Raw genomic sequence first — 72,089 nt, forward strand, 5'->3', positions numbered from 1 at the left:
ACTTTCTAGCAATGAGTAATGAACTTTACCTCAAGTCTTATGCAAACAAAACCAATAAAAAGCCTCTCCAGATGGGGAACGGCATGCTCTCCCCACCAGAGAGAGGGGCCAATCCGTTCCTACTTTCCCACAGGACCTGGTTGTCTCTGTGTATGTTTTTCTCAGGTGTTGATGAGCCATCCACAGTGTTCCGCGGTCACTGCTGACCGTGATCACATCAGGAGAAGGCCTTTTTGGAATGAGGTAACTAGGTGTTCTGTTTGCTTCTTGGATTTGAGGATCTAGTTTTTTCCATAGGTTTGGGAAGTCCTCATCAACTATATGTTTGAATAGGTTCTCTATTCCCCTCTCCCTCTCTTCTTGTATGCCTATTGTTCTTATATTGCTTTTTTATGATGGAGTTAGATAGTTCTCATAGAAGTATTTCATTTTTTATGCCTAGATCTCTTTTTCTTCCTCCCAAGTCATTTCTAGACTGCTATCTTCAATATCACTGATCCTTTCCTCCATTTGGTTTACTCTATTTCCTATGCTTATTACTTCATTCTTTATTTCTGCAAGATTTCTGTTCAGTTCTTTTTTAAAATTTCAGTATCTTGGGTGAAATACTTGTTTTGTTTGTTAAGTTGTTTTCTAAGCTCCTTAAATTGATTGCATTTTCTTGCATCTCACTGAGTATTTTTAGAACTGAAATCTTGAACTCTCTGTCATTTATATCATATATTTCCATGTGTCCTAGTTTGCTTTTTGGAGGTTTTTCATTTTCTTTCTGAGCTGCCACACTACTTTGGTTATTCATGATATTTAATAGGGTCCTTCTCTGCCTAGGCATCTATTATTAATGACAGCTGCCTTGCATATTACTACAAAGAGGTCTTTCTATTATTTTCCAGTAGGTGCTACATCACAAGGTTTTTAGTTCTGTGAAATTCCAAAGCTAACCTCCACTGCTGCCATCAGTATATCTGTGTTGCTTGGGGGTGGGGTTGTCTGCTAGGGATATATAAATATATATATCTTATATAAATATATATATTATATAAGTATATATTTATATAAATATATAAGATATATATCTTATATATTTTAATATGTAATATATAATATTCTTATTTATTATATATATTATATATTTAATACATGCTATATATTTATATATTTATTGTATATTATACATATCATATATATTTAATTATATTTAAACTTATTATATATAATATAATGTATAATATATAATATAATATATATCTTATATATAAGATATATAGATCTTATATATAATATATAATATCTATCTTATAGATAGATATATATCTTACATAAGTATAATGTATGTATACATACATACATAAGTATATATGTATGTGAGTAATATAAACATGTATATACACAAATATAAATATATACATATATTTATATGTACACAACATATACATATATTATACACATATATAAATTCATATATAAATATATGTATATTATACACATACTTTATATATATAAATTACACATATATAAATTTGTGTATATATTTAATATATATTTACATACAAATATGATATATAAGTACATAAGTTCTGTGAAATTCCAAAGCTAACCTCTACTGCTGCCATCAGTATACCTGTGTTGCTTGGGGGTGGGGTATATCTGCTATATCATATATACTTATATATCAGAAAATTAAAAATGGAACTGCCTTTTGACACAGCAATTCCACTGCTGGGATTATATCCTAATAATTTTGAAACACCAATTCAAAAGAACCTATGCACCCCAATGTTCATAGCAGCACAATTTACAATAGCAAAGTATTGGAAGGAACTTAAGTGCCCATCAGTAAATGAGTGGATCAAAAAACTATGGTACATTTACACGATGGAATACTACACAGCAGAATGAAAGAAGGAGCTCCTACTCTTCACAATAGTGTGTATGGAACTGGAGAGTATTATACTAAGTGAAAGAAGCGAGGTAGTGAAAGACAAATACCATATGATCTCACCTATAAGTGGAACCTAATTAACAAAACAAACAAGCAAACAAAATATAACCAGAGACATTGAAATTAAGAACAAACTAACAGTAACCAGAAGGGAAGGGGGAGGAAAATAATGGGGGAAAGAAGGGAAAGGATCATCAATGAACATGTAGGAAGGACCCATGGAAAAAGCCAAATGGAGGTACGATTGAGGGTGGGAGGTGAGGGCAGGTGGGGCGGGAGAAAGTGGTGGTGGGAAAGTGAAGACAACTGTATTTGAACATTAATAAAAAAATCATAACAAGAAAAGAATTCTTTATGTATTCTCTCAATGATTCATTTGATGGAAATACAGTTTCCAATTATTTTTTCAGATAGTGGCTTGTATTTTCATTTCATAACAGTATATTTTTCCATGTTCTAGCTTTTATATACAGTAAAATTCACTCTTTTCATTGTGAATTCTACCAGTTTAGATAAATGTGTTCAAGTCCTGTGTCCACCACAATCAACTTTTCACATCACATCAAGGATGCACACTATCAGCATGAATTAGAAATGTTGATTTTAATTTTGATCACCTTCCTATTAAATTTTGAACATTGTATGTGTTCTCTACACAACTCCTGTGCCAGATATGTGATGTGATATTCAACTATTTTGGTATGAAGACAATGAATATATTAATAAAGAGATAGCAAGTAGAAAATAAATGGATTCCACAGTTTGAAAATACAATAAGTGAAATGAAAATTTCACTAGAAGAATAAAACAAGAGATTTGAACAGGGAAAAGAAAGAATCAATGAACTTAAAATAGGATAACTAAAATCATACAGTATGAAAAACAGAAGGGATGAAGAAATGAACAATACCTAAGAAACCTATACATATCATCTAGTATGACAAAATAAGCAACTATGGAAGTCCCCGAAGGACAATAAAGTGAAAAGGAGGCAGAATATTTGGAAAAATAATGGCAGCCAAAAACTCCCCAAATTTGATGGAAAACGGGAATCTACACATCCAAGAAACTCAGCAAACTCACAGCAACAAAACTCAAGGAGATCCAATCCAAGACTTATTATAGTGAAATTGCAGCAACCCTATAACAAAGAGTGAATCTTGAAAGCAGCAAGAAAATCTTGACAGGAGAAAGAGAGAAGCAGATTTTCACATATAAGAATCCTCAATAACATTAATAGTGATTTTTCATCAGTGACCACAGAGACCACGCAGCAGTAGGAATACATTTAATGTGCTAGAAAAAAAAAAAACTGTCATTGAAGAATTCTATATCCAACAAAACTGTCCTTCAAGAACAAATGAGAAAATAACAGTAATGCAGAAGCTAAAGGATATTTTACATGGACATAGAATTTTAAATTGGCAGTGTATTTCTCTCAGCACTTTAAATATGTTGCTCCTCCTTCTTCTAGCTTGCATTACTTTCAATGAGAAATTTACTGTTATCCTCATCTTTTCTTCTCTGTAAGGAATGTATCTCTGGATGTAATGTGTTTTCTGGATGCTTCAGAAGGATCTCCTACCCTTTGCAACAGCTTGGATGGAGCTGGAAAGTAACATGCTAAGCGAAATAAGCCAGGCAGTGAAAGACAAATACCATATGATCTCACCTTTAACAGGAACCTAAATAACAAAACAAAGAAACAAGCAAAATATAACCAAAGACACTGAAATAGAGGACAGGCTGACAGTGACCAGAGGGGAGAGAACAGGGAATTTCAGGGGAGAAAGGGAAGGGTTTACAGGAACAAATTTAAAGGACACATGGACAAAAACTAGGGGGAGGGTGGTAATGGGAGGGAGGTGGGGAAGGTTGGGTGAGTGGGCTGGAATGGGAGTAAAAGGGAGAAAACTGTACTTGAACAATGATTAAAATTTAAAAAATGATAAAAAAGAGTTTCTCTTTATCCTTGGTTTTAAGAGTTTAACATATTCCTTAGTTTGTTTTTCTTCATATTTTTTGTGCTTGAGATTCATTGATATTTTAGGATTTGTGGATTTGTAGATCTTATATAGTTTCTGTCATTTCCTCAAATATTTGTAGATCTTATATAGTTTCTGTCATTTCCTCTGTCATTTTCTGTCCCCTTGTTGAACTCTAATTACACATAGAACAGCCTACTTTAAGTTGCCCCACAGAACTTACTGATGCTCTTTAAATTTTTAAATCTTTTTTCCATTTCATTATTTTTTTCCATTCTTATATTTTCAAGTTTACTAATCTCATCTGCAATATATTATCTATTGATCCTATTTAGGGTATTTTCACCTCAGAAATTCATTATTTTTGGAAAAACATACTTTGTATATTGTATGTCTCTTAACAGTCATGCTTTCTTCTACCTTTTTTGAAGTTGTTTTCATGTGTGTCTAGTAATTCTATCATATGTTTAGTTTTCCTTAAAATTTATTCATTTTTATCCTCATTATTGGTTGTACTTTTATGCTTCTTTTCATGATAATTTCTTATCAGATGTCAGTCATTGTGAATATTGTTGATGGGTGCTGATTTTTTAAAATTTCTTTAATATTTTTGAGCATTGCCTAGGTTGATGTTAAATTACTTGAGTTATTTGATCCTTTTGAAGCTCACTTTTAAACTTTGTTGGGTAGAATAAGAACAGCTTTTAGTTTAGAACTAGTTTTTCCCTGTTACAGAGGTAATACCTTTGCGGGTGCTAAACCTGATGCCCTCGAATTAGGGAATTTTCCACTCTGGCTTCAGGGAACACACACTATTCCCCACCCTGTGTGAGCTCCTAGGATTGCTCTTCTTATTTTTTCCATCCCTCTAACCTCAGGTGGTTTCCTTGCAAGAATGTACTAATCAGTAATCTACTAAAGATTTAAAGGAAACCTGCGGATCTCCAGAGTGCTCCCTCTCTTTCCTCTCTCTTATATTCTCTCCACCCCCCACCAACTCTCTAATCTCCAGTACTCTGCTTTGCAAATTCTAGGTGTCTTGGCCTCCTTGAATTATCTGTATTCTCAACTCAGGGATACTACTAGGCAGTATCTGGGGGCAATTGTAGGGCTTATCTTTCTTTTTCTTTCTTTCTTTTGGAGACAAATGTATTGCCCTGATTATTGTTCAATGGCTGAAAATCATTCTTTTACATGTTTTGTTTTGTTCTATAGTCCTTTATGGTTGAAGGGTAAATCTGGCCAGAAACCTAACATGGGGTCTTTTGTTTGTTTTTGTTTTTACATTAACTTTTTAAAAAAATGTCTCAAAAAATCTGTAGCAGCTTTTGGTCAAGTTGTTTTTAGTTTTAAAGTACCAATCTTATAAACTAATAACTATCTTTCAGGATGTTTTAGAGGGCAATGCACTAGTTTTCTAGAGCTGCTATACTCGAGTACCACAAACTGGGTGACTGAAACAACAGAGATTTATTTTCTCACAGTACTGAAGGCTAGAAGTCCCAGATCAAAGTGTCAGCAAGTTTTGTTTTTTTTGTCCTGAGGCCTCTTTCCTTAACTACTTGATAGCCATCTTCTTCTTGCGTCTTTACACAGTATTTCTTCTATACGAGTCAGGGTCAAAATTTCCTCTTATAAGGACACACATTGTATTGAATTAAGGCTCGCACTAAAGACCTCATCTTAACTTAACTACCCTTTAAAAGGCCATATCTACAAATTCAGCCACATTTCAAGGTACTAAGGTTTAGGACTTTAATATATAAATTTTAGGGGGGTGCAATTCAGCTCATAATAAGAACCAATATGCCCTGGCTGGTATGGCTCAGTGGATTGAGCACTGGCCTGCAAACCTGAAGGTCAGCTGTTTGATTCCCAGCCAGGGCACATGCCTGGGGGGTGGGCCAGGTCCCCAGAAGGGGGCACGTAAGAAGCAACCACACATTGATGTTTCTCTCCCTCTGTTTCTCCTTCTCTTCCCCTCTCTCTAAAAAGTAAATAAATAAAATCTTTAAAAATTTAAAAAATGTAACTAACATAGTGCCCAATCAAAAGTGGATTAAGCAGCAAATACATTTATTATATCACATAGTAAAAAGTACAAATATATGAGGGTTTTTAGGTTGGTGCAGTAGTTCAATGGATTCATCAGGGATTCACGTGTTCTTCTTTAAACTTTGTCATCCTCAGCATATCAGAGATATCTTCCTTCAAATGTTGCAAGATTGTTACAGCAGTTCCATCCATTATATATATATATATATATATATATATATAACTACTTTCAACAAAGAAGAAAGGTGTTTTCTCCAAAGAATGATTTTATATGAGTAAATAATATTTACTAAAACCTCATAAAGTTGAATTACATGTTCATTGTTTATCTGCAAAAGATGCTAGAAAAAGTGAGGATCTGATATTTTGATCTGTATATAATTGAAAGTATCTATGCCAGCAAGGGATTGAAATAGTGGTTGTTAGGTAGGAAACTAACATAGTCTGCTGCAAACTTACAGAAAACAAATATCAAAATATTTATTTCCATATAAAGCTTTTATAATATATTTTTATCATTAATTAGTTTTACACTTAAACTTCCACAGCTAAATTCAAACTATCTCCAATGAAGAGGTCAGGACTATCTGTAGCTCCCAAAGTACATGACACTTTTTTGAGTGAGAAATAGCCAAATGCTTGGGGCTACTTCCAGAGACTGGATCTATGGTGGGGATTAACTCTATGGTCATGGCAACTTGTCAATGTTCCAACTAAGAGTCACGCTTGGAGTAAAAGACAATGGACAAAATTCAAGCATAAATCACTGATCAAAGGAAGTATATATGATAGGAAAAACTATATATTCTATGTCTGTAGAAATAAATATTTTGCTTAAATAATAGCAGAAATGAGTACAGGTTAATGATATATTACATTATACCCTGTGCAAGGCAGTGGAAATAACTGATTACAACTCAAGAATGTTGTTCTTAATGGTTTTAGAATTTTACATGATGCCATTGGCCATGTGTAGAAGGAAGGAACTGTACACAGGGAATCTAGTTCAGGGTTAAAGATGGTTAGGGGCATGAGAGTCAAATGTGAAACCTACTCTCTGCATTCAATAACAAATGTTGCTAAGACAGAAACTTGCCTAGAAGTCATTTAAAGTTAAATACTCTTGGAGTTTATATGTGTAGCCTCCTTACTGTGTCCCAAATACCCAAATGGAGCAGGATAAAATGCATTGCTGAAGAAATAAATCTTACCATTAGCCAATCAGCCACATGCCCAGAATCCAGAAGAATGTGCAGGAGAGGGTTCACCTTGTGGGAGAAATGTAAGTAGCTATTTCATCCTATATATCTCATTCTGCCTGCTCCACTACAGGTGTGCTGAACCTTTGTCTTACTTCATGGAACCTATATGTAGTCACCTTCTTTCTAGGGAACCTCTTCTCTCTTTGGAGTCACTATCTCTTCCCTCATTCCTCTACAAGCCACTCGTGCTCTTAAAATTCTCTGCTTTCCTTTTCTGAGGTCCTACATTTTGTATGATTCAGTCTTTGACCCAGGTTGTTTGCCATGTGTATCCAGTTATTTTATGAGAGATTCAAAGGACTTTAAATTCATGTGGATAAAGGGTGAGATGAAGGAAATCTACCCCCATTAGTCTGGCATTTGAACCTAACTCCTATGAGTTATTATGCTGGAAGGGTCCCAGCCTCTTTAGTCTATTCACAGTTACACTTTAAATAGTCCCCTTCTATTATCCTAGTTTATGTTTATTTTTTCCCACAACCCCACCTCTCATACCACTCTAAGAAAGCTCAATTAAATCAAGAGACCCCAAAGAGTTTATGATTATGAAATTATAATGAAAATTTAAGTTGGCTGCAAACAGTGCAATGATTTCTCTGTACATTTTCCACCCTCCACATACCAGTATCTATTTGCCTCCAACATAAACTATGAAAGGTTGGCTGTTCTTATTGTTAGATCTATGGAGAGGAACTAGAAGAGATGAAGAGGATAGAGGTGATGAAACAATATGTTGCCCCAACCCTGTGGACTGAGTGACATCTTGTGGTTAGAGATGGATGAGAAAGTTAGAACCTGCAGGGAGCATTCAAGAAAGTGTCAAATTCTGGACACAGAAAAATCAGATTTATAACACATACAACACAATGTAACACGAAGTAGGAAGATCCTTTCTTTTGTCTCTTTACAGGATACCACCAAAATTAGGTATTTTAGAAGTATCTAGAAACAGACATACTTGACACTATAAGTGGTGTCAGTGGTAATGCATTTCTGAGTACATTTACAGGTAGCAGATGTAGACAAATAAGACCTGGAACAGGGGAAAGAACAGAGTAGATCCTGATTGGAAACCACAAATAATAGATGGAATTGTATTCACATGTGAGGCATTCCATTGCTACAGTCTTCCACCAAACTTTTCTATTACATACAGATACAAACACATATTCATAAAAAAAAAAGTACTGGCTACATGAATACGTATGTAGAAAGACCAAGGAATCTACAGATAAGTATTATAATTACTGATTTTTGTAAAACTCTGGTAAAGTCAATGTGCAAAAATCAATTTTATTTCACTATACTATCAACAAACTATTTTAAATTAAAATTTCAAAAAGATACCACAGGTGGTTAAGTTGTTGGAACATTGTCCCCTTACACCAGAGGGTTATGAGTTTGATTCCTGGTCAGGGCATATACCTAGGTTTGGTCCCCAGTTAGGGCATGTACAGGTGGCAACCAATCAATGCTTCTCTCTCAAGTCAATGTTTCTCTCCCTCTCTCTCCCTTCCTCCCTCTGTAAAATCAACAAATATATCCTCGGGTAAAGGTTAAAAAAATTAAAGATACTATTTACAATACCATACAAAACCTAGGACTTAATGCAATAAGACTTCTAGATAGGAAACTACAAAATATTACTTTAAAAAAGTTGAAGCAGAAAAAAATATTGGTATTTGTTAAGTTTATGGACTGGAAGACTCAATATTATAAAAATGTCAGTTATCTCAAAAATGACTGATGGATACAGTCTAATAAATCAAATCTCTTCATAATTTTCTTCTACTTCTTTTTGTTTTAGTGGAAAATGACAGATGGACACTAAAATTTGTAAAGCAGTGCAAAGAACCAAGGAAAGTCAAGACAATCCTAAAGAAAAACAAAGCTGATAGATTGACACTATCATATAGCAAGATACAATAAAACAACATAAATAAAGAAAATTTGGTATTTTCAAAAGGGTTGACAAATCAAGCTATAGAATATAGGCTAGACCCACATCAGAACAAAAGGCCTACACAGATTAAAAGTGAAGGGTTGGAAAAAAATATTCCAAGCAAATGGGCAGGAAGAAAAGCTGGGGTAGCAATACTCATATCAGATAAAATGGACTTCAAATCACGGGCTGTAAAAAGAGACACAGAAGGTCACTTCATCATACTCAAGGGAAGAATCCATCAAAAAGACATAAACAGTGTAAACATAAATGCATAAACATAAATATAAAATGATTCTATAAAGACACAGTAATCAAGAGTCTGGCACTGGCATAAAAATGGACACATAGATCAATGGAACAGAATAGAGAGCCCAGAAGATGGCAGTGAGGTAGGTGGGAGAGGATTTCACTTCTCCTTATACATGGGAGAAAAACCTAGCCAATCTACAGAGGAACAGAGCAAACAGCTAACAGTACCCCAGCGTATATGAAAATAGGAGACCAAAAATTGTAGATGACATTGAAAAATCATATGGTAAGGAGAGTGCTTCCAGACAATAAGGTCCCTGAGACCAGTGTGGGGACCAGGACAGTGGCAGCATCAGGGCTGGCTCCCACTGGGCCTGCCACAGGGTTCTTGGGAACAGCTGGGTCAATGGCTCCCTCCCCTGCCAAACAAGATTTGAGCAGCACCAGGAAAGACCTGGTTGCTAGAAGTCACAGAGAGGGAAATAAGAACTAGGTGGCAAACCCACAGGGACTATGAATACCCATGGAGTCTGTGGAGGCCGGCTGGGGTGAGTTCAGAGTTGGGACGTGAAGGGCCCTGACCTGGATAGTCCCCAGTCTGGTTGGAGAATTGGGCTGTGTGAGAGGCCAGACCTCTATATGGAGTGGCAGGCTTGAGCAGGAGGAATTTCTCAAAAAAAAAGTGAAAAAATAGACACTTTGCAGCTGTTTGGGGAATTCTCCTGCCTCAGCCACTCCAGCCTTCACCCCACCCAGCCTTGTGGTGCTCCTGAGGTGGTACAGAAGGCCTTGGGAACACTCCTGTAGGCCTGGGAAGAGTGTGCTCTATGGAAGGCCCAGTGCCCACACCCAAAGCCTCTGGAGGAGTGTGAGCTGCCAAAGGCCCATGAGCCCACACCCAAAGCCCCAGGGAGAGGCACCAGGCATTCACACCCATAGCTCTGGAGAGAGTGAGAGCCTGGAGCTGTGGGGGCTACTGGACCAGAGAACTGGGGAAGTGGGCTGGTGGCTGACTGAGTGCAGATCAGAAAAGAAGAAAAGTGAAACCAGTCATCCCTCAGCCTGCTGCATCCAGGAAAACCAGCAAAACGGGTTTGGCCAGTTTGAAGTCAGCAATAGGCTTTTTTTTTTAATTGTTTATTTTTTTATATATTTTAACTCCTTTTTCTCTCTTTCCTTCTTTCTTGTTTTATTCCTTCTTCCTTTCCCATTATATCTCTTTTTCCTTCCTTCCTTCTTTTTTTTTTTAATTCCCACAAGTGAGACAAAAAACCTGGAACTGTAAAAAGACCACAGTTGAACCTAAAGAGGGGTCATCCCAACAACTGACACAGTGAGACAAAATACACTTTGCTACTACAGAGAACCTGCAAGTTATTGCATATTTGTATTATTATTTTTCATTGTTCTTACATCTATTTTATTAGTATTTTTGTATTTCTCTTCTTTCTTATTAGTCTTCTTCATTTGGCTGGTTAAATTGTTTGACTGGTTTCCCTTGTTTTCCCTTTCCCTTGTTCAGTGTATTTTTAATTTACCATCTTTCACTTCACTTGTGTTCCATTAGTGCATTACTCTAGATTTTATACTCCCTATTCTTGTTATCAAGATCACATAGATTCTGTCATATAATTGTTGCTCCATTATTACTGTAAATAATAGCTGTTCCATACAATTGTAAATACTACACAGCACCCCTCACAGATCTTGGCCCACTTCACGGTTTCTTGAACTCTATTACTGTTCTGGTTAGCTCTATACTCTCACACGCTACACCTATTTTCTATCCTTGATTCTCACTTTACCTCAGAATCTGATCTCCCACAACCTCACTGTTTTCTAGATCCAAATCACAATCCTTCACTCCCCAACAAGACTCTTACCTTCTTTCCACCCTTTCTAAAAAGGGCCTAGTTGGGAGTAATATCATGGTTAACACTATACATATGCAAAGGATCTCCTACCTCTTCTCTATGGGTTGATACTGTAAGTATCATAAAATACACTCTTGATGTCTTAAACCATTTCGCTTCCCCCCTCCAACTGATCACAAAAAAGAGTAGGTGGAAGCTGTGAACACCAGGATACCTGTTGGAAGACGAAACCCACTAACAAAGGAACCACCAACAGATAAAAACAGAAGAAGGTGAAGGAGGGAGTAGAAGACACACTAACTCAACCCAGGACATATCTGGAAATACAGCTAAAAGATGGAGAAATTACTCAGAACAAACAACTGAACAAGAGCAAGAGAGAACCCTCAAAATATTGTACACATGGAAGAACCAGCTTCAATGCAAACTGCCCAAACCAGCACAACAAAATACAAGAGGTGGTGGGCAGAGTGACCCTCACTTAAGCAGCTGGTGGGAAGGACCCACCAAAGAAAGACCAAACAACAATCAAAACCCAAAAACAAATGCAGAGCCAACATAAATGTCTCCCCAAGACCAATTAGGTTGGGAGATCAAGGAGATGGCACCATTGAATCTCACAAGTATTCTACCACAGAAGATCACACCATAAACCCAGGGAGTCAGAACAGATAAACTTAAGAAGCTGAAGCTAATGAGAAGAGTCTCACAAACAATGGGAAGACAAAGGAACAATTCCCAAATGAAAGGAAAGGAGGAAACCTCAGAAAGAATGCTAAATGAAATAGAGGCAATTCAACTATCACATATTGAATTCAAAGCAATGATCGTCAGGAAGCTCAATTACCTCACAGGGAGTTACCAAAAACTAAAAGGAAACTACAATGAACTCTCTGCAAACTACATCAACATGAAAAAGGAAATAGAAACTATTAACAAGAGCCAAGAGGAAATGAAGAATACAATTTCTGAACTGAAGAACACAGTAGAAGGAATAAAAAGCAGGATTGATGAAGCAGAAGGTCAGATCAGCAAGCTAGAAGACCAAGTAGAAAGAAACACCCAGAAAGAGCAAGAAAAGGAAAAGAGGCTCAGGAAGAACAAAGATGGATTAAGAGAAATGCAAGACAACATGAAATGTAATAATATCTGTATAGTAGGGATACCAGAAGGAGAAGAAGAAGAGCAAGGGGTAGAAAACCTATTTGAAAAAGTAATGATGGCAAACTTCCCTAACTTGATGACAGAAAAAGTCACACATCCAGGAAACACAGAGAGTCTCTATCAAGAGGAACCAAAAGAGTCCCACTGCAAGACACATCATAATTAAAATGGCAAAATTCCAAGATAAAGAGAGAATCTTAAAGACAGCAAGGGAAAAACAGGAAGTAACATAAAAGGGAGTCCTGATAAGACTAGCAGCTAACTTCTCATTGGAAACACTCCAAGCCAGAAGAGAATGGCAAGAAATATTCCAATCAATGAAAACCAGAGACCTGCAACCAAGACTACTCTATCCAGAAAAGTTCTCAATTAAAATGGAAGGTCAAAGAAGGAGCTTCCTGGACAAAAGAAGCCTCAAAGAATATACCTCCTCCAAATTATTTCTGCAGTAGATGCTAAAGGGTTTGCTTTAAGAACAGGTAGAAAAACAGTGAAAGAGAGAAGAACACAGATACAAAAAGTTGCAATGAATAAGTACCTATCAATAATAACCTTAAACATAAATGGATTAAAGGCCTCAATCAAAAGGCACAGAATAATGGAATGGATAAGAAAACATGACCCACACATATTTTGCCTACAGGAGCCCCACATCAGAACAAAAGACCTACACAGACTGAAAGTGATGGTCTAGAAACAAATATTCCAAGCAAATGTACAGGGAAAAAAAGCCGGGGTAGCAATACTCATATTGGACAAAGTGGACTTCAAAAAGAAAAAAAAAACACAAAAAGAGACCCAGAAGGTCACTTCATAATACTCAAGGAAAGAATCCATCAAGAAGATATAAACATAGTAAATATATATGTACCCAACATAGGAGCACACAAATACATAGAGAAAATCACGTAGGACTTCAAGAAAGATATTAACAGCAACACAATTATAGTAGGAGATTTTAACACCCCACTGTCAAAAATGGACAGATCTTCCAAACAAAATGTCAACAAAGATATTGTGACATTGAACAATACCCTAAATGAAAAAGACTTAACTGATTATATATATATCATATATATTAATAATATTAATATATATGATATATAATTATGATATGATATATAAATATGATATATCAAATAGATATATAAATATATGAATATATGAATTACTTATATAAAAATATTCTATATATATTATATAGAATAATATATATCATATAATATATATTAATATTATAAGATATATGATATATTATATACATATACACATATATATATCCCTTCATCCCAAAGAAGGTAAATACACAGTATTTTCAAATGCACATGGAACATTGTTAATGATAGACCACATGATAAGATACAAAACAAGCCTCAACAAATTCAAGAACATTGAAGTCATGCCAAGCATTTTCTCCAAGGATGAGGGACTGAAACTAGAAGTCAACTTCAGGGAAAAAACAAACAAACAAACAAACAAACAACCCGAACACTCAAAATCATAGAGATTGAATAGCACACTATTAAGAAACAAATGTGTCAAGGATGAGATTAGGGAAGAAATCAAAAAGTTCATAGAAACAAATGAAAAGGAACTCACAACAAACCAAAACTTATGGGACACAGCAAAGACAGTCCTGAGAGGGAAGTTCATAGAAATACAGGCCTACCTAAAAAAGACAGAACCATTTCAAATAAACAACCTAACCCTACACCTACAGAAACACAAGGACCAAAAACAAGGAAAGCAAACAGCAAGTAGAAGGAAGGAAATAACAAGAAGAGAGCAGAGTTCAATGACATAGAGACTAAAAGCACAATTTTAAGGATCAATGAATCCAGGAGCTGGTTCTTTGAAAAGATAAACAAAATGGACAAGCTTTTAAGCAGGCTCATTAAGAAAAAAAGAGAGAGGACCCAAATAAACACAATCAGAAATGAAACACAAGAGATTACAATTGATACCACAGAAATACAAAAGATTCTGAGAAACTAGTACAAAGAATTATATGCCAAGAAATCTGAAAACCTAGGTGAAATGGACAAATTTCTAGAAAAATATAATCTACTAAAACTCAGTTAAGACGAAGCAGAAAGCCTGAATAGACCAATAATATCCGATGTTATAGAAATAATAATTAAAAAGCTTCTGACATATAAAAGCTCTGAACCAGATGGTTTCACAGTTTTTTACAAAGCATTTAAAGGAGGGTTAACCCCCATCTTCCACAGATTATTTTTAAAAATTCAAGAAGACAGAAGACTACCAAACTCTGTGTATGAAGCCAACCTCATCCTAATCCCAAAACCAGATAAAGACATAACAAAGAAAGAAAACTGCAGACCAATATCACTGAAGAACATATATGCTAAAATCCTCAAGAAAATATTGGCAAATTTCATCCAGCAATATGTTAAAAAGATCATACAGCATGACCAAGTGAGATTTATCCCGGGAATGCAAGGATGCTACAAAATTCACAAATCAATCAATAAACATAATACACCACATAAACAAAATGAAAGACGAAAACCACATAATCATATCAATAGATGCAGAAAAAAAATCACATGATGAGGTACAGTACCCATTTGTGATAAAAACAGTAAGCAAAGTGAAAATAGAGGGAGCATTCCTCAACATAATTAAGGCCATATATGAGAGACCTACAGCCAATATCATACTCAATGGACAACAAGTTAGAGCTTTCCCACTAAGGTCAGGAACAAAACAAGGATGCAGGCTTTCACTATTCCTATTCAACAGAGTACTGGAAGTCCTAGCCACAGCAATCAGACAGGAAAAAGAAATAAAAGGCATCCAAATTGGAAAGGAGGAAACAAAATTATCACTGTTTGCAGATGACATGATAGTGTACATAAAAAATCCTATAGACTCCACCAAAAAACTATTAGACTTAATGAATTTGGCAAAACAGAGGGATACAAAGTCAATACTGAGAAATCAAAGGCATTTTTGTACACCAACAATGAAACATCAGAAACAGAAATCAGGAAAAAATCCCATTTGATATAGCAACAAGAAAAATAAAGTACCTAGGAATACACCTAACTAAGGAGGTAAATGATCTGTACTCAGAAAACTATACAAAACTGAAGAAAGAAATTAAGGAAGACACAAACAAATGGAAGCATGTACCATGCTCATGGATTGGAAGAATTAACATCATCAAAATGTTTATACTACCCAAAACCATGTACAGTTTCAGTGCAATCCCTATTAAAGTACCAATGACATATTTCAAAGATATAGAACAAACATTTCAGAAATTTATATGGAACCATAAACAACCCCAAATACCTGCAGCAATTTTGAGAAAGAACAACAAAGTAGGAGGGATCACAATATCTGATATCAAACTGTATTACAAGGCCATTGTAATCAAAACAGCCTGGTATGGGCATAAAAACAGCCAAATAGACCAATGGAACAGAATACAGAGCCCAGAAATAAACCCAAGTCTCTACTGTTAATCAATATTTGACAAAGTGGGAAGAAGCAAAACATGGGGAAAAATAACCTCTTCAACAAATGGTGTTGGGAGAACTGGACAGCTAGATGCAAATAAATGAAACTTGATCACCAACTTACACCATACACAAAAATAAATTCAAGGTGGATAAAAGACCTAAATATAAGTTGTGACACCATAAAAATCCTAGAGGGAAACAGGCAGGAAAATCTAGACATTCCATGCAGCAACATCTTCACTGGTATGTTCCCTAAAGCAAGGGACATAAAGGAAAGAATAAACAAAGGGGACCTCATAACATTAAAAAGCTTCTATATGGCTAAAGAAAACAACATTAAAAAGAAAGGAAAACCAACTATATAGGAAAACATATTTGCCAATGATACCTCAGACAAGGGTTTGATCTCAAATATATATAAAGAACTCCCACAACTCCACTCCAGGAAGAAAAAAAACAATTAAAAATGGGCAAAAGTCTTGAACAGACACTTCTCCAAGGAGGACATATAGCAAGCCCAGAGACATATGAAAAGATGCTCAGCATCACTTGCCATCAGAGAGATGCAAATTAAAATGACAATGAGATACCACCTGAAACCAATGAGAATGGCCATCATAAACAAATCAATAAACAACAAGTGTTGGAGAGGATGTGGAGAAAAGGGAACCCTAGTGCCCTGTTGGTGAGAATGCAGACTGGTACGGCAACTATGGAAAACTGTATGGAATTTCCTCAGAAAACTAAAAATGGAACTGCCTTTTGACTCAGTAATTCCACTACTGGGATTATACCCTTAGAGCCCTGAAACACCAATCCTAAAGGACCTATGCACTCCAATGTTCATAGCAGCACAATATACAATAGCCAAGTGCTGGAAGCAACCTAATGCCCATCAACGAATGAGTGGATCAAAAAACTATGGTACATTTATGCAATGGAATTCTACACAGCAGAGAGTAAGAAGGAGCTAATACCCTTTGTGACAGAATTGATGGGACTGGAGAGTATTATGCTGAGTGAAATAAGCCAGGCATGAGGGATAAGTACCATATGATCTCACCTTTAACTGGAACATAATCAACAAAATAAAAAAGAAAATGAAATATAACCAGAATGATTGAAAATAAGAACAATCTAACAATAGTCAGAAGTGAGGGGGAGGGTACAGAGGGGAGAAGGGTTTCAGGAGGTAGTATAAAGAACACATAGACAAAACCAAGGGGGAAGGTAGAAGCAAGGGACAGAGGTGGGTTTGGAAGGGGTCAGGGGGAGGGGTGGGGATAAGATACAGACAACTGTAATTGAACAACAATAAAATAAATTTAAAAAATAGAAAGCCCAGAAATAAACCCACATTTTATTTTCTATTAATATTTGGCAGAGGAAGCAAGCACATACAATAGGCTAAAGATAGTTCATGCAATAAATAGTGTTAAGAAAATTGGACAGATACATACAGTAAAATGATACTAGACAACCTTCTTACACCACACACAAAAATAAATTCAAAATGGATCAAAGACTTAAATGTTAGAACCCAAAAATAAAAATCCTAGTAGAAAACATATACGGTAAAATCTCAGACCTTGCTTGTAGCGGTTGGGGCCTGCCCTGACTGGTCTCAGGAAGCTGTAACCCCCCACAACTTAGGCTGTGTGAGAGACCTCTGGACCAGGAGCCACTAAGGAGGTAAAGCTTATTTCCCTGGCATGAATGCTGCCTGTTCTGTGCCTGGCCTCCTAGGCTTGATCAGTTAGCCAATGATGGGTAAGATTTCCCATGGTGGGGAACCATCTAAGACAGGCATGATCATGAGGAGGCCTTAGGGAAGAGATTTGGGGCTGTGGAAATGAAAGGGTGATCAACATTGACCCCTGCCCCCTCAGCTTTGTCAAAGCCCAAGTCCTTGTTCTTAGTTGTGAGAAATCCAAGTCTCCTGGCTGCCTTTGTCTCCTCTGCCTGACTCAGGCCTGTGGAAATAACGGGGGCGGTGCAGTCCAGACCAGAGTCAGCAGACCCCCAGGGTAATCAGGCCTGGGATATAGAATATGCAAGATCCTGTGAGATCTGCTTGCTGGAGGATGCTATTGAATTAGAATATGAAGGCATGGGCAGGAAATAAAACTAGTCTTTTAGGTCTTGTAGTCTTTTTAAGTGATATAACACAAACTCTCTGCCCAGAATCCCAGCGGGAGTTCTGTCAGCATGTTTGAAAATTACCTACTTGTTTGATCTTCCCTGCCAGACTGGAATCCACAAACTGTGTCTGTATTCTTAATAAAAGCCTACTCAGGTAGGGGCTCAGGGTGCTCTCCATTAGAGAGGGTGGCCATGGTGTTCTCCACTAGAGAGAGTGGCTGTTTCGTCCCTATTTCCCCACAGGACTTGGTTGTCCTTGTGTATGTTTTTCTCGTGTTTTGATGAGCCATCCACAGCATTCCACGCTCACTGCAAGCCTGTGGCCGCGTCATGTAGCAATTTTTTAAATCAGATATATTGCCCCAGACAAGGGAAACAAAAGAAAAAATAAACAAATAGGACTGCATCAAGCTAAAACATTGTTCCTTTGCACTTCAAATGAAATAATCAACAATAAAAATGACAACCACAGAATGGGAGAACATATTCACCAATTCACTGACAAGGGGTTAATATCCAAAATTTATGAAGAACTTACAAAACTCAATATCAAAAAACAACCAACCCAATTTAAAAATGGGCAAAGGACCTGAATAGACACTTCTCCAAAAAGGACATATAGATGGCCAATAGACATAGGAAAAGATGCTCAATGTCCCTAATCATCAGAGAAATGCAAATTGAAACCACCATGAGATATCACGTCATACTTTCCAGAATGGCTATCATGAATAAATCAACAAACAACAAGTGCTAGTGAGGATGTGGAGAAAGGGGAGCCCTTTGTACTGTTCTTGGGAAAGCAGATTGGTGCAGCCACTGTGGAAAGCAGTATGAAATTATCTCAAAAAATGAAAAATGGATCTGCCTTTTTACCCAGCAATACCCCCTGTGGGAATATATCTGAAGAAATCCAAAACACTATGTTAAAAGAACACAAGCCCCTCTGTGTTCATTGCAATGTTATTTATCTTCGCCAAACTACAGAAGCAGCCTAAGTGTCTATCAGTAGATGAGTGGGTAAAACATTTTGGGACACTCACACAATGGAATATTACTCAGTCATGAAAATGAAAGTCTTACCTTTTGTGATGGTATGAAATATGCTAAGTGAAATAAGCCAGTGAAAGAAAGACAAATACTCATACGTGGAATCTAATGAACTAACATGGAAAATAGAGACAGACTCATAGATAGAAAGCAGGATAACAGTGATATGGGGGAATGTATTGTGTAGAGGGATTGAGCAAAAAGAAAAAAGGACTTCTGGACATGAACAACAGTGTGGTGATTGCAGTGGGCAGGGGAGTATAAGGGGACTAAATGGTAATGGGAAAAAGACAATAAAAATAAAAGGAAATATCCCTGGCTGGTGTGGCTCAGTGGATTGAGTGCTGGCCTGTGAACCAAAGGGTTACTCGTTTGATTCCCAGTCAGGGCTCATGCCTGGGTTGCAGTCCAGGTCCCCAGTGGGAGGCACACAAGAGACAACCACACATTTATATTTCTCTCCCTCCCTTTCTGTCTCTCTTCTCCTCTGTCTAAAAATAAACAAAATCTTTTTGAAAAAGAAAAAAAGCAAAACCAAAAATAATTTCAAGATGAGATATAGATTAAATGTGTAAAGTAAAACAACAAAGCTTCTAGAACATAACATAGTACGATATTATTGATGGCTTTTGAGTAACAAAGGTTCCTTAAATAGGTTATGAGCATAACACCATTAAATGAAACAATTGATAAATTGGAATACTTTAAAAATGAGAACCTATCATCATCAAATTATACTAGTAAGAGAGTGAAAAAGCAAGCAAAGAGTAGATGTTGGCAAACTGCATAACTAACAAAGGACCCATATTAAAAATATATAAAGAACTACAACAAATCAGTCAGAAGAAGAGAATATCCTATAGAACAATGGGCCAAAACTAGAATAGACACTTAAGAAGATAAAGGAAGATCCAAGGTGGCTGCAGAGTAGGTGGAAATTACACACACCTTCTCCTGGCAGCAAACTGGATTTACAGCTAAATTACAGAGCAATCAACCTAAAAAACAACTGAAGGACAGCTGAAGATTATAGTAGAAGCTACACAAAAACGTGTAATAAGAATGGAAATGCAGAAATGGCTGGCCCCTGTATTTTGGTGGCTGGGAAGCCAGAGTGATATCTTAGTGGCAATAATGCCCCCCGAAAAGCATGGGGTCTCAAGGCCATGCTTGGACCCTCAAACCAGAACACCAGGACCTGTAAAAGGAAACTTCATACCATATGGCAGTGAAAATCAGTGAGGACTCTGTCCAAGGGGAAGAGGAAGGAGTCTGCTAGAATCCTAGGTGCTCTCCTAAAGTGCCAATGCACAGGAGCTTACTCTTGGGCACCTACCCAGGGCTTTGACAGAGGTGAGGTGACTTAGGGCATACAGAAGTCATAAAGAGAAGATCCGGGTGGTGTGGCACTGAAGACAGATCTGGAGGGTCAGCTACAGAGGTCCCAGCCCTGAGTCAATATCCCACACTGCCCTTATGTGCCATCTTCCAGAGTTGAACACTCCCATTCGTACAGCACCAGCTGGGGGAATGCACTAACCTAGTCCTCCAAATACAACAGAATCTGGCAGAAAGGACTGTTGGCTGCACCCAACAGATACCTGTGGTGAGCTCTTTTGTGTAGAAACTACAGGCAGACTCTCAGATAGTCATTGAACTGTGTGTCTTCAGAATGAGGGCTAATCTTTTCCCACACCATCCCCAATGGAAGACTCTATGTCAGGTTCTCTGGTAGCTTATCTGTGGAGCTAAGTGGAATCATGCAGCTTGCACCCCTCCCAAGGGCCAGCACTACCCCCAATGTAAAGCTACATATTTCTGTTTTCCCAAATATCTTTGGCCTTGTCCTACTGAGTTCAGTTCCATTGGGGAAAGGGAGTGCAGCTCGGAGCTGGGCTATTCAGAGGGTGGCTTTGTCAGGGTCTTTGACAGTGCAGCTGTGGAGCCATAGGGAACATTCACCTTGCCCCATTCCAGAGGCCCAGCTGGGGCCACCTTCAATGGAAAGCTTTCTTGATATGTTTGCACAAGGCCCATTGAGCTTGCTTCTATAGTGGGGAAAGCTAGCAACACCCAACATGAACTTGTGGTGCACTCCTCCTGGAGGAGCTAGAGGTGAAGACTCTAGCAGAGACTGAGTAGTATAGCTCTGCAATAGGGGACACATTTTCCCAATTGAGTGCCTGACCACACTGCCCCTAAGTAGAGGACCCACTAGCCCCATCCTTCCAACAAGATCTCCCCACCTACCAAACTTGAGCCATGTGGAATTGTCAGTAGGGTGCAGCTAGCTTGAGACTATTGTATAGCTTTTTTTTTTCATAAGACTCTGAAGGTAGTCCAGGCAACCTCACAGAGGAGCAGAGTTGCCAACAGATGGACGCTGACCTGAAAGAGTCTTGGATTTTTATTGATCTTCCCCAGCTCAGAGTTTTAGGAAGCATATGGTGGTACACAGCCTGGCCCTTCACACACACACACACACACACACACACACACACACACACACACACACACGCCCAGTAGAGGCAGCCACAAACAGTGAATAGTGTGGTAGTTCCAAATGGGTAATCCAAAGAGAGTTACACACAACATCTAACATTGACCTGCACAAGAACCCCAGCCAAGTGGACTCAGAACAACAAGTGTTGGGCTTCAAACAATACCACAGTTTTACCCAACAATCCACACAAAATACACAACCAAAGGGGGACCTAGTAGACACCAGACCTTGCTGGGAACTCTGCTTTGGGTAACAGCTCTTAAACAGCAACTTATACACAGTGAATGAGACCTCTTTGTAGTCAACCAGCCTGAAAGTTAAGTCTACCCACAAACAGGTCAATGGCATTGAAGATTCAACTACAACAGAAGATAGCATAGAATCCATCCAAGAGTAATTTCAGGAACAGCTAGCTCAGGTGATGTAGAAGATTGTGCCACTAAGACCAACAAGGCAACATCATCAGAAAACCCTCATAACAATCTCGAGAGTTATAACAGATTGACCTAATATACAGACAAACACAAAAAGTCAGGCAAAATGAGGAGACCAAGAAATTTGCCACAAATGAAAGAACCATAAAAATCCCCAGGAAAATAATTAAATTAAATAGAAGCAACCAAGATATCAGATACAGAGTTTAAAACAATGATTATAAGGGTGCTCAAAACTGTAGGGGGGGAATGGATGATCTCAGTAAGAATGTAAACAAAGAGATAGTGAGCACTAGAAGGGACATAAAAAACATTTAAAAAGTTAGAAATGAAGAATACAATATCTCAAGTAAAGAATACACTGGAAGGAACAAAGAGGAGGTTAAATGATGCAAAGGATTAAATCAGTGATTTAGAGGACAAGATAAAAGGAAGCACCCAAGAAGAGAAAATGAGAAAGAGAAAAAAAGAAAGAAAGAAAAAGAGAAAGAGAAAGAAAGAAAAAGAGAAAGAGAAAGAAAGAGAGAAAAGAGAATCAACAAAGAGATAAGGAAAGTCTAAGAGACCTCTGGGACAATGTGAAGTATAACAACATCTACAACACTGGGGTACCATAAGGAGAAAAAAGAGAGAGAGGGATAGAGAATCTGCTTTAAGAAACAATGGCAGAAAGCTTCCCTAACATGGTGAAGGAAAAAGTACACAAGTTTGGAAATCTCAGAGAGTCCCAATCAAGATGAGCCCAGGGGGGTGGTAAGATGGTGGTCTCTGCTTTTGCTGGTGTGGTGAGAGTAGCATCAGGAATCTTATGGCCCCTAAATACTTTGGCATCTTCAGCCTATTGGAACTGTACCAAGAATGCCTGTCTTCATTTGGCATTGTCCACCAACAGTTTTGTCATATTCAGGCTTCAGTTGTTTCCTCTGCTCCCAGGCTTGTTACTTCTGTCAGAAACCTGACATGTGGGCATACCACAACAATCCTCAATAGAATGGCCCCCTTGCTTCTAGATGTCCTGAAGCTACCAATCAGAACTGTGACATATGTCAGTTCATGAAAAGGCAAGAGAAAGACTGTGAAACCTGTCATCTCTAGGTTTCTTCGACTTCATTCTGGCCTTTGGGTAAGGAGAAAGGCTGGTTATAAGAAAAAATTATGGAAGAAGATGGCTGCTAGAAAAAGATGCTTGAGAGAATTTGTGTTCTGCAATAAAACCCAGAATAAACTCTTAGATAAAATGATGACATCTTTCTGGACGGGGCAAAACTGGTGTGCTGATGATCCTTATCAGAAATATCATGATTGTACAAGCCTGAAAATATAGATCAGAAGTTTTATGATTTTCCCAGTTATCTTGGTATATATGATGCCTTTGCAAAAATGAATAAGTATAGATGGAAGGGGAATTGATTTGAGATGGTAAATACACAATACAACATACAAATGATGTATTGTAGAATTGTAAACCTGAAACCTATTTAAATTTATTAACCTATTTCACACCAATAAATTCAATTAAAAAATACTAAAAAATGAGTAAGTATAAAACTTGATGTAAGTTATACTAACTGATATGGAAACATACATGCAGTTCCAACACTAAATTTGTCAGTGTTTTAAAATTAAAAAAAAAAGATGAGCCCAAAGATACCCACAACAAGACATATCATAATTAAACTGGCAAAGGTTAAAGAAGAAGGGAGGATCTTAAGTAGCAAGGGAGAGACAGTTACTTACAAGAAAGCTCCCGTTAAGCTACCAGGTAATTTCTCAACGAAAACACATCTGGCCAAAAGGGACTGGCATGAAATATTCAAAGTGATGAAAAAGTAAGAATCTACATCCAAAAGTATTCTATCCAGCAAGGCTGTCATTTAAAATTGAAGGTGAAATAAAGAACTCCCCCCCCCCCAAAAAAAAAAAGTTAAAGGAGTTCATTACCACCAAACAAGCATTGCAAGGAATGTTAAAGGGCCCACTTTAAGAACCAGAAAGGACTCTGACTGGTGGGGCTGAGTGGATTGAGTGCCAGCATACAAATCAAAGGGTGAATGGTTTAATTCCCAGTCAGGGCACATGCATGAGTTGTGCGCCATGTCCCAAAAAGGGAGCATGTGAGAGGTAACCACACACTGATGTTCTTCTCCCTCTCTTTCTCCTTCCCTTCCCTTCACTCTAAAAATAAATAAATAAAATATTGTAAAAATAATAATTAAAAAAAAAACTTCCTTAATTTGGTGATAGAAATAGACATGCAAACCTAGGAAGCACAGAGAGTCCCAAACAAGATGGATACAAACAGACCCACTCCAAGACACCTCATAATTAAAATGCCAAAGGTTAAACATAAAGAGAGAATCTTAAAAGCAGAAAGAGAAAAGCAGTTCATTACTTACAGGGGAGTTCCCATAAGACTGTCAACTGATTTCTCCAAAGAAATTTTTCAGGCTAGAAGGGATTGGCAAGAAATATTCAAAGTCATGAAAAGAAGTCAAAATTGCTTTACCCATGGCAGATAAAGAGCTCTCCAGACATGAAAAAACTAAAGGAGTTCATCATCACCAAACCACTATCATATGAAATGTTAAAGGGTCTTATTTAAGAAAAAGATCATAACTATGAACAATAAAATGGCAATAAATACATAGCTGTTAACAAATGAATCTAAAAAAATAAGCTAAGCAAACAAGAAGAACGTATCATGGATACAGAGAGTGTTTTGATAGTTGCCAGATTGGGGGGGGATGTAGGGGAATGGTTGAAGAGGGAGGGGGATTAATAAGTACAAATTGGTAGTTACAGAATCACCAGGGTGATGTAAGTTACAATATGAGAAATGGAGTAGCCAAAAAACTTATACCCATAACCCATAGACATGAAAAATGGTGTATGCCCTACACTGTAGGGATTGTCTGAGGGAGAGGGGGGTGTTGGTGGAGGGAGGTAAAGGGGGAAAAATTGGGACAACTGAATAGCATAATCAATAAAACATAATTTTAAAAAGAAAATAATTTTTAAAAATGTAAATGGATTAAATTCTCCAATCAAAGACATAAGGTAGCTGACCTGATAAGAAAACATGACCCATATATATGCTGTCTACAAGAGACCCACCTCAGAACACAGACTGAAAGTGAAGGGAGGGAAAAAATATTCCATGCAAATATAAAGAAACAAAGCTGGGGTTACAATACTTACATCATACCAAATATACTTTAAAACAAAGGCTATAGTAAGATACAAAGAAGGACACTACATAATGATAAAGAGAGTGATCCAACAAGAGATATAACCCTTGTAAACATTTGTGCACCAAAAATAGGAGAACCTAAATATACAAAGAATATCTGGTGGACACAAAGGAAGAGATTAACAGTAACACAGTCATTGTAGGGGAATTTAACACCCTATTGACATCAGTGGATAGATTTTCCAGACAAAAAATGAACATGGACACAGTGGTGATAAATGACACATTAGATCAGATATATTTAACTGATATCTCCACAGCATTTCACCTCAAAGAAGCAGAATATATATACTTTTCCAGTGTACATGGAAGGTTTTCTAGGATAGACCACATGTTAGGATACAAAACAAGTCTCAAAAAATTTAAGATTAAAATCATATCATGCATCTTTTCTAACCACAATAGTATGAAACTAGAAATGAATCACAAGAAAAAAACTGAAAAACACTCAAACACATGGAGACTAAATAACATGTTATTAGACAATGTATAAGTTAACAATAAGAGTAAGGAAGAAATTAAAAGTTTTCTGGAAACAAAAGAAAATGAACACACAACAACTCAACATTGATGGGACATGGCAAATGCAATCCTGAAAGGGAAGTTAATATCATTACAGGCTTACCTCAAAAAAGAAGAACAACCACAAATAAAAATCTAACTCTACACCTAAAAAATACTGGTAAAAGAAAAACAAACAAATCCTGGAGTAAGTAGAAGGAAGGAAATAATAAAGATTAGAGCAGAAATAAATAAAATACAGACTAAAAAAAACAGTACTAAGATTAATGGAACCAAGAGCTTGTTCTTAGAAAAGATAAACAGGATTGACAAATATATAACAAGACTCATCAAGCAAAAAGGGGACCCAAATAAATAAAATCAGAAGAGAAAATGGAGAAATAACTTTGGATACCACAGAAATAAAAAATAATGTAAGAAAATACTGTGAACAATTATATGCCAACAAATTCTACAACCTGGAAGAAATGGATAAATTTCTAGAAACATACAAGGGGGGACTCCCCCCAAAAAGGAATTTATTTATAGTAATTGTGTATTTATTCTTACATGCAAACTTCAGTCACCTTCAAAATACCCTACATTTGATGCAATATACCTATCAAGACTTTTTTCCACTCCTCAAAAGAATTTTATGAACTCATCAATTCTGATGCCTTTTAGGGAGTCTGTCATTTTTATTTCAACTCTTCCATATCAGCAAAATGTTTCCCTTTAAAGACTTTTTTCATCTGGGGAAACAAAACAAGAGTTGCTTGGGGCAATATTGGGTAAACAGGAAGGGTGGGGCATGGGGATCAGGCTGTTTTGGTAAAAAATTACTAAACAGTCAGTGCAATGTGGGCAGATGTGCTGGTAAATCACTCATCATCAAATGGGCAAATACGTTGAGAGATTCTTCAAAGAAAATTCACTGAAGCCAAATACAGCCTCTTGCAACAATGCCAGTTGGTATACTGATATAGATGGATTCCTAGAACACTAACCTAGTGGGGGAAGTCTGTATTACAAGGGCCCCACCTGCCAGAAGACAATTATGGATTTTGGGGGATCCTCCCAGTACAATCTTCCAAAACTGACTCAGGATTATTTTTTAAACCTTAAAAGACCAATTATAACTAATGAAATAAAAGAAGTAATTTTAAAACTCTGAGGAAACAAAAATCCTGGACAATATGTCTTCATAGGTGAATTTTACTAACCACTCAAAGAAGAACTAATACATATCCTTCTCAACTATTTTTTTTAGAAAGAGGAGGGAATACTCCGAAACTCTTTTCACAAAGCCAGCATTATCCCACCACCAAAATCAGATAAAGACACTATAATGAAAGAAAATCATAGGCCAATATCCCTGATGAGCATAGATGCTAAAATCTTCAACAAAAATATTATCAAACTGAATTCAGTTATAAATTTAAAAGATTATAGATCATGATCAAGTGGGATGTGTTCTGGGGATGGAAGGTTGGTACAATATTCACAATGGATAAATGTGATACCATACAAAAACAAAATGAAGAGTAAAAATCACATGATCATATTAATAGATGTCAAAGAAGCATTCAGTAAAATCCAGAACCCATTATGATAAAAACTCTCAGCAAAGTAGGAATTGAAAGAGCACACGTCAACATAATAAAGGCCATATATGAAAAACCCACAGCTAACCTCATACTCAATGAGCAAAAACTACAAGTGTTTCCTTGCAGTTCAGGAATAAGACAGGCCTGTCTACCCTCTCCACTCTTATTCAACATAGTGCTAGAAGTTCCATCCTCAGCTATCTTGAGAAAGAACAAAGTTTGAGGTTTCACGCTACCTGATATCAAACTATACTACAAGACCATTGTAACCAAAATAACCTGGTGCTCACATAAGAACAGGCATACAGATCAAGGGAACAAAACTTAGAGCTCAAAAATAAACCCCCATCTTTTTGGTCAATTAATATTTGAAAAAGCAGGTAAAGCCTTGGCTGGCATAGCTCAGTGGATTGAGCGTGGGCTGCGAACCAAAGTGTCGCAAGCTCGATTCCCAGTCAGGGCTCATGCCTGGGTTGTAGGCCATGGCCCCCAGCAACCGCACATTGATGTTACTCTCTCTTTCTCCCTTCCTTCCCTCTCTAAAAATAAATAAATAAAATCTTTTAAAAATCAGGTAAGAACATAAAATGGAGTAAAGAGAATCTCTTTGATAAATGTGTTGGAAAAATTAGAAAGACACATGCAAAAAAAAAAAAAACAACTAGATCACCAAATTATACCATATATAATAGACCAAAAATGGATAAAATAATTAAATGTAAATCGCAAAACCATAAAATTACTAGAAGAAAATATAGGCAGTAAAATCTCAGACATCTCTTGTAGCAATACTTTTGCCAATGTATCTCCTCAGGCAAGGTAAACAAAGGAAGAAAGAAACAAATGGGACTACATCAAACTAAAAAATGCTTTGCACAGCAAAAGAAACCATAAACAAAATAAAAGGCAACCAACTAAATGGAAGAATATATTTGCCAATGATACATCTGATAAGGTGTTAATTTTCAAAATATATAAATAATTTGTAAACCTCAACACTGGGAAGACAAACAACCCAATTAAAAAATGGGCAAAATACCTGAATACACACTTCTCCAAAAAGGACACATAGATGGCCAGTAGACATATAAAAGATGCTGAATGTCACTAATCATCAGAGAAATGCAAATTAAAACCACCATGAAATATCACGTCACATTTTCCAGAATAGCTATCATGAATAAATCAACAAACAAGTGCTGACAAGGATATGGAAAAAAGGGAATCCTTGTGTCCTGTTGGTGGGAATGCAGATTGGTGTAGCCACTGTGGAGAACAGTATGGAGTTTCCTCAAAAAATTAAATATGGAACTACCATTTAACCCAGAGTTGCCACTTCTGGGAATATATCTGAAAAAAAAGCATGAAACACTGAGGGAAAAGAATATATGCACCACTACCATCATTGCAGCATTATTACAATAGCCAAGATTTTGAAGCATCCCGGATGCCCATTAGTACATGACTGGATAAAAAGCTGTGGTACATTTACACAATGGAATACTACTCAGCCATAAAAAGAGAAGGAAATCTTACACCTTGCAACAGTGTGTATGGACTTAGAGATTATTATGCTAAGCGAAATAAGCCAGTCAGAGAAAGACAAATACCATATGATCTCACTTATATGTAGAATCTAATCAACAAAATAATTTAACAAACAAAATAGAAAAAGAGGCATGGATACATACAACATACTGACAGATGTCAGAGGGGAGAGGTTTGGGAAACTGGATGAAAAAGGGTGAGGGAATTAAGGTATATATATATGTATATATGTGTATATATATAATCTTAAAATTGTGCGTATATATATCTATATATACATATATATGTATATATATAATATCTTAAGATTGTGTATCTATATATCTTAAGATTATATATAAGTCTCCTTTCATCCCCTCTATGGATTTATAGAGGTGTATATATATATAATCTTAATATATATGTGTGTATATATATATATAAAGATATATATGTGTGTGTATATATCTCTTAATCTGTATGTATATATCCCTATCTATAATCTGTATGTATATATCCCATGTCTATGTACATACATAGACATGGACAACACTATGGTGATAGCCAGAGGAGAAGGGGTCTGCAGGGAGATGAAAGTGGGCACAGGGAAGATAAATGAGGATGAAAAGAGACTTGATTTTGAGTCATGAATGCACAATGCTGTGTGCAGATGATATTTTACTGAGTCATATACTTGAAACCTGTATGGTTTTATTAACCAATGTCACCCTAATAAATTCAATATAAAAAAGAAAATATACATATGACAAATAAGTACATTGAAGGGTGTGCACCATCATTGGAGTCAAGGGAGTTTAAATAAAAGCCACAATGATATTGAATAGTAGATTCTCTCCAATTTAATTCATATTAAATTTTTTAATATATCTTTTTTTCCTGGACTTTCTATTCTGCTCTACTGATCTGTTGTATGATATTGCCAATACCACATTTTAATTATTGAAATTTTGTAAGATATCTTAATCTCAGAGAAAATTCCTTTACCTTTACTTTTCATTTATACTTACTATTCTTTTCTAGTTTTCCTGCATGTTTATACTTTCAGATAAACTTTAGAATTGTTGGACAGATCTTCACAAAAATACTACTTGCAATGTATTAGAATGGAATTACATTTTTTTAGGGGAACACAATATTTTACTACTGTATAAGATACTTTAATGTATTTTCTGAATTATTACATTTCTTGGTATTTCTATGTTAATTTTGGTTTACTTCACATCCTGCTCATATTTGCATAGCTATCTCTGCAAGGAAGTCTTGAGTGTGTACCTCTTACACTACCTTCTTCTTCTTTTATAAATTACTTTATTGCTGTTCAATTAGAGTTGTCTGCATTTTCTCCCCACCATGCTCCCCCACCCCAGCCAAACCCACCTCTCTCCCTTGCTTCCACCCTCCCCCTTGGTTTTGTCCATGTGTTCTTTATAGTACCTCCCGAAACCCTTCTCCCCTCTGTACCCTCCCCACTCCACTCTGGCTATTGTTAGATTGTTCTTATTTTCAATCACTCTGGTTATATTTTGTTTGCATTTTTCTTTCGTTGATTATGTTCCAGTTAAAGGTGAGATCATATGGTATTTGTCCCTCATGCCTGGCTTATTTCACTCAGCATAATACTCTCCAGTTCCATCAATTCTGTCACAAAGGGTATTAGCTCCTTCTTACTCTCTGCTGTGTAGAATTCCATTGCATAAATGTACCATAGTTTTTTGATCCACTCATTCGTTGATGGGCATTTAGGTTGCTTCCAGCACTTAGCTATTGTAAATTGTGCTGCTATGAACATTGGAGTGCATAGGTCCTTTAGGATTGGGGCTCTAAGGGTATAATTCCAGTAATGGAATTGCTGGGTCAAAAGGCAGTTCCATTTTTAGTTTTCTGAGAAAGTTCCCTACTGTTTTCTACAGTGGCTGTACCAGTCTGCAGTCCCACCAACAGGGCACTATGGTTCCCTTTTCTCCACATCCTCTCCAACACTTGTTGTTTATTGATTTGTTTATGATGGCCATTCTCACTGGTGTCAGGTGGTATCTCATTGTCGTTTTAATTTGCATCTCTCTGATAGCTAGTGACACTGAGCATCTTTTCATATGTCTCTGGGCTCTCTATATGTCCTCCTTGGAGAAGTGTCTGTTCAAGACTTTTTCCCATTTTTTTAATTGTTTTTTTTTTCTTCCTGGAGTGGAGTTGTGGGAGTTCTTTATATAATTTGGAGATCAAACCCTTGTTTGAGGTATCATTGGCAAATATGTTTTCCCATATAGTTGGTTTTCCTTTCTTTTTAATGTTGTTTTCTTTAGCCATATAGAAGCTTTTTAATGTTATGAGGTCCCATTTGTTTATTCTTTCCTTTATGTCCCTTGCTTTTAGGGGACATATCAGTGAAGGTGTTGCTGCATGGAATGTCTGAGATTTTCCTGCCTATGTTTCCTTCTAGGATTTTTATGGTGTCACAACTTATATTTAGGTCTTTTATCCACCTTGAATTTATTTTTGTGTATGTTGTGAGTTGTTGATCAATTTTCAATTTTTTTTGCATGTAGTCCAGTTCTCCCAACACCATTTGTTGAAGAGGCTATTTTTATTCCATGTTTTGCTTCTTGCCACTTTGTCAAATATTAATTGACAGTAGAGACTTGGGCTTATTTCTGGGCTCTCTGTTCTGTTCCATTGGTTTATGTGCCTGTTTTTATGCCAGCACCAGGCTGTTTTGATTACAGTGGCCTTGTAATACAGTTTGATATCAGGTATTGTGATCCCTCCTGCTTTGTCATTCTTTCTCAAAATTGCTGCAGGTATTCGGAGTTGTTTATGGTTCTATATGAATTTCTGAAATGTTCTATATCTGGGAAATATGCCATTGATACTTTAATAGGGATTGCATTGTATCTATAAATCGCTTTGGGTAGCATGGCCATTTTGATGATGTTAATTCTTCCAATCCATGAGCATGGTACATGCTTCCATTTGTTTGTGTCTTCCTTAATTTCTTCCTTCAGTTTTGTATAGTTTTCTGAGTACTGGTCTTTTACCTCCTTGGTTAAGTGTATTCGTAGGAACTTTATTTTTCTTGTTGCTATATCAAATGGGATTTTTTCCTGATTTCTGTTTCTGATGTTTCATTGTTGGTGTACAAAAATGCCTTTGATTTCTGAGTATTGACTTCATCCAGCTGTTTTGCCAAATCCATTTATTACATTGAATAGTTTTTTGGTGGAGTCTATAGGGTTTTCTGTGTACACTATGATGTCATCTGCAAACAATGACAGTTTTACTTCCTCCTTTCCAATTTGGATACCTTTTATTTCTTTTTCTTATCTGATTGCTGTGGCTAAAACTTCCAGTACTATGTTGAATAGGAGTGGTGAAACCTTGCATCCTTGCTTGTTCCTGATCTTAGTGGGAAAGCTCTAACTTTTTGTCTATTGAGTATGATGTTGGCTGTAGGTCTCTCATATATGGCCTTTATTATGTTGAGGAATGCTCCCTCTATTCCCATCTTGATGAGTGTTTTTATCACAAATGGGTGCTGTACCTTATCAAATGCTTTTTCTGCATCTATTAATAAGATTGCGTGATTTTTATCTTTCCTTTTGTTTATGTGATGTATTACATTTATTGATTTGCAAATATTGTACCATCCTTTCATCCCTGGGATGAATCCCACTTGATCATGGTGTATGATCTTTTTAATGCACTGCTGGATGCATTTTGACAATGTTTTCTTGAGGATTTTAGCATCTATGTCCATCAGTGATGTTGGCCTGAAGTTTTCTTTCTTTGTTGTGTCTTTATCTGGTTTTGGGATTAGGATAATGCTGGCTTCATAAAACGAGTTTGGGAGTCTTCCATCTTGCATTTTTGGAACAATCTGTGGAGAATGGGGGTAGCCCTCCCTTAAATGCTTTGTAAAATTCTCCTGTGAAACTATCTGGTTCAGGGCTTTTGCGTGTCAGAAGCATTTGGATTACTTTTTCAATTTCATCAGCTGTTATTGGTCTGTTCAAGCTTTCTACTTCTTCATTGAGTTTTGGAAGATTATATTTTTCTAGAAATTTATCCATTTCACCTAGGTTTTCAAATTTCTCAGTATATAGTTCTTTGTACTAATTTCTTACAATCTTTTGTATTTCTGTAGTATCAGTTGTAATCTCTCCTCTTTCATTTCTGATTGTTGATGCAAACTCCGTACCATGGAGTCTGTATGTTGTGAATGCAATGAACAAATTCACAGGGACTACGGAAGTTCTGTGGAGAAAAAGGAAGGAATGGCATGGCCATTCACTTAGAGAGCACCTCGATCCTTGCCTGGTCAGGCTTCTATTGCTTTCTAATAGCATATATCAAAGACGGTTCTTATTCATTATGCTCAGGTTTGCTTTAGGTGATTTATATGTAACAAAGGAAGGAATGTTAGTGATTACTCCTTACAGATTAACAAGGAAAAAAGTTTGCAAGGGTACAGTAAGAGTGATTGGTCTGGTTACAGTCCATCCTTGGGAGAATTAGTGCAGACTTCAGGAAGTTACTTTAAAGACAGGCAGCAAACATTTGCTGCTTCAACTCAGGGTAAGGAAGTTTTAGCAAGAGCAAGCCTCAAAACAAACTAGGTATAATGCAGGCCTGGATTCCCATGGGAAAGCTGATCTATGGGTTTGGCTTCCTGTGTGCCAACTCATGTCTATCAGTTTTCTGATAGGGCTGGGCTATGTTTGCCATTCCACATGGATAGGTTCCATATAGATTGTGTTAATTTGGGTCTTCTCTCTTCTTTTCTTGATGAGCCTGCTTAAAGGCTTGTCAGTTTTGTTTATCTTCTCAAAGAACGATCTCCTGGATTCATTGAGCCTTAGAATTGTGCTTTTAGTTTCTACATGATTTAATTCTGCTCTGATCTTTGTTATTTCCTTCCTTCTCCTTGCTCTGGACTGTGTTTGTTGTTGTTCCTTGAGTTCCAGTAGGCATAGGGTTAGGTTGTTTGTTTGAAATGTTTCTGTCTTTTATAGGTAGGTCTGTATCACTATGAACTTCCCTCTTAGGACTACTTTTGTTGTGTCCCATAAGTTTTGCGTTGTTGTTAGTTCATTTTCATTTATTTCCAGAAACTTTTTGATTTCTTCCCTAATCTCATTCTTGACCCATTCATTGTTTAATAGCATGCTATTCAATGTCCATGATTTTGAGTGTTTTGAGTTTTTTTTCTTGAGGTTGGTTTCTAGTTTCAGTCCCTTGTGGTCATAGAAAATGCCTGATATGATTTCCATTTTCTTGAATTTTTTGAGGCTTGTTTTGTGTCCTATCATGTGGTCTATCATTAACAATGTTCCATGTGCATTTGAAAAGAATGTGTATTTTACTTCTTTGTGTGAAAGGCTCCATATATATCATTTAAGTCCATTTGATCTAGGGCATTGTTCAATGCCACAATATCTTTGTTGATATTTTGTTTGCAAGATCTTTCTATTTTTGACAGTGGGGTGTTAAAACCCCCTACTATAGTTTTGTTGCTGTCAGTATCTTTCTTGAAGTCCTCCAAGATTTTCTTTGTGTATTTGGGTGCTCTTATGTTGGATGCATATATATTTACAATGTTATTGTCTTCTAAAATGGTTATACATTAAAAATAATTAATATGTAGAGACTTAGAATATTTTTTAAACATTTTATTTATTTATTTTTAGAGAGGGAAGGGAGGGAGAAAGAGAGAGAGAGAAACATCAATGTGTGGTTGCTGGGGGTCATGGCCTGCAACCCAGGCATGTACCCTGACTGGGAATCGAACCTGCGACACTTTGGTTCGCAGCCCGTGCTCAATCAACTGAGCTACGCCAGCCAGGGCTGAGAATTAGAATATTTTTAGTTTTTTATAAAATGTATTGTTTATGCTATTACAGTTTTCCCATTTCTCCCCTGTATCCCCCTCTGCATGGCACACCCACTCCCACCCACATTGCCCCAACTTATTTCATGTCTATGGGTTACATATAAGTCCATTGTCTTCTCCATTTCATATACTATTCTTAACCTCTCCCTGTCTATTTTCTACCTACAATTTATTGTACTTATTCCCTGTACATTTTCTGCCATTCTCCCACCTCCCCCACTCCACTGATAACCCTACATGTGAACTCCATTTATGTGATTCTCTTCCTGTTGCAGTTGTTTGCTTAGTTTGTTTTCCTTTTTAAATATCCAGTTGATAGTTCTGAGTTTGTTGTCATTTTACTGTTCATAGTTTTGATTTTCTTCTTTTTATTAGGTAAGTCCCTTTAGTATTTCATATAATAAGGGCTTGGTTATTAAGAACTCCTTTAACTTGATCTTTTCTGGAAAGCACTTTATCTGCCCTTCCATTCTAAATGATAGCTTTGCTGGATAGAGTGATCTTGGATGTAGCTCCTTGCCTTTCATGACTTCAAATACTTATTTCCATTCCCTTCTTGCCTGCAAGGTGTCTTTGGAGAGATGAGCTGAGAGTCTTATGGGAACTCCTTTGTAGGTAACTGTCTCGTTTTCTCTTGCTGCTTTTAAGATTGTCTCCTTATCTTTAATCTTGAATAATATAATTGTGATGTGCTTTGGTGTGTACTTCCTTGGGTCCAACTTCTTCAGGACTCTTGAGCTTCCTGGACTTCCTGGAAGTCCATTTCCTTGGCCTGATTGAGGAACTTTTCCTGCATTATTTTTTTCAATTAAGTTTTCAATTTCTTTCTCTTCCTCTTCTTCTGGCACCCCTATTATTTGGATGTTGGAACATTTAAGGTTATCCTGGAGGTTCCTGAGCCTGTCATTTTTTTTTGAATTCTTGTTTCTTCATTCTGTTCTGGTTGAATGTTTATTTCTTCCTTCTGGTCCAAGCTGTTGATGTGCTCCTGGTTTCCTCCCCTTCATTGTTGGTTCCCTGTACTTATTTCACTTTGCATAGCCTTCACTATTTCCTTTATTTTGTGATCATACTCAATCAATTCTGTGAGCACCCTGATTACCAGTGTTTTGAATTGTGCATCTGATAGGTTCACTATCTTTTCATCGCTTAGTTGTATTTTTTTCTGGAGATTTGATTTGTTCTTTCATTTGAGCCATTTTTTTTAAATCTTGGCACATCTGTTACATAGTAAGGGGCAGAGCTTTATGTATTTGCTAAGGTGGGGCAACTCACTTGGCTGCGTTGTGGCACTATATGATGCAGAGTTTCCAAGAAGGAACAATTCAGCTTGCTCAGCTCTCCACAAGCTTTCAGTCACTTTGCTGCTACCCACAAGAAAATTGTGCTCTTGTGCTGATTCTTGGGTGGGTGGTTTTGTGTACATTCTATGACCCTGTGGGTCTCTCCAACAAACTTTCCTGTGAGGCTAGGAATTTCTTCCCACAGGTATTTTCAGTCAGAGGTTTTGAGGCTTTATTTTTCCACAGTGTAATACTGGGTTGTGCAATCTGTCTCATTCCCATTTTTCATCCTGGTTTATTTGCATGCAAATGTTGTACCACTCCTTCCACCAGCTGCCACCTTGCCCACCCTGGTTCTCCAGCTGCCGCCTTGCTGTGAGTCCTCTCTGCCTGGCTTTCCATCTCTGTCTGTTCTACTTGTCTGGATGAATATTTCCTCTTTAACTTCTTGGTTATCACACTTCCATACAGTTCAATTTCCTGGCAGTTGTGGTTGTTTTTATTTTTAAATTTGTTGTCATCCTTCTTTTAGTTGTGCAAGGGGGCACAGTGTATCTTCCTATGACTCTATCTTGGTCAGAGTCATATGTAGGGAATTAGAATCTTCACAATGCTGTCTTTATATCTTGGAATTTAGTTTACCTTTGTATTTAGTTAAATATTTTTATTTTTCTTTCCATCAATAAAGTTTTGTTCTTTTCTTTCAGAAAACCCACAGTGATATACCACTACACACTTACCACAGTGTCAGAAATTAGAGTGACCATAACAAGTGAAGGGGATAGAGAGCAACACAAACTCTCATATAATGCTGGTTATAAAATGTAAATTGTTATTATCATTTTGGAAAGCCATTGACATTCTCTACTAAATCTTAACATGTAAATATTATAAATGTATATAATTGGCCTAGAACTACAGTAACATTTCAATAAAATGAAGTGTAACATATCCTGGAATAATTCTTCTTGAACAAAATACTTTAAAAAGCTAGTAGGATGAGGGAAAGATTCTCATTGGTATGGCTTCTAAGAGTTCATTGTTGCTTTTTGATTGAACACTAGATTTGTTTAGCTAAGTGGAGTGCCAAAAAGAACATAAGAGTTGGGTATCTATGAATAATTGGGATAATCTTGAGACATATTTTCTGTGACATTCGAAGAAGATTTGCTAATCAGTTAGAATAATTCATTGAAAATCAGAGTGTTTGATAATTATTTTTATGAAGTTTCATAGAGATGATTGATATAAACTTTTTCCCTGGTCACCCAATATCTTTGGTAAAGAATCTATAGCATATTTTTATGAAACAGCATCTGGGAAGATTGAAGGAGGTAATTATGTTACAGAACAGACAAGGGGGGGCCTGAGACAATATACTATTATTGAAAGAAGGCCCCGGGTCCGTTATGTCCGCCGCCAGAGGAAAGACGTCTCTCAATGCCAGAGATTCGTGAAAAGGAAAGGAAATGTTTATTTAATGCTATTCAAACTTAAAGTAGTGACCTAATGTCTTTATCAAAAATCCCAAAGTCCCTCAAAACACCCACAAACACAGTCACAGTCCTTCCTTCCTTCCCCCTTTGCCCAGTTCAGAGTACCGTATCTCAGGAAAGGAAATAGAAGTCCATGGCTCAGGCAGTCCTCTGGTTCTTAGTTAGTCCTCCATCTCGACTGGGAGACCTCCCTGGGTTCCCGGCACCCTCTTCTGAGTCTCCGGGATCTCTGCTAAAACCAGGTGGTGGTTCCCCTTCTAAAGCTGTGGGGGTCCCTGCTCTGTCCAGGCCTCGTGGTTCTCCCTCTCAGGGCTGCGGGAGTCTCCACTCTGTCAAGGCTGCGTGGTTCTCTCTCCTAAAGCAGCACGGTTCTCTCTCTCTCAGGGCTGCGCATGGTTCACCTCCTCAGGGCTGCGCATGGCTCTCCTTCCTAAAGCAGCATGGTTCTCTCTGGGATGCAGGAGCCTCCACTCCGTCAAAGCCGCGTGGTTCTCCTTCTCAGGGCTGTGCATGGCTCTCCTTCTCAATGGCCGCCAAGTCTGGGTTTTAAATCCCCATGGCCAATCTTCCTCTGCAGCCTCATTTCCGACTCCTCCCACACTTGGCTTCACATGCCAGAACTGTATCCTTCCAGCTTTACTGGGTTGCCATCTTGTCTGGGCAGGCATGGCCCCATGTCCTGGAGCCAATCTTCTCCGAGCTCCCACGCAGGCGCTGTAGCTTGGGGGATCTGCCCCCAGTCACGTCTTGGTGGGGAAGTTACTTCCATTCCCCTGGCTCAGAGATGATCACAGCTATTTAACATATCCATGCAACCAGCCAAAGGCTATAGATATGTTAAATGACCATGCCAGAGGGTAGCTGCAAGGCTGTTGCTATGCAAAACAGCTCTCAATGGCCTTGCTCCATTTGTCCCTTCCCCCAACCCACACCCTGGGTGGGGGGATGGAGACATCTTAAAATCTCCTGGACACCTTGAGTTCTGGACCCCATTTTAAATGCCCATTTGGGGTCCCCCCTCTAAGCTGCACCCTGTAACAATTACAGAGGGTCAGATTTTACTGATAGCCAATCACTCATGTACAGAGTCAAGGGGATGAGATTAACCTTGCTTTACTTTTTCCCATCAAATCATCAAACATTTCAAAAATTTTCCCCGATAGACATTTGGGAGTCCTATCTTTCTCCTCCATCTACTTTTATCTCCTCTACTTCCAGGAGAACTTTTTAAAAAATTTTATTGAATTTATTCATGGTGACATTGGTTAATAAAATTATATAGGTTTCAGGTGTACAACTCTATAATACATCATCTGTATATTACATTGTGTATTCACCATCCAAACCCAAATGTCCTTTTATCCCTATTTATCCCCCTAGTTACCCTTTCCTACCTCTCCCCACCACACTTTTCCTTTGGTAATCACCATATTGTTTGTTCACTGTGTCTATGTGGTTTTTTGTTGTTTTTTTTTTTTTGCTCAGTTCCTTCACATTATTCACCTAGACCCTCAACCCACTGTCCCTCTAACAGCTGTCAGTCTGTCTTCTGTATCTATGTGTCTGCTACTATCATCTTTGTTTATTTGTTTCATTCATTAGATTCCACATATAAGTGAAATCATATGGTATTTGTCTTTCTCTGACTTATTTCTCTTAGAATAATGCTCTCCAGGTCCATCCATTGTGTCACAGAGGGTAAGATTTTCCTTTTTTAAAAAAGAGGTTGAGTAGTATTCCACTGTGTAAATGTACCACAGCATTTTTATCCACTCATATACTGGTTTAGGCTGTTTCCAAATCTTGGCTGCAATGAACATAAGAGTGCATATGTGTTGCGTGGGTCACTGGTCAGCAGTGACCACGGAACGCTGCAGATGGCTTGCCGAAAAACACGCGAGAAAAAACACATGCACAGAGACAGACTAGTTTCTGTGGAGAAGTAGGGACAAAATGGCCACCCCCCCCCCAGTGGTGAGTGCGCTGATTTATAGTCCATACCTGCTTTTATTGGGCTCATTTTGCATAATAATTCAGGTAAAGTGCAGTACTCATTAGGGGGAAGTAAGGAACCATAAAAAACAAGGAACTCTGCTGGTCTATTTTGAGTCAGGGGTCAAAGAGCTGTAAGACTTTGAGGAACAAACTAACTTCCTCCTTGGACCCCTCTCATTCAACTGAGAGCATTCTAAACAAAGAAGGTTTCACAGTAATTTACATATTCTTTCTTAGGCCTGATCACCGGGGAATCCGCCCTTTTCAGCACAGAGCTGCACCACCCTGTCATTGTTTCAGGCTTAGGTGGAGCAAGAGAACTAAGGCAACCAAGAGATAAGGAGATTTTCTCCCAGACGAAGAGAACTCAGGCTATGTCAAAGCCGAGGAGCGAGGGTCCATCACCCCCTTTTGCTCCAGCCCCCAAAGTCCTTCTTTTGGGGGGCCTCCCAAAGTGATCGTGCTTGTCTTAGGTCGTTCCCCCCGTGGGGAGTCTTACCCGTCTTTGGCTAACCGACCAAGCTTTTGGGGGTTCAGTTATGAATAAAGCAGCAGAAGCAGCATTCCTGCCAGGGAGATAAGGTTTTGTCTCCTTGCTGGCTTACGGTTCCAAGGGCGTTCCCTTAGCCTTAGCCTAGGCGGGGGTTTCAGCTCCTGATACCAGTCAGGGCGGTTCCCAACACATATGTACATTCTTTCAAATCAGTGTTTCAGGTTTCTTTGGATATATTCTCAGAAGTAGAATCACTGGGTCATAAGGCAGTTCAATTTTTCATTTCTTTGAGGTAACTCCATACTGTTTTTCACAGTGGCTATACCAGTCTGCATTCCCACCAACAGTGCACAAGGGTCCCCTTTTCTCCACTTCCTCACCAACACTTGATGTTTGCAGATTTATTGATGATAGTCATTGTGATAGCTGTTATTTGCATTTTATATTAGTTCCAACAGCACACAAAGTAGTTCAATTTATCAGCAATATTTGCTATTTCTGTTTTTTAAAAATAGTAGTAATCTTAGAGTATGAGGTGGTACATAATTATAGTTTCAATTTGCATTTCCACAATGATTAGAGATACTGAGCATTTTTCCATTTGCTTGTGGGACATTTGTATGTCTTCTTTGATTAATATCTGTTCGAGTACTTTGCCCAATATTTAGTGTTTGTTTTCTTGAGTCCTCAAAACAGTCTGATTTTTAATCCTTTCATATGATTAGCAAATAATGTCTCCCATTCTGAGGGTTGTATTTTTGCTCTGTTAATCACATATTTCTAGAAGTTTTCGTCTTTGTAAGTAGATTATGAAGGTTGAACATGAGATTTATTCATATTTTGAATAGATACATGAAAATGAGTTCATCTACTCTTCCCATAAGTTTATTAAGTATCCTTAGAACCAGTGTTTTGAACTCTGCATCTATTATATTGTTTGCCATTATTTCATTTAGTTCTTTTTCTGGAGTTTTGTTCTGTTCTTTGATTTGTGTTATGTTTCTCTGTCTCCTCATTTTGTTAGCCTCCTTGTGCTTGTTTCTATGTATTAGGTAGATCTGCTACATCTCCTGGGCTTGGTAGAGTGGCCTAATATAGTAGGTGTCCTGTAGGGTCTAGTGGCACAGCCTCCTCATTAAGGTGTACCCTTAGTATGGGCTGAGTACACCTTCCTCTTGTAGTTGAGGCTTGGTTGCTGTTGGCAGACCAATGGGAGGGATATACCCAGACAAGTCAGCTGCAAGTTTTGGCTGTCACCACCACTTACCATCAACCTTCACCCTCCATGGAGGATCAGCTGTGCAGGGCAGGGTGGTGGTGCTCCAACGTGGTCTGTAGCTGTCCACTGGGTGCACTGGCCCTGGAGTTTCCTTAGTGGTACAGACCAAGGTCAGCCCCCACCTGTGTTTTGCCTAGGACACCTTGCCTGAGCTATTAAGCAATCTGAGATGGCTGCTACTGTTTCTACCCCAGTGGTACAGTTTCTCCAATCATCTGAACTGGGTACTCCAAGTGAGTCCCACCCCATAAGCTGTGTATACACTCCTGTTGTAATTGAGCATTAATAATTGCTGGCACATCACTGGGAGGGATTTATTCCCAGGCTGATCATTTGCCAGGACTCTCTATGACCACCTTGAAGAATAAGCTGTGTAGGAACCCACTCTATGGAACAGGATTTAATTCAGTGGGACTTTGATGTTTACTGATCTGGTCCCTTCAGTGTGTCACTTGTGGAGGTGGTTGGGTGGTGCTTTGACATGGTCTGAAGCTGTCTACCAAGTGTGCTGGCTCTATGGCTTCTTGGGACGTGCAGGCAAAATTCAGCTACTGCCTGTATTTTTCTCAGAGTCACCGAGCATGAGATACAGAAAGGTCTGTAGGTGGCTGCTACCTCTGCTAAGGCTGGAGGTACCCTGGTAAAGCCAAGTTGTGAACCAAGCTTGGCTGCAGTAAGTGCCAGTCATTGGGCCACTAAGCAAAAGTAGGGTTCATGCCAAGGCCAGATGATGCTTGTTTGAGAGATTTTAGGAAAGTCTAATGCCTGAACTAAGTCAGGCCATTTGTATGGAAATGTCACTGGACACAACTTGGTTGGGCCTGCAAGTTGGGTTGGGCAGGTGCTCAGAGAATCGCCAGGATGGGGTGAACTGTGATAACCAGGTTGATGGAGTCTCAGATATGGTGCCAGCTCTACATGGGGAGAGCTCAGCAAAGAAACAATGGTCTCTGCCAGCACTTATGTCTAGGAGAAAGCTGCCCATTCCAGCTTTCACCATGATGCCAGAAATTTTAGATCATCATATATGTCCCTGGAGCATTTTGAGCTGCTTCCCCAGTGTTGGAACTCAGAGGGTGTGACCTTGAGTAAGTCTGCACAGGCCTTTTAAAAGGAATTCCTGGAACTCCAAAAGCCCTATCTAACTCAGCCTCAATCCTTACTGTTTTTCACAGCAAGCAGTTATGGGACTTCTCTTCCTGGCACTAGAGCCTTGGCTGAGGGGCCTGATGTGTGGCTGGGAGTCCTCACTCCTCAGGTGGGACCTCTGAGCTGAGATATTCCTCCTGACCTGCCACATGTAGGTATGAGACAAGCCCCTTGTACATCTCTGCCCCTCCCACCAGTATTAATGTAGCTTCTTTATATCCTTAGTTCTAGGACTTCCATTTGGCTAGATTTCAGATGCTTCTGAATGATGATTGCTCTGTAGTTTTGTTGTAATTTCGATGTGGCTGTGAAAGGAGACATGTACTGCATTTACCTATGCCATCATTTTGACTGGGAGCTATTTATTTTTCCCTGATATACCTGCCTTGTTCTTGATCTTAAGGGAAATTATTTTAGTGTTTGCCCATTGAATATGATGTTGTGTTGGGAACCGTGCTCTCTGGTTTCATAAGCTGTAACCCCCCATGGCTAAGGCTGAGTAAAAAGACTTTGGGACCATAGGCCACTAAGGAGACAAAACTTATCTCCCTGGACCCTATTTACTTCACCCTGTTTGGCCCTGGGCAGATGACTTGTTGGCCAATGATGGGTAATATTCCTCAAGGGAGGGATGACCTTACACAGGCACAGTCACGATGGGGCCAACAGGGAAAGACTTAGGGGACTATAGAAAAAGGGGATGATGGACCCTCACCACTCGGCTTTGACATAGACTGAGTCCTCATTCTGCCTGTGAGAAACCTCCTGATCTCTTGGCTGCTTTAATTCCCTTGCCTGAGTTAAGCCTGAAACAATGCTGGAGGTGGGTGTGGCCCTATGCTAGAAAGGGCGGCTTCCCCGGGGCAAGGCAATCAGGCCTAAGAAAGAATGCATAAAATTCCATGAAAACTGCTTTGCTAATACACTCAATTTAAATAAGGGTCCAAGCATAGAATGAGTTTGTTTCCCAAAAGTTTTGTAGCCCTTTAGGTAACTGACCCTGACTCAGAATAAGTCCTCATAGTTCTTTGAATGTTATCTATTGTTTGATCATTATTGTCTGACAAAGATTGATGAACTTTACCTGTATTCCTGTGCAAATAGAACCCAACAAAAGCCTATTGAGGAACAGGTTCCTAACCCTTCTCCTTTGAAAGATGGGCTACCTTTCCTCCCCAAGCAGATCATGTCTTGGTAGACTTATTCTCATCCTTGGCAGATAGGAGGACTCTGCGGGCAGAGACCTGCACAATGTTGGCTGTGAGTTTGTCATATATGGCCTTTTTAATGTTTAGGTACGTTCTCTCTATTCCCACTTTGCTGAGTTTTTTCTTATAAATGGGTGCCGGATGTTACAAAATGCTTTTTCTTCATCTATGGATATTATCCTGTGATTTTTATCCTTCATTGTATTTATGTGGTGTATCACACTTATTGATTGAATATTTTGCCAACATTGGATTCAAGGAATAAAGCTCACTTGATCATTGTGTATGACCTTTTTAATATATTGCTGGATCTGGTTTGCTAATATTTTGTTTAGAATTTTAACATCTATGTTTATCAGGTGTATTGACCTATAATTTTCTTTCTTTATACTGTCTTTATCTGGTTATGGAATTAGGATAGTGCTGTATTTGTGAAGAGACCTTGGAATTTTTTTCTCCTCTTGAATTTTTTGGAATAGTTTGAAAAGGGTAGGTATTCTTAAATGTTTAGTAAAATTCAACTGTAAAGCCATCTGTCCAGGACTTTTGTTCATTGAAAGTTTTTTGAATACTGCTTCTATTTCATTCATTGCAATCTATGTATCCAGTTTCTACATCTTTCTGATTCAGTTTTTTTCTTTTTTAAAAAATTATTTTATTTTGATTGCATTTTTCACTACCATTTATCCCCCATTCCCTCTGAAACCTCCACCCACGCCCTGTCCCCCAACAATCACCACACTGTTTTCCATGTCCATAGCTTCTTTCTGTTTTTTTTTTATTTTATGTTCAATCAATCCACACCCACCTTCACCCCAAGAGCAGTCAACCAGCTCTCTAAGATTCTGTCTCTATTTAGCTTGTTAGTTAAGGGTATTTTTTAGGTTCCACGTATGAGTGAAATCATATGGTAACTGTCTTTCTATGACTGGCTTATTTCGCATAGCATAATGTTCTCCAGGTCCATCCATACTGTTGCAAAGGGTAAAATATTCTTCTTTTTTATGGCCAAGTAGAATTGCATTGTGTAAATGTCCCATAACTGTTTTATCGGCTTATCTACTGATGGACACTAGGACTGCCTCCAAATCTTGACAATTGTAAATAATGTTGCAATGAGCATAGGGTTGCATGTATTCTCTTGAATCATTGATTTGGGTTTCTTTGGATAAATTCTCAGAAGTTGTATCACTGTGTCATACAGTTGTATGTGATACAATTTAGTGATACAACTTCTGATACAACTCAGAAGTTGTATCACTAAGTCAGTTCAATATTTAATTTTTTGAGGTACCTCCATACTGCTTTCCATAGTGGTGCCCCAATCTGCATTCCCACCAACAGTGCAAAAAGGTTCCTTTTTCTCCACATTCTTATCAACACTTCTTGTTTGTTGATTTATTGATGATAGCCATTCTGACAGGTGTGAGATGATATCTCATTGTGGTTTTAATTTGCATTTCTCTGATGATTAGTGATGTTGAGCATCTTTTCATTTGTCTACTGGCCATCTGTGTTTTTTCTTTGAAGAATTGTCTATTTAGGCCCTTTGTTTTCTTTTTAATTGGATTATTTCTTTTCTTGGTTCAGTTGTCTAAGTCATTTATAAATTTTTGGTATTAACCTCTTATCAGATATATCAATGGTGAATATGTTCTTCCATTCAGTAGGCTGTCTTTTCATTTTCTGATTTTTTTTTTTTGCTGTGCAAAAAACATTTTAGTTTCATGTAGCCCCATTTGTGTATTATTGCTCTTTTTTCCCTTACCTGGGGAAATATATCAGAAAAATACGTTGCTTGGGGAAATATCCAAGATTTCACTGCCTATATTTTCTTCTAGGATTTCTATGGTTTCTAGTCTAATAATTAAGTCTTTTATTTCACTTTGAGTTTATTGTGGTGTATGGCATAAGAAGGTGGTCTAGTTTCATTTTTTCATGTATCTGTGTAATTTTCCCAACATAATTTATTGAATAAACTATATTAGCCCATTGTGTGTGTTTGCATCCTTTGTCAAATATTAATTGATTATAAAGGTGTGAGTTAATTTCTGGGCTCTCTATTGTTTCATTGATCTTTCTGTTTTTATGCCAGTGCCATGCTTTTTTTTATTACTATGGCCTTGTAGTAATGTTTGATATTATGTAGTGAGATTTCTCCAATGTTCTTCTTTCTCAAGGTGACTGTTGCTATTTGGGATCTTTTGTGGTTTTATATAAATTTTTAAATATTTATTGTAGGTATATGAAATATGCCATTAGTGTCCTGATAGAAATTACATTGAATCCATTGACTACTATTGGTAGTATGGACATTTTAATGATGTTAATTTTCTCTACCCATGAACATGGTATGTGCTTCCACTTATTTGTATCTTCTTCAATGGTCCTCTACAGTGTTTTATAGTTTTCCAACTAAATCTCTTTGACATCTTTGGTTAAATTTATTCCAAGCTATGTCATTATGCAATTCTGAATGGCATTGCTTTCTTAGTCTCCCTTTCTGGTAGTTCGTTATTGGTGTATAAAAATGCAACTGGTTTCTGGATATTTATTTTGTATCCTGTTATTTACTGAATTGATTTATAAGCTCTAGTAGTGTTTTTTTTTGATGGAATCAGAGTTCTCTGTACACAGTATCATGTGATCTGCAAATAAAGTCAGTTTTACTTTTTCCTTTTCAATTTAGATACTTTTTATTTCTTCTTGTATGATTACTTTAGCTAGTATTTTCAGTACTAAGTTAAGTAAGAGTGGTGAAAGTAGATATTCCTGTCTTTTTCCCATTCTTAAGGAGAATGCTTGTAGTTTTTGGCTATGATACTGGCTGTGGGTTTCTCATATATGGTCTTTATTATGTTGAGGTATGTTCCCAGTATCCCCACATTGCTGAACATTTTTTATCATAAATGGGTGCTGGATTTTATCAAATGCTTTTTCTGCATCTCTTTATATGATCATGTGGTTTTTAGCCTTCATTTTGATTGCATAGTGTATCACATTTATTGGCTTGTGAAAATTATACTTATCATATCTCTCCAGGAAAAATCCCATTTGATCATGGAGCATGATCTTTTTAATGTAATATGGATACAGTTTGGTAATATTTGGTAGAACAAAAGGTTTATTTATTTATTTATTTATTTATTTATTTATTTTTGCATAAGATGGCTCTAGTAGCACTTGTCTTTAACTTAATTCAAAACAATTTTATTAGATTGTATTATGACAGCTGTCATACTAGTGTGCATTTCACAAACATTAAAACTGGTGAGTTATTATGTAGCCATTTCAACACTGAAGATGGAAGAAAATGCACACAATTATAGGCATATTATGCCTTATTATTTCAGGAAAGGAAGAAATGCAACTGAAATGCAAAATAAGTTTTTTGCAGTGTATGGAGAAGAAACTATAACTGATTGAACATCTCAAATGTGGCTTGCAAAGTTTTGTGCTGGAGATTTCTTGCTGAATGTTGTTCCACAGTTGGGTAGACCAGTTGAATTTGATAGCAATCAAATTCACAGTCCTTAGACTGTGAATGGAGAAATTAATTGAGAAGAATAAATGTTATACCATGCAGGAGATAGCCAACATACTCAAAATACCCAAATCAGGGCAAAAGATGGTGGCAAGGTAGGTGGGAGTGGAGCCCACTTCCCCTGGCACACAGGTGGAATATCTAGTCAATCTTCTGAGGAACAGAGTAATCAGCCAACAGAATCCCACCTTATATGAAGTTTGGAGGCCAGAATTGTAGAAAACATTGAACACAGATGGTAAGAAGATTGTGTTGGGATGGTAAGGTCCCTGGGACCAGCACAGGGACCAAGGCTGCTGCAGCGCCCAGCCAGGCACCTGCCACAGGATCCTTGGAAGAGAGCCAAATCAATAGCTCCCTCCCCTACCAAACAGGGAGGACAGAGGAGCATCAGGATGGACTTGGATGCTTGAAGTTGCTGGGGGTAATAAAGACAAAGTGGAAGATACACAGAGGTGGTATTCACCCACTGAGATTGTGGAAAAGAGCTAGGTCATTCACTGCCAGAGAAATTGGGGAGTCGGCTGACACCTGAAGAAAAGGGAAGAGTTGGGCTGTGTCAGACCCTGACCCAGATAGTCTCTGGTCTGGTGAGACAGTTGGGCTGTTTTAAAGGCCAGGTGCTTGTTAAGAAGAGCAGGCTAAACAAAAGGATTTTATTCAAAAAAGGGCTCCCAGTCACTGTTTAAAAAACACTCATGCAGCGGCTGCCCCTTGCCATGGCTGGCTTGCACCACAGCTGGCTGGTGAAGAGGAAAGAGGAAGTGCCCCCCCCATGGACTGTTCAGAGGAGAGCAGCAGGGCTCAAGGAGTTAGCAGTCCCCAGAATAACTCAATGGGGGAGCAGAACTACCCTGAAGAGACTTTGAGAGTGCTCAGCATGTAGGCCAGCAAAGAGGGAGAAAGTGCGATGTGAGTTGCCCCTAATTAGTACACCTCATGGAGGCACAACTGGTGGATTAAAGGCTACGGCATGGCACAGATGGACAGTGGGTGCCTGGCAGCACACGGAGGACCTGGGCTGGAGCCTGGACAACTGTAAATATTGCATCCCAGACCTGCCCCCCATCCTCCCAAAATCATGGTTATGGAGAAAAGCCCCCTTCAGCCTTCAGCATCCAGAAAGACCAGCAAAGCTTGCTTAGCAGGTTGAAAGTCAGCATGAGGCTTCCTTTTTTTTCCCCTGAAGTGAGACAATAAGACTTGGACTGTGAAAGGTCCAGAGACAGAGCCGAAGAGGGAACACAAGGCTAACTCCAACAACTGAGAAACTGAGATGAATATCACTTTGCTATTCTAGAGAACTTGCATGTTATTGTTCATTTATATTATTATTTTTTCATTATTTTTACTTCTTTTATTTCATTAGTATTTTATTTATATTCTTTCCATTTAGTTTTCTTCATATTATTTGTTTATTTAATTGCGTTACATGACTGGTTTTCCTTGTTGTCTCTTTCACATTGTATTTTAATTTTCCTTCTTTCACTTCACTTGTGTTCCAATATAACACTACTCTTGGTCAGGTACTTCCTATTCTTGTTATTCAGATCATATATTTCTTGTCATATTAATGTTGTTCCAGTATTATTGAAAATAATTTTTGTTCCAAATAATTGTAAATACTACACAGCACCCCTCCTAGATCTTAGCCAATTTCACTTTCTTCTGGAACTGTATTACTATTGTGGTTAACTCTGTTCTCTTGCACTCTATGCTACCTTCGATTCTTTACTCTCACTATATATCATTGCTTGATCTCCAACAAGCACTCTGTTTTCTGGATTCAGTTTATAATACTTCCCCCCACTAAAAAGAGTCTTATCACTTTTTCATCTTTTATAAAAAGTGGCTAGTTGGTTGAAATATCATGGTTAATGCTGTGCTTATCCAAAGGATCGGCTATCTCTTCTGTATGTGTTGCTACTTCAAATACTATAGAATACTCTCCAGCTTTCTAAATCCATTTGCCTTCCCCCTGGAAAGGATCACATACAAGAGTGGGTGGGAGCTGTGAACACCAATATACCTGCTGGAAGAGGAAACCCACCAACAAAGGAACCACCAACAGGAAAAAACCCAACTAGAACAAGAGAGCCCACAAAAACAAAAGAAATGGCAACTCTAGAGCATCCAGACAAGGAGATCAAGGAGACCACGCTATTGAATCCAATAGAACTCCTATGATAGAAGTTCACCTGACAAAGACGGCTAGCAAAGCAGAGCATCAGGAAACACAGAAACAAACAAACAAAAAAATGGCACCTAAAATGAGGAGACAAAAAAAGAACCTGCAATCAAAAGGAATGAAAGACTCCCCACTAAAAGAGCTAAATGAAATGGAGGTAAGCAAACTATTAGAAATAGAATTCGAGGATCTAAGATGGTGTCAGAGTAGGAAGGAGCAGATTCGGCTTCGCTCCGCTCAAGGGAGAAAATCCTGACCAATCTATGGAGTAGAGAAGCAAGCAACCAAAATACATCAGCATATGTGAAAATAAGGGTCCAAGCATTGTGGTGGAACCGAAAAACCAGACCCTAAGGAGAGTGCTGCAACAAGGTAGGGTCACAGGGACCAGTGTGTGGTCCGGGGGCTGCAGCCCCAGGCCCAGGGCCTGCTGCTGGGTTTGCCACAGAGTCCTTGGGAGAGAGCCAGGACAACTGTTCCCTCCCCACCCAAACAAGGTCTGAGCGGCACTGGGAGGAATCCAGGTGCTAGCAAACACACAAGGGCTGTGAGCACCTTTGGAGGCTGTGGACATCGGAGGGGCTGGGTCACACAGTGGGCCCTGATCCCCACAGTCACTGGTCTGGCTGGAGAGTTTGGCAGTGGGAGAAGCTAGTCCACTGTGTGGAGTGGCAGGCTCGAACAGGAGGAATTTCTCAAGAGGAAGGAGTGAATAGACAGACATTGTTTGGGGAATTCTCCAAAAGTGATCAATCACTCCAGCTTCCCTGCCACCCAGCCGAGGGCACACGTGCAGGGAGAGCATCCCCGCATCCCAGTCCACAGTAGTAACCCTGGGGAAAGGCCTGATTCCCACAACCAGGGTGCAAGGCTGAGGAGCCACGTTAGCTTCCCAGACAGTGGACACCGCTGACCAAGGAAGAAAAGCCATACCAATCACCCCTCAGTCTGCTACAGCCAACAAGAGCAGAAAAACCGGTTTGCCCACTTTAAAACCAAGAAACTTTTTAAATTGATTCTATTTTTTTAACAATCCCTAATTTTTAAATTTTTATTATTTTTATTCTATTTTATTTTTCCTCTCCTGCTTTCTTGTTTTATTCCTTCCTCCTTTCTTTACTCCAATTTTATCTCTTTTTCCTTCCTTTATCTACCTTTTTTATTTTAATTTTTAAAAAATACCTACAAGTGAGACAAAACCCTGGATCTGTGAAAAGACCAAAGTTGAACCCAAAGAAGGGGCATCACAACAGCTGGGACACTGAGACAAATTTCACTCTGCTATTACAGAGAACCTGAAAGTTATCGCATATTTGTATTATAATTATTTTTCCAGTATTTTTACATCTTTTTAAAATAGTATTTTTGTATCCCTCTTCTTTTTGTATAGTCAGCTTTGCTAGCCTGGTTATATTGTATGACCTGACAGCTTTACTCTGATATCTCTTTCATAGTGTATTGCTAATCTTCTGTCCTTTAACTCACCTGTGTCCCATTAGCACACTACTCAAGGTTCTGTACTCTCTATTCTTGTTACCTAGATATCATAGATTCTGTCATATGATTGCTGACCTAATATTATTGCAAATAATTGCTGTTCCATGCAATTGTAATTACTTCACAACACCCCTCCCAGAACTTAGCCCATTTCAAAGTTTCCTGAACTCTAATACTGCAATGGATAACTATATTCTCTCACACACTCCACCTATTTACTTTTACTCTCACCTTACCTTAGAATCTGACCTCCCACAACCTCACTGCTTTCTAGATCCAACTCACAATCCTTCCTTCCCCAACAAGAGTCTTATCTTCTTTCCATACTTTCTAAAAATCAGCTAGCTAGGTGGAAGGTCACGGCTAACAGTATACATAGTCAAAGGATCTCTGATCTCTTTTCTACTGCCTGCTACTGTAAATATAATAGAATACTATCTTGCTGTCTTAAACCATTTTGCCGCCCCCTACAACTGATCACAAAAAAGAGTAGGTGGAAGCGGTGAACACCAGGATACCCACTGGAAGAGGAAAACCAACAACAAAGGAACCAGTAACAGATAACGACAGAAGAAGGTGAAGGAGGGAGTGGAAACTACACAAACCTCAATCCAGGAACTATCTGGAAATAAAATTAAACAGTAGAGACAGTACCCAATATGAACAACTGAACAAGAGCAAGAGAGAATGCTTAAAACCTTTTACACACAGAAGAACCAGCTTCAACACAACCTGCCCTCACCAGCACAACAAAATACAAGAGGTGGTGGACAGAGTAATCCTCATTTAACCAGCTGGTGGGAGGAACCACCAAAGAAAGACTCAACAACAATCAAAACCCAAAGGCAAACACAAAGCCAACTTAAACGACAGCCCAAGACTAGTGAGCTTGGGAGATCAAGGAAACTGCACCACTGAAACTCACTGCTATTCTACTAAAGAAGTTCACACCACAAACCCAGGGAGCTTGAATAGATCAATTTAAGAAGCTGAGGCTAACAAGAAGAGTCTCACAAACAATGGAAAGACAAAGAAACAATCCCCAAATGAAAGGAAAGGAGGAAGCCTCAGAACGAATGCTAAATGAAATAGAGGCAATTCAACTATCAGATATAGAGTTCAAAGCAATGATTGTCAGGAAGCTCAATGAGCTCACAATGAGCTACCAGAAACTACAGGGAAGCTACAATGAACTCACTGAAAACTACATCAACATGAAAAAGGAAATAGAAACTCTCAACAAGGGCCAAGAGGAAATGAAGAATACAATTTCTGAACTGAAGAACACAGTAGAAGGAATGAAAAGCAGGATGGATGAAGCAGAAGATCGGATCAGCAAGCTGGAGGACAAAGTAGAAGAAAACACCCAGAAAGAGCAAAAAAAGGAAAATAGGCTCAGAAAGAATGAAGAGGGATTAAGAGAAATGCAAGATAATATGAAATGTAATAATATCCGTGTAATAGGGATACCAGAAGGAGAAGAAGAAGAGCAAGGGATAGAACACCTATTTGAAAAGGAATGATGGAAAACTTCCCTAATTTGATGAGTGAAAAAGTGAAAAAGTCACACAAATTCAGGAAACACAGAGAGTCCCAATCAAGAGGAACCCAAAGAGGCCCACCTTAAGACACATCATAATTAAAATGGCAAAATTTCAAGACAAAGAGAGAATATTAAAGGCAGCAATGGAAAAACAGGAAGTAACATACAAGGGAGCCCCAATAAGGCTATCAGCTGACTTCTCAATGGAAACACTCCAAGCCAGAAGACAATGGCAAGAAATATTCCAAGTAATGAGAACCAGAGACCTGTGATCAAGGCTATTTTACCCAGAAAGGGTAAATCTTGATTTACGCAAATCAAGATAGAAGGCCAAATAAGAAGATTCTCCGACAAAAGAAGTCTAAAAGAATACACCTCCACCAAACCAGCTCTGCAAGAGATGCTAAAGGGATGGTTTTAAGGAAAGAAAGGAAAAGAAAGAGAGAGAGAGGAACACATGTACATAAAAGGCAATGAATAAGTACCTATCAATAATAACCTTAAACGTAAATGGATTAAATGCTCCAATCAAAAGGTATAGAATAGCTGATTGGATAAGAAAACATGACTCACACATATGCTGCCTACAAGAGACCCACCTCAGGATAAAAGACCTTCACAGGCTGAAATTGAATGGCTGGAAACAAATTTTCCAAGCAAATGGACAGGAAAAAAAAAGTTGGGGTAGCAATACTCATATCAGACAAAATAGACTTCCAAAAAAGGACCATAAAGAGAGACCCAGAAGGTCATTTCATAACACTCAAGGGAAGAATCCACTAAGACATAAATATTGTAAATATATAGGCACCCAACAGAGGAGCACCCAAATACATAAAGAAAATCTTAGAGGACTTCAACAAAGATATGGACAGCAACACAATTATTGTGGGGTATTTTAACACCCCACTATCAAAAGTGGACAGATCTTCTAAACAAAATATCAACAAAGATATTGTGGCATTGAACAATACCCTAGATGAAATGGGCTTTACTGATATATACAGACCCCTTCATCACAAAGAAGCTAAATACACATTCTTTTCAAATGTACACGGAACATTTTCAAAGATAGACCACAGGAGAGGACACAAAACATGCCTCAATAATTTCAAAAAAATTGAAATCATACCAAGCATTTTCTCAGACCACAAGGGACTGAAAATAGGAAGCAATTCCAAGGAAAAAAAACCCCAAAAAACTCAAAATCCTGGAGATTAAATAGCATGCTATTAAACAATGAATGGGTCAAGAATGATATTAGGGAAGAAATCAAAAGGTTTCTGGAAACAAATGAAAAACGAACTCACAACAACCCAAAACTTATGGCACACAGCCAAGGCAGTCCTGAGAGGGGAGTTCATAGTGATACAGGCCCACCTAAAAAAGATAGAAACATTTCAAACAAACAACCTAACTCTACGTCTACAAGAACTCGAGGAACAACAAAGGCAACCCAGAGCAAGCAGAAGGAAGGAAAAAATGAAGATCAGAGCAGAATTAAATGACATAGAGACAAAAAGCACAATTCTAAGGATCAATCAATCCAAGACCTGCTTCTTTGTAAAGATAAACAAAATCAATAAGGCTTTAAGCAGACTCATCAAGAAAAAAAGAGAGAAGACCCAGATAAACACAATCAGAAATGAAAGAGGAGAGATTACAACAGATACCACTGAAATACAAAGCATTGTAAAAAATTACTACGAAGAACTGTAGACCAAGAAATTGGAAAACCTAGATGAAATGGACAAATTTGTAGAAAAATATAATCTTCCAAGACTCAATGAAAATGAACCAGAAAGCCTGAACAAACCAATAACAGCAAAAGAAATTGAAGCAGCAATAAAAAAAACCTCCCAACACACGAAAGTCCTGGACCAGATCATTCCACAGGAGATTCTACAAAACATTTAAGGAAGAGCTAACCCCTATCCTTCACAGACTATTTCAAAAAATCCAAAAAGATGGAAGACTCCCAAACTTTTTTTATGAGGACAACATCATCCTAATTCTGAAATCAGATAAAGACACAACAAAGAAAGAAAACTTCAGGCCAATATCGCTGATGAACATTGATGCTAAAATCCTCAACAAAGTACTGGCAAACCATATCCAGCAGTACATTAAAAAGATCATACACCATGACCAAGTGGGATTCATCCCAGGGATGCAAGGATGGTACAATATTCACAAATCAGTAAATGTAATACATCAGATAAACAAAAGCAAAGACAAAAACCACATGATCATATCAATAGATGTGGAAAAAGCACTTGATAAGGTACAGCACCCATTTATGATAAAATCACTCAGCAAAGTGGGAATAGAGAGAGCATTCCTCAATGTAATAAAGGCCATATATGAGAGATCTACAGCCAACATCACACTCAATGGGCAAAAATGAAAATCTTTTCCACTAAGACCAGGAACAAGACAAGGCTGTCCACTTTCACCACTTCTATTCAGTATAGTACTGGAAGTTTTAGCCACAGCGATCACACAAGAAAAAGCAATAAAAGACATTCAAATCGGAAAGGAGGAAACAAAACTGTCACTGTTTTCAGATAGCATGATGGTGTACCTAGAAAATCCTATAGAGTCCACCAAAAAACTGCTTGACCTAATAAATGAATTTGGCAAAACAGAGGGATACAAAGTCAATATCCAGAAATCAAAGGCATTTCAGTACACTGTTGCGCGTGGGTCACCGGCCAGCAGTGACCACGGAACGCTGTGGATGGCTCGACGATAAACACGCAAGAAAAAGCACACATGTACAGAGACAGACTAGTTTCTGTGGGGAAGTAGGGACGAAATGGCCACCCCCCTAGTGGGGAGCATGCTGATTTACCGTCCATACCTGCTTTTATTAGGCTCATTCTGCATAATAATTCAGGTAAAGTACAGTACTCATTAGGGGGAAGTAAGGAACCATAGAAAACAAAGAACTCTGCCCGTCTATTGAGTTGCGGGTCAAAGAGCTGTAAGACTGAGGAACAAAATAACTTCCTCCTAAGACCCTTCTCATTCAACTGAGAGCATTCTAAACAAAGAAGGTTTCACAGTAATTTACATGTTCTTTCTTAGGCCCATCACCCCGGGGAATCCGCACTTCTCAGTACAGAGCTGCACCACCCTGTCATTGTTTCAGGCTTAGGTGGAGCAAGGGAACTAAGGCAACTGGGAGACAAGGAGGTTTTTTCCCAGACGCTGAGAACTCAGGCTATGTCAAAGCCGAGGAGCGAGGGTCCATCACCCCCTTTTGCTCCAGCCCCCCAAGTCCTTCTTTTGGGGGGCCTCCCAAAGTGATCGTGCCTGTCTTAGGTCATTCCCCTCGTGGGGAATCTTACCCATCTTTGGCTAACCGACCAAGCTTTTGGGGGTTCAGTCATGAATAAAGCAGCAGAAGCAGCATTCCTGCCAGGAAGATAAGCTTTTGTCTCCTTGCTGGCTTACAGTTCCAAGGGCGTTCCCTTAGCCTTAGCCTAGGCGGGGGTTTCAGCTTCTGATACCAGTCAGGGCAGTTCCCAACAGTACACCAACAATGAAACAGCAGAAGCAGAAATCAAGAAAAAAATCCCATTTGAAATAGCAAAAAGAAAAATAAAATACCTAGGAATGAACCTAACCAAAGGGGTAAATGACCTGTATTCAGGAAACTACATAACACTCAGAAAGAAATCAAGGAAGACACAAACAAATGGAAACATATACCGTGTTCATGGATTGGAAGAATTAATATCATTAAAATGTCCACACTACCCAAAGCAATTTACACATTCAGTGCAATACCTATTAAAGTACCAAGTGCTTATTTCACAGACATAGAACAAACACTTCAAAAATTTATATGGAACTATAAATGACCCTGAATAGCTGCTGCAATTTTGAGAAGGAAGAGTAAAGTAGGAGGGATCACAATACCTGACACTAAACTATACTACAAGGCCACTGTAATCAAAACATCCTGCTACTGGCATAAAAACAGGCACATGGACCAATGGAACAGAACAGAGAGCCCAGAAATAAACCCAAGTCTCTACAGTCAATTAATATTTCACAAAGGAGGCAGCAACATAAAATGGAGTAAAAATAGCCTCCTTAAGAAGTGGTGTTAGGAGAATTGGACAGCTACATGCAAAAAAAAAAAAATGAAACTAGAGCACCAACTTACACCTTATACAAAAATAAATTCAAGGTAGATAAAAGACTTAAATATTAACCGTGACACCATTAAAGTCCTAGAAGAGAATGTAGGTAGGAAAATCTCAGATATTTCACACAGAAACTTTTTTACTGATATGTCTCCTAGAGCAAGGGACATAAAGGAAAGAGTAAACAAATGGGACCTCATCAAAATAAAAAGCTTTTGCACAGCTAAAGAAAACAGTATCAAAATAAAAAGAGAACCAACTGTATGGGGAAACATATTTGCCAATGATATCTCAGACAAGAATTTAATCTCCAAAATATATAAAGAACTTACATGACTCCACTCTAAGAAGACAAGCAAACCAATGAAAAAATGGGCAAAGGATTTGAACAGATACTTCTTCAAGGAGGACATACAGAAGTTCCAATGACACATAAATGATATTCAATATTGCTAGCTATCAGAGAGATGCCAATTAAAACCACAATGAGATAGCACTTCACACCAGTCACAATGGCCATCATAAACAAAGCAACAAACAACAAGTGTTGGAGAGGTTGTGGAGAAAAGGGGTCCCTAGTGCACTGTTGGTGGGACTGCAGACTGGTACAACCACTATGGAAAGCAGTATGGAACTTCCTCAGAAAACTGAAAATTAATCTGCCTTTTGACCCTGCAATTCCACTGCTGGGACTATATCCTATTAACACTAAAAGATCAATACAAAAGAACCTTTGCACCCCGATGTTCATAGCAAAATTTACTATAGCTAGGTGGTGAAAGCAACCTAGATGCCCATCAGTAAATGAATGGATCAAAAAACTATGATACATTTATACAATGGAATTCTATGCAGCAGAAAGAAAGAAGGAGCTCCTATCCTTTGCAACAGCATGGATGGAGCTGGAAAGCATTATGCTAAGCGAAACAAGCCAGGCATTGAAAGACAAACACCACATGATCTCACCTTTTACAGGAACCTAAACAACAAAACAAAGAAACAAGCAAAATACTACCAAACACACTGAAATAGGGGACAGACTGACAGTGACCAGAGGGGAGAGAAGAGGGAATTTCAGGGGAGAATGGGTAGCGTTTACAGGAACAAATTTAAGGACACATGTACAAAAACTAGGGAGAGTGTGGTAATGGGAGGGAAGTGGGGAGGGTTGGGTGGGTGGGCTGGAATGGGAGTAAATGGGAGAAAACTGTACTTGAATAAAGATTAAAATAAAAAAAAGAATAAGAAGAAAAAGAAATAGGATTCAAAGTAATAGTTCTATGGATGGTCAAGGAACTGACAGACAACTACAAAGAACTGAGTGAGAACTACAACAGTGAAACAGGAAATAGTAACTATAAACAAAAAGGAAGAAATGAAAAATATAATATCTGAAATGAAACACACTAGAGGGAATTACAAGCAGGCTGGGTGAAGCACAGGACCAAATTTGTGAGCTGGAAAACAAGTTAGAAAGAAACACCAGGGTAGAGCAGCCTCAGGAAAAAGGACTGAAAAAATATGAAGATAGCTTAAGGGAACTCCAAGATAACATGAAACACAACAACACTCGAATCATAGGAATACCAGAAGGATAAGAAAAGGAACAAGGTATAGAAACATGTTTCACAAAATAAAGACATTAAGCTCTCCAAGCCCAGAGAGAAAAAAGAGAAAACACACAACTGCAGGAGGCACAGAGAGTCTCAATCAAGATGAACCCAAAGAGGCCTACTGAAAGATATATCATAATTAAAACGTCAAGTTTTAAAAACAGAATCTTAAAATAACCAAGGGAGAAACAAGAAGTAACATACAAAGGGGCTCTGATAAGGCTTCAGCTGTTTTCTCAATAGAAACATTCCAGGAGAGAACTGTAAGCAATATTCCAAGTAGTGAAAAACAAAAGCCTGCAACCAAGACTACTCTACCCAGCAAGGATCTCAATTAAAATGGAAGGCAAAATAAGGAGTTTCCCAGGCAAAAGAAGGCTGAGAGAATACACCTCCACCAAACCAGCACTGCAAGATATGCTAAAGGGACTACCATAAGAAGAGAGAGGAAAAGAGTGAGAAAGAGAGTAACACAGGTACAAAGGGAGAAAAATGAATAAATACCTATTAACAATAATCTTAAATGTAAATTGATTAAATGTTCCAATCAAAAGACATAAGGTAGCTGAATGGATAAGAAAATACTATCCACACATATGCTGCCTACAACAGACCCACCTCAGACCTCAGAACAAAACACCTACACAGACTGAAAGTGAAGGGCTGGAAACAAATATTCCAAGAAAATTGACAGGGAAAAAAAGCCAGGGTAGCAATACTCATATAAGACAAAATAGACTAAAAAAAAAGAGCCATAAAAGGATATCCAGAAGGTCTTTTCACAATACTCAAGAAAAGAATCCATCAAGAAGACATAAACATTGTAAAGATATACACACCCAACATAGGATACCCAAATACGTAAATAAAATCTTGGAGGACATCAAAAAAGACACTGACAGCAACACATTTACAGTAGGGGATTTCAACATGCCACTGTCAAAAATGCTCTTCCAAACAAAATATCAACAAAGATATTGTGGCATTGAACAATGCTCTAGATCAAATGGACTTAACTGATATATATAGAGATTTGCATCCCTAGGAAGCAAAATACACATTCTTTTAAAATGAACATGGAACATTTTCAATGATAGACTACATGATAGGACAGAAAACAAGCCTCAACAAATTCAAGAGAATTAAAATCATACCAAGCATTTTCTCTGACCACAAGGAACTGAAGCTAGAAACCAACCTCAAGGAAAAAAACCACAAAGCTCTCAAACTCATGGAGATTAAATAACACAGTATTAAACAATGAATGCATCAAATGAGATCAAAGAAGAAATCAAGAGTTTCTGGAAACAAATGAAAATGAACTCACAATAACCCCAAACTTACGGGGCATAGCAAAGGCAGTCCTGAGAAGGAGTTCATAGTGACACAGGCCTACCTAAAAAGGACAGAAACATTTCAAATAAACAACCTAAGCCTACACCTACAAGAAATTGAGGAACAACAACAAAGAAAGCCCAGAGCCAGTAGAAGGAAGAAAATAACCAAGATCAGAGCAGAATTAAACATCATAGAGACTAAAAGCACAATCCTAAGGATCAATAAATCCAGGAGCTGGTTCTTTGAAAAGGTAAGTAAAATCAACCAGCCTTTAAGCAGGTTCATAAAAAAAAATAACCAATAAACAAATAAACAATATCAGAAGTGAAAGAGGAGAGATTACAATGGATACTACAGAAATGGAAAGGATTGTAAGAAATTACTACAAAGAACTATATGCCAAGAAATTTGAAAACCTAGGTGAAATGAAAAAATTTCTAGAAAAGTGTAATCCTCCAAAACTGAGTGAAGAAGAAGCAGAAAGCTTGAACAGACCAATAACAGCTGATGAAATTGAAATAGTAATCAAAAAACTTCCAATACCCAAAAGCCCTGGACTAGATGGTTTCACAGGAGAATTTTACAAAGCATTTAAGGGAGGGCTAATTCTCATCTTCCACACATTGTTCCAAAAAATACAAGAAGATGGAAGACTCCCAAATTCTTTATATGAGGCCAGTGTTATCCTAATCCCAAAACCAGATAAAGACACAACAAAGAAAGAAAACTTCAGGTCAACAATATTGATGGACATAGATGCTAAAATCCTCAATGAAATATTGGCAAACTACATCCAGCAATACATTAAAAAGATCATACACCATGATCAAGTGGGATTCATCCCAGGAATGTAAGGATGGTACAATATTTGCAAATCAATAAATGTAATACATCACATAAACAAAAGCAAAGACAAAATCACACGATCATATCAATGAATGTGCAACAAGCATTTCATAAAGTATAGCACCCATTTAAGATAAAAACACTCATCAAAGTGGGAATAGAGGGAGCATTCCTCAAAATAGTAAAGTCCATATATGAGAGACCTACAGCCAACATCATACACAATGGGCAAAAACTAAAACCTTTCCCAAAAGATCAGAAACAAGACAAGGTTGTCCACTTTCACCACTTCTATTCCACATAGTACAGGAACTCCTAGCCATAGCACCCAGACAAGAAAAGGAAATAATAGGAATCCAAATTGGAAAAGAGAAAACAAAACTGTCATTGTTTGCAGATGACATGATAGTGTACATAGAAAATCCTATAATTCCAGAAAAAAAACTGCTCAACCTAATAAATGAATTTGGCAAAAAAGAGGAATACAAAGTCAATATCCAGAAATCAAAGACATTTTTTATACCACCAATGAAATATCAGAAACAGATATCAGAAAAAAAATCCTATTTGATATAGCAACAAGAAAAATAAAATACCTAGAAGTAAACCTAACCAAGGAGGTAAAAGAACTGTAGCCAGAAAGCTATGCAACATTGAAGAAAGAAATCAAGGAAGACACAAACAAATGCAAACATATACTGTGTGTTCATGGATCGGAATAATTAACAGAATAAAAATGTCCATACTACCCAAAGCAATTTATGGATTCAATACAATCCTTATTAAAGTACCAATCAAATATTTCATGGAAATGGAACAAATACTTCAAAAATGTATATGGAACCATAAATGACCCTGAATAGCTGCAGCAATTTTGAGAAAGAACAAAGTAGGAAGGATGACAATATCTGGTATCAAACTATTAAAAGGCCACTGTAATCAAAACAGCCTGGTACTGGAATAAGAACAGACACATGGACTAATGGAACAGAATAGAGAGCCCAGAAATAAACCCAAGTCTCTACTGTCAATTAATATTAGACAAAGGAGGTAGCAGAATAAAATGGAGCAAAGATAGCCTCTTCAACAAATAGTGTTGGGAGAACTGGACAGCTATGTGCAAAAAAGTGAAACTGGAGCACCAACTTACACCATACACAAAAATGAATTCAAGGTGGATAAAAGAATTAAATGTAAGTCATGGCACGATTAAAGTCCTAGAGGAGAACATAGGCAGGAAAATCTCAGATATTCCACACAGCAATATTTTCACTGATATGTCCCCTATGGCAAGGGACATAAAGGAAAGAATAAAGAAATGGGATCTCATCAAATTAAGAAGCTTCTGCATGGATAAAGAAAACAACATTAAAATGTAAGGAGAACCAACTATATGGGAAAACATATTTCCCAATGATACATCAGACAAGGGTTTGATCTCCAAAATATATAAAGAACTAACATGAGTGTACTCTAAGAGGACAAGCAACCCTATTAAAAAATGAGCAAAGTGCTTGAACAGACACTTCTCCAAGGAGGACATGCAGAGGGCCCAGATACATATGAAATGGTGCTCAGTATTGCTAGCCATAAGAGAGGTGCAAATTAAAACCACAATGAGATACCACTTCACACCAGTCAGAATGGCTATCATAAACAAAGCAGCAAAAAAGTGTTGGAGAGGTTGTGGAGAAAAGGGAACCCTAGTGCACTGTTGGTGGGAATGCAGACTGGTGCAACCACTATGGAAAACAGTATGGAATTTTCTCAGAAAACTAAAAATAGAACTGCCTTTTGACCCAGCAATCGCACTGCTGGTACTTTACCCCAAGAATCCTGAAACACAAATCCAAAAAAAAAAAAACAACCCATGCACCCCAATGTTCATAGCAGCACAATTTCAATAGCCAAGTGCTAGAAGCAACCTTAGTGCCCATCAGTAAACTAATGGATCAAAAAAACATTGTGGTACATTTTCACAATGGAATTCTACATAGCAGAAAGAAAGAACCTCCTACTCTTTGTGGTAGCATGAATGGAACTGGAGAGGATTATGCTAAGTGAAATAAACTGAGCAGTGAAAGACATATACCATTTGATCTCACCTTTAACTGGAACCTAATCAACAAAACAAACAAGCAAGCAAAATATAACCAAAGACATTGAGATTGAGAACAGGCTGACAGTGACCAGAAGGTAGAGGGAGGGGCTAATGGGGGAAAAGGGTGAAGGGTTTACAGGAACAATTATAAAGGACACATGGACAATAATAAGGGGGCATGGAAACAGGGGAAGGAGCAGTGGAGTGATGGGGTGGTGGGGGAGGGTTGGCGTTGTGGGGAGGGGAGGGAGAGAAAGGCAGAAAACTGTACTTGAACAACAATAAAAAATGGAGAGAGAGAGAAAAGTTTTGCTTTATATATTTAGCTGCTTCTGTGCTAGGTGCATAAATGTTTGCTAGGGTTATATCCTCTTGTTAGGTTGTTCCCTTTATCATTATGTTGTAACCTTTTTTGACTCTCACTATAGACTTGGTTTTAAAGCCTGTTTTGTCAGATACAAGTATTGCTACTTGAGGTATTTTTCCCTTTCCATTTTCATGAAATAGCTTTTTTTTTCCAAAGCTTTTACTTTTGGTCTGTGTGTATCTTTCTTTATGAGGTGGGTCTCTTGAAGATAGTTTATATATGGGTTGTGTTTTCTTATCAAATTAGCTACCCATGTCTTTTGATTGGAGCGTTTAAGCCATTTACATTTAAAGTAGTTATTGATAGACACATATTTATTGCAGTTTTATTTTATTCAGTGTGTTCCTATGATTTTTTATATTTCCTTTTTCTTTATCTTCTCCTCCTCCTCTTACTCTTCCTCCTCCCCTTACCCCTTCTTCTCTTCCTTCTTCTCCTCCCCCCTCCTCCTCCTCCAAGCAAGACCCTTAACATTTGGTGCAATACTGGTTTGGTGTTAGCAAACTCTTTTAGCTTTTTATTGTCTTTGAAGCTCTGTATTTCTCCTTCAATTTTAAATTATAGGCTTGTGTTAAGCAGCTTTGGTTACAAGTCACTGCTTCTCATCACTTTGAAAATTTCCTGCCAGTTCCTCCTGGCCTGAAATGTTTCTTTTGAGAAATGACATGCCAGTCTTATGTGAGCTCCTTTTTAGGTAACTGAGTGACTTTCTCTTGCAGATTTTAAGATTCTCTCCTTGTCTTTAAGCTTTGCTATTTTAATTATAATATATCTTGTTGTAGGATGTTTTGGGTCCATTTGTTTGGGACTCTCTATGGTTCCTGAACTTCTGTGTGTTTTTCCTTCACCAGGTTATGGAAGTTTTGTCATTATTTCATCAAATAGGTTATCAATCTCTTGCTCACTCTCCTCTCCTTCTGGTATCCCCATGTTATGAATGTTGTTATGCTTCATGTTGTCCCAAAATGTTTTTAAATTCTCCTCATTTTAAAAAATTATTTTTCTTTTTGCTGCTCTGCTTTGTTTTTTTTTCCTATCTTGTCTTATAAATCACTGATTCTATGCTCTGCTTCATCTAACCATTTACTCTTTCCAGTGTATTATTTATTTCATATATTGCATTTTTATTTCTGACTGGTATTTTTTATGGTTTATGTCTGTTTTCATGCTCTTGATCATCTTGATAATCATTACTTGGAACTCTATATTTGATAAGTTGCTTGCATCTATTCATTTAAACTCCTCTTTTAGAGAATTATCTTGTTCTTTCATTTGGGGCCTGTTTTTTGTCTCCCTATTATTGCTGACTCTTTGTGTTTGTTTCTATGTATTAGGTAGACCTGCAAAGACTCTGGTTCAGACTTGTGTTAGATGCTGACTGTGACTGGCCCTGGACAACCTGTTTGGTGCTGTCAGCAATCCACAGCTTGTGTTTCTTTCTGCTAGGCCTGAGTCCATGTAGAAAGGACCAAGCTGCACACCAAGGCCAGTTTTTACCAGCTCTGGTCACAGGGTTGGCTCTGCAAAACTTTCAAAGCACCCAGGGATGTATTCCACCTGCAGGCTGCCTGTTTGGCTTAGTCATTGAAATTGTTTCTACCTTTACTTGTCAGCAGGGCTTTAGTTTCACATGGTTGTGGGAGAGGGATTCTTGTGGGTGGGGCTACTGCTTTCCTCTAGGCTGAGGCCACATGGAGGGGAGTGCTCTGCCCAAGAAAGATGGCTTCTGCAGTATGTGGAGTGACTGAGCACAGGAATCCTGGAAGCTACTCCTTCAGCTCTCTCTCCAGAACCACCAACCCCAGACTCTTCACGCAGCTGTAGTCCACTCTGCTCTCCATCTGCCAGAGCCCAAGGTGTGTGGCTGCAAACAAAATGTTGTGTGTTGGACTTTTAAGGGGATGGCTGCATCTTTAGTTGTCTCTCCCTGACAGACAGAAATATCTCTGCTTTTCACAGCAGATGTTACATGTGCACCTTTCCTGGGTCTGGTGCTTTAGGTTGGGTTGCCTGGTTTGGGGTTTAAACCCCACACTTCTCCAGGAGAACTTCCCCACACCTGAGATATACATCTGGGTCTTCAGCTACCATCCATTGGATCTCAGTCAGCCCTCTTGCACCTCCATACTTCCTACTAATCTTGATGTGCCTTCTTCTGTCTGTCCTTGGTTATATGGCTTCTCTCCAGCTAGTCTTCATTTGGTCATTCAGGATGACTTTTTAAATTATTTAGTTGTAATTTCAATTTGATCCTGGAAGGAGGTTAGTGTAGCTTCCACCTACTCTGCTGCCATCTTGGATCTCTTTGATTCAGTTTTGAAAGATTGTATGTTTTTAGGAATTTATACTTTTCATACAGTTTGTCCAATTTGTTGGCATATAGTTGTTCAAAATATTTTCTTAAAATCCTTTGTATTTCTTGGAGTCAGTACTTACTTCTCTTCTTTCATTTCTGATTTTTTTTATTTAGGCATCTCTTTTTTTCTTTTGATTAGTTTTGTTAAAGATTTGTTCATCTTGTTTATCTTTTCAAAGAATCGGCCCTTGGTTTCATTGATCTTTTGCATTGATTTTTAGACTCTATTTCATTTATTTCTGCTCTGATCTTTATTATTTCCTTTCTTTTACTTATTTTCTGGTTTGTTTGTTGTTCTTTTTCACTTTCATTTATGTGTAAATGTATATCTGAGCTATTTTTTGTTTGTTTGTTTCTTGGATAGGCCTGTAATGCTATGAATTTCCCTCTTAGGATTTCTTTCCCTGTGTCCTACAGATTTTGATTTGTTGTGTTCTCATTTTCACTTGTTTCAAGGTATCTTTTTATGTCCTCTTTTATTTCATTGTCAACTTAGTCATTATTTAGTAACATGTTATTTTTCTTCCATGTCTTTTTGTTTTTTTTCAGCTATTTTCCTTGTGATTGATTTCCAGTTTTATACCATTATGATAAGAGAAAATGCTTGATATGATTTCAATCTACTTAAATTTTTTGAGACCTGTTTTGTGTCCCAACCTGTGGTCTATCCTAGAAAATGTTCCATGTGCACTTGAAAACAGTGTGTATTCTTATTGTATGAGGTAAAATGCCCTGACAATATTAATTAAATCCATCTGATTTAGTGTGTAATTTAAGGCCACCTTTTCTTGTTGATTTTCTGTCTAGAATTCTATTCATTGATGTCAATGAGGTGTTAAAATTGCCTACAGTGATTGTATTACTGTCAATCGCTTCCTTTATGTCCATCAAGATTTGCCTTATATATTTAGTTGCTCCTATGATGAGTGTATAAATATTTACTAGGTTTATATTGTTGATGGATTGAGCCCTTTAGCATTAGGTAATGTTTTTCTTTGCCTTTTATTATGGTCCTTGTTTTCAAGTCTACTTTGTCTGATACAGGGGATCTTCTTAAGTTTTGGTCTAACTCCCTACATTTCCACTCTTGTATTCCCCACCTAAGATAACTTTATGTGATGATTTAGGTTCTTAGAAGTCTGTGAAATAAAGAGCTTCCATTGGATATTTCTGACAGTTTGCTGTTCACATGTTACCGTCTTGAGCCCCCAAAAAGAAGAGAAAAAGAAATGAGAAGGAAACAATATTTTCCTACCAGAAATGCAATTTTATTAAGTCTATGTGTATGGGCTTGCATTTGTTTAGGGGATGCACTGGTGGTCCTGGAATGAAAGCAAGGGATGCCCATGGGGACTCTGTGATGTACTTGTGGCTACTGTCATTATTCCAACCATATTTAATAAATTCTCTAACCCTTTTATCATTGAAAAAATGACCCTACTTAAAAGTGGTCCTTAAAAGTCATCCTTTCCCCTTAGAGGCCTCCATCTTGCAATTGTTCTGAAAGGCATGATATTATCAGTCCTTATATCTTTCAAATGGTGGAACTGAAAGCAATTTTTGAGGGACTGAAGAAATTCAGGAATGATACAAGTCTTACCAATCAGGAGAATTGCTTTCAAAGGATTGGAAAGAATGTATATCTCAGGGAGTGCAGAGGCTATAATTTTGATGAATGAGGGTTTTAATTACAAGATTAATTGATACAAATAAACTGGCATTGAACACATGCCAGAAGAAGTAAAAAGAAAAAACCAAGACCACAGTAGTTCATTATGTGCTTGGAAACTAGGAAAGAGGATCTCAAGGAGGAAAGTTCTGGATTCAAGGTTGTTGTAAAGTATAATGATTACATAATATGATTGTGAAAATATTAGGGGAAGTTTACAGAGTAACATCATAATGTGAAGAAAGAGAGAGTGCCAAGTCAGAAAAAAGCAAAATCTATTAGGAAAAGAAAAAAGTACCTTATAAATAGCAAATATTCTTGAGTTCCATGCTCCCCTCTTTAGGAAAAAGCTAAAACAGCTCTGAAAAAATGGTGATAAAGTACACACAAATAACTATGGCTGATTATACTTGAAATTATACACCCTATTAAGTGTGGGATAAAAGAGATTCAAGTGACAACTTCTTATTAAGGAACGCCAGGCTCACCAAGGCAAACAACTTTTCAAGACCCAAATATGATCTGTGTCACTTACTTATCTGTTTGGCTATGTTTTCCTTCCTATATAATCATTGTGCATGGATGGCAGGGTAAACATTAAATTAGTACAATAAGTTGCCTCTGTAATAAGCCATAAAAGAGAATGTATATTTCATTTTAAAGTTCCAGAATTTTCTGATGGTGAGAAAAGTGACCTTAATCCATTGAAGGTCCAATTTTTTTAAGTAAAACTATACATTTATGTATTCTAGGCCAGATATCTGAGTTTCTTTGGTTACTTTTGGGTAAATCATAGAAGGAAAGCCCCCAAAACTTGTATACAGCAATGGTAAGAAAAAGAAAGGCTCATTACCATTTATCAATGGTAAAACTAAGAAATTAGTGGCCTCTCCTTAAAGAATTCAGCCTTTTCTAAACAAGGTTTAGTTTGAAAGAGATACATGTAAGCTAACTTTTGTTCTGAAAAGGAATGGTCACTGTGGAGCTTAAGTACTATGCATGTCTTGCTGCAGAGTATTGTTTACAAAGACCTAGATCAAGTATAACTAATCCTTAACATTTATTTATGCACGTTACTCCTAGTCTTTCTTCCTTACACATACCTTAGAGTAAGAGGTATATTCCTGCCTTATACCACATTCTGTAACTCCATTTCAATGGCAGGTGTACATCCATGTGGCAAGGCAGATATCACATCATGTAATAGTCATGTTCTATTTTGATACTTTCTGCATGTGTCTCTAGATGACATATTTAGATATTTATTGAATCGTAGTCCAAGGAGAGATAATTTGAGACATCATTACCTGTTTAGAGTTATTTATTTATTGGGATATTTATTTTTTGGCAATTTGATCTCATCTACCTAGTTGCAATGATTAACACATATATCTCCAAAATAAAATGTCCTTTTTTAAGTTCTGGATTGAGATGAAGTAGGGTAGGCCCCAATAGCTAATTTGCAAATCAGATATTTCTTTCAGGTGGGCCTTAATATTCACATGCCTACTTTTCCTGTTGGGTAATTCCATGATATTCCTCACTGCACTTGAATAAACTCAAAGTATTACTGTGGATCTATGTTTTCTATGTCACCATAAGTAGCCCTTGAAGTATCTGGTAGGTCCTCAGGGGGACTCCTGGGTTTAAAACATAACCAGGAAAAAATTATGTGGGAGTCAAAGCAATGGAGACAAAAAGACTATGTTACTACACTACTTTTGGGGTAGTTTTTTTCTGTTCTACCAGAACAGAAAATGGGTAAATAGGCATGGGTAGAGCTTTTACAGTAACAAGTGAGGTACTATTCAAAAGACTACTGCTATACTAAACAAATAGTTCTTCTGTTGCTATGTCTTTATAATGTATGCAACAATCTTTTAGAAAAACAGCAGCATGTTCCCAAAAAGTTTAGAGATGTTAAGAACAATTTTTCAGTCTATTCTTTAGGGAGATTTTGTTGCATTGTTAAGGCTTCTGATATGCTTTCAGTTCAAGTTCCAATATAAGTGCTTTCCCATTCTCTGTGATCTGAGTGAAGCCAGTGAATAATGATGGATGGATACACACACATACACACATAGAGCAAGTAGTCAGGGAAACATGATTCTCCACCCTGATAACATCAAGGAGTTCTGCCAGCTTTGAGATTTTCTCATTTGGCTCTTCAGGAAATTTTCCATCCACCAGGGTATTCTTTTAAAGGCTCAAACATTAACATAGATGTAAATCAGAAGGGCCTATTAAATAAGGTATTCTGACAGCTTCTTCCAAGTGTAACTTCAGAAAGTATGTCAATCATTCATTGATTCATTGAAAGAAACCAAAGTATGTAAAACCCCACTAGGTGACGGAGACACAATGACCAATAAAACAGAGTCCTTGGCCTCAAAAGGCACTAAGATTAGTTGGAGAGATGAAGTAAACACCCAAGTAATCCAGTATGATAATTACTAAAATAACAGTGAGATGAATGACACTAGGAATCATCTCTGGATTGCCTGGAGATGAGCTATATGGGATCCCTCTCCTCTTACTAAAAGGAGCTGCACATGACTTCAATTTTCCCCAAGGCCTTCTGCTACTAATAAGCTGATAACAACTCTCAGGAAAACTGATACCAAAGCTCAGATCATTTGGTAAGAAAACTCCAGTTCTTTCTACTCTTCTGACAAGGCTGCTCTCTCACTTGCTCTATGAAGAGCGAGAGCAAATGGGCCTGGTCCCTCTCCTGGAGCACAGACCCAATATGTCCAACTGCCTCTGGCCATTGTGCAGTTCTACCCAAGCTGTCAGTGGAAGAGGGAACTGTGCATCTACTCCTGGTTTTCACCTGAGCACTGTGCATGGCATTCAAGGATTCTCTGGGAGTATATAGGAGAGGTTGTGTCTGGATTTGGATGCTCCTCAGAGGCAGTGATGTCTAAAATAAAGTCATTAGGCTGAACAGTTAATCAGATGAGGTAAAGGAAAATCAATATAAGAGCATCCTAAACAGGAAGAACACCCAACTCACACAGTTGAAGATGAGTGAGACTTAGTGTGTTAGGGCAAGTAAAACTAGTTTTGCATGGTTGAGCTATCTTGGGAGGAGAAAGATGAAGAGAGATGAGGCTTTATAAATTAGCAAAGAAAAGATATGAATGAAGCCATAGTAAGTACTTGGTATTATATGTTTAAAGCAATGGGGAAGCACTTCTGAGATTTTTTTTTCAAAGTATGTCTCTCTTTACCTTTCTTAGGACTTCTTTTTTAATAATCCCTTTATTCTTGTTCAACTACAGTTGTCTGGATTTCCCCCCCCCACACACCCCCAGGAGGGGATGATCATGCTCAAAATTGTGCTTTATTTTAAATTTTTTATGTTTTGTTTTTTGATCAAAACTGTGCTTTAGATGGATCACTCTGTCTCCAATATGGAGAATGGATTAAGAGGAACTAGATAGGAAATCTGATTGCTCATAGAGTCATTCATTCAGTAAATGTTTATTGAGCATATTTATTGAACAATAGCTCTACTAGGTACAGGTATTGTTCTAGGCTCTAAAATACAGAAGTGGGGAAGAGATATAAGATCTTTGTATTCATGGAGCTTATATTCTAATTGGGGTAAGCAGCAAACTATCAACAAAAAAAAAAACCAAAAAGGAAAACTTTCTAGTTATTATAAGTTTAAATAATTTAAAATAGAGCAGTGTTGTTGAGACTGGGCTTAGAGCTGAGAAGCAGGAAGGAGGCAGCCATGTGAAGATGAAGTTAGAAGCGTTCCAGGGAAAGAGAATGGTGAGAGCAAAGAATGGGTGTCAGTAGGTATAGCTAGAAAGACCTGTATGAATTAATGAATGTAAAATCACTTAGAACAGTACCTGGTACATATTAAGCATCATTTAAGTATTATCTGTTATTTTTATTCTTATCATTGTTATTATTAATAAGTTTTTATTAATGTATAACATACTTACAAAAATAAACATAACTATTGTGTGTTCAATCAACAATGCATTGGTAATTTGACAACCAGATCATGAAACAGCACATCCCATACATAAAATCCTTTTTTTGTCCTCTTTTCTGTCCCTACATGCCCCCAAGGATAACAACTTTTCTGCCTTCTAGCATTATAGATGAGTTTTGCTTGTTCTCATACTTTATATAAGTAGAATAATACAAGTTGTACTTTTTTGTGTCTGGTTTCTTTGACTGAACATTGTTTTGGAGAGTCATCCATGTTTTGGATGTAGTTGTATATTACTCATTTCCATTAATGTATGGTATCCTTATTGTGTAAATGTAAAATTTGTATTTAATCCTATTGTTTATTTTAATTTTGTATTTTTAATTTATAATATAAATTATCAAATTATCACTGGTAAAATAAATAGCTAGAAGTGGGTGTCTTTCCCACTGTAAACCTTTCTGTTTTATTAATTTTTACAACATATTTCCACATTTTATTCATAGTTAAGAAAGTAGCTATTGCGGTACAACCCCAGCTCCACAACCTAGTTATTACTTCTATTTTTAGTTCATCTAGTGTCTATTTTATAACTTAATTTTAAATCTATTCTTTCATTTTTCAATTTATTAATTTTAGATATTATGGTTTTGTCATTATATTATTGACTTTATAAACTATGGTGATTTAAGTCACTAACCCATTTTTTTTTATTTTTTAACAGAGTACATAGAAAATCCAATAGACTCCGCCAAAAAACCATTTGACCTAATAAGTGAATTTGGCAAAACAGCAGGATACAAAGTGAATATACAGAAATCAAAGACATTTTTGTATACCAACAATGAAACATCAGAAGCAGATCAAGAAAAAAATCCCATTTGATATAGCAACAAGAAAAATAAAATATCTAGGAATAAACCTAACCAAGGAGGCAAAAGACCTGTACTCAGAAAACTACACAAAACTGAAGAAAGAAATCAAGGAAGACACAGACAAATGGAAACATATACTGTGTCCATGGATTGGAATAATTAACATCATCAAAATGCCCATACTACCCAAAGCAATTTACAGATTCAAGGCAATACCTATTAAAGTACCAAGCCCCTTCTTAATGGTA

The 72,089-nt window shown here is 37.7% G+C and overlaps 1 pseudogene; it reads left to right on the forward strand.

Moving 5' to 3' along the window:
- The first annotated feature begins 22,854 nt into the window (after positions 1 to 22,854).
- LOC123805239 lies at positions 22,855 to 23,420 on the forward strand (annotated as a pseudogene).
- The last annotated feature ends 48,669 nt before the right edge of the window (positions 23,421 to 72,089 follow it).

The sequence above is a fragment of the Phyllostomus hastatus genome, unplaced genomic scaffold, assembly GCF_019186645.2.
Source record: "Phyllostomus hastatus isolate PE091 unplaced genomic scaffold, TTU_PhHast_1.1 phas_scaffold_28, whole genome shotgun sequence".
Classification (NCBI taxonomy): domain Eukaryota; kingdom Metazoa; phylum Chordata; class Mammalia; order Chiroptera; family Phyllostomidae; genus Phyllostomus; species Phyllostomus hastatus.